The sequence below is a fragment of the Protopterus annectens genome, chromosome 9.part0 (genome assembly GCF_019279795.1).
Source record: "Protopterus annectens isolate FY-2018-M chromosome 9.part0, PAN1.0, whole genome shotgun sequence".
Classification (NCBI taxonomy): Eukaryota; Metazoa; Chordata; order Ceratodontiformes; family Protopteridae; genus Protopterus; species Protopterus annectens.
Genome location: NC_056743.1, coordinates 1,157,095,296 through 1,157,167,384, shown reverse-complemented (window position 1 = coordinate 1,157,167,384; position 72,089 = coordinate 1,157,095,296). Strand labels below are relative to the sequence as shown.

The window sequence follows — 72,089 nt, the reverse complement described above, 5'->3', positions numbered from 1 at the left end:
ATAGTCAGTAAGAGACAGAGTAAAGGGATAGGGCTTTTAGTCTATCTGCATAGCTTATGTTGTTTACACCCTGTATTTTCCTTGTGAGGAACCTCTGAGATTGCTCCAGCTGCTATAACTGCCTAGTTACATACATTCCAAATGGTGCATTGGATTCAATTATTGGTCTGAGGGCTGAGTACAGTGGGGCTATAAATTCCTTGGATCTGGGTGCCTTACTTTTACTTATAAGTTGTGCCACATAAAACGACTTCCTTATCACTGCAGACACATGGGGGTCAAAGTTTCTGCTACTATCTATGTGTACTCAGATCTCTCACCTCTGAGTCTAATCTTAGGGGTGTGCTATTGATGTTGTAATTTGCAGGCATATTTGACTTCCTAAAGGATATGATAATGCATTTTTGCACTTAGTTTTAAGCTATGGTTCCTGCACCAATCATTTGTCTGATCTAGACTCTCCTGGAGGATATCTGCATCACTGGGCAATTCAGTGATTGCCTCCTGCTTGCAGGCATCAGCAAACTTTGTCATCCAGAGGCCTTCCACATTATTCTTGACTTCAGAGAATTATATTCTGAACAGAAGTGGTCCCAGCACTGCACCCTGTGGCATACCACTAGTAACTGGCCTCTTGCTGGATCTAGAGTCACCCAATTTAACCACGTGTCCTGTCTGCAAGCCAACCAGGGGCAGCTCATGCTATTGGACTGCAGCCCTCCCAGCTGTAAAATCAAATAAACAAAAAAGAAAAGAAAATAACTAAAAAGAAAATAAAACAACTAAAAGAAAATGAAATTTTAAAAAAAAAAAAAACGTGAGTCCTGAACATCGCGCATGCACACTCGCGCGTTTTCCCGATGTCAGACTGCTGGTGAAGCAGTCTGGAGCATGCGCACAAAATCCAGACTGGCTCACAAGCAGTCCAGATTGACATTGCAATGTTTAACTCCAGATATCAAAGAAGTCTATGCAGTTGTAACTGCATAGATTGGAAGGGGATCGTACTGCAACGTCTGCAGGCTGGTGAAGGACGTGTTCTCTCTCGTGGATTGGACCGTTGACTGCACTCTCTCTCTCGTGGGATTCTGGGACAATTGACCGTGGCTGGATCGTTTAGCGTGGGATGGATTATTTTAGCTGGATCATGGCTTGAAAGGCTTCGTTTACTTTGTGGATGGATTATTTATTTACTGGCTGGATCGTGTCTTGGCAGATTATTCATTTACTTCGTGGATGGATTATTTATTCATTTACTGGCTGGATCATGGCTTGATGGATTATTAATTTACTGGCAGGTACAAGGGCGTGTGTGTGTGTGTGTGTGTGTGTGTGTGTGTGTGTGTGTGTGTGTGTGTGTGTGTGTGTGTGTGTGTAAATGCCCCAGTTGCCACACACATTTTCAAAGTTATGAGAACAAAATAACACCAAAATACTCTCTTGTTTAAATAATAGTTATTTATTTAATGTCATTATATTTGTCTGTGTGCATAACGGGATATTGAGGGATGAATGGCAAAATTGTCTGAAAGAAATTTCAGAGATGTTTATTCCTAACGTATTTTCTAATGTGCCCTGAAGCATTCTCAAAATAGGACCTAGAAGAAAAAAGAAATAAGTCTGAGAAGTCCTGTGAAATATATATTTTTTCTAAAACAACTCAGCATTTATTTAGTGTTGTGCCATAAAGGCCTTTACAAAATATGAAGGTCCTCAGTGTTTGTTTGTATTTGAGTTTTATTCTAGTGCAAGGTGTCTGATGAGATATATTTTGCTTCCAATCTAATGGCTAATATCACCCTTCAAGTATTCAGACTGTTATCACTGCTCATGACTGCGATAGCTGCTGCTACTATTGGTGGAAATATAGTAAACTACTTGATTTTGGCACAGCAACTCCTTGATTTACAATGGGGGTCCATTCCAATGGCCCCATTGCAAGTTGGAAACCTCTACATACATACTGTATTACATGAGCCATAAGGATGCATAAATAATTACAAACACATGGATGACCACAAGTCACAGTTACCAGTGGCTACAGAGAACATGTAACTGGTGGTGGTTAGAGATCAGACTTGAACCCTGTACCTTTAATACAGGTAACAAGAGCCTGAACTCCCTACCCATCACCATTTGTGAAATTTTGCAGATTTTTGCCTAATATTTTGTTCTGTTCTGTTCCTCATAACATATGTGGTTTCTGAATACTTAAATTCTGAGATGTTTGATGGTGCAGGTTCTCAGGTTTGATTCTTGGCTAGGGTGCCTTCTGTGTGGAGTCTTCATGTCCTGTGTGGGTTTGTTTTGATGGTGCAGTGGTAGCATTGTTGCCTCACAGCTAGAAGTTTTCTGATTTGATTCTTGGCTGGGGTGCCTTCTGTGCGGAGTCTGCATCTCCTCCCTGTGTTTGTGTGGGTTTGCTCTGGTGTCCTCCCATGTTACAAAGATATGTGTCTGCAGTATTTCTCCCTGGGCCTCTGCTGAAAATTGTTTTTTGTTCCATCAGACTTTCCTGGTTAACAAATGTTAAATAAATAAAATTGACAGGCATTTGAAGTTCAGACTTCATATTCTTCAGAAAGTACATAGTAACACAAAACCTTTTATTCTAGCAATTTTCTAAGTTTATAATATGAATATTTGAAATTTGTCCCTATTTTTGGGACTGTATTCCCCCATTATTGGCTTTGTCCAGGTTTTTTGAGCTAAGGTTGAGAGCTATGGCAAGAACTGAATTTACTGAATATGTTTGAGGGCTGTATTCCCCCATTACTGGGTCTGTCCAGGTGTTTTGTGCTAAGAGGTTGACAGCTTTGGTGAGAACTGAATTCACTAAATGATAGCCATTTAAGTTTCAGTCTTCCTCTCTTTCACAAAGCAGCTGATTTGGCATAGTGGTATGTTACACTGACTGTTTTGCACAGGGACCTGAGTTCAGGACTAGGCAGTAAAATGTATGGTGGTAACACAGCATTTTATTCTACCAACTTTCAAAGATTATACAAGCAATGTTCATGTCCCTGTTTTTTGGGCTTTTGTCCCCCCTCCCATAAAATTTTGGCTTTTTCCAGATTTCTTGTGCTGCGAAGTTGAGCTACAGTTGAGTATTGAGTACATTTTACAAGGAGCTGAGAGCTGCAGGGGAAGAGAAGTTTAGTGCTGCTTATGCTGAGTCTGCTTGCAGTGTTAATAGCACAACAGGTTGTGTACTTGCTTATGATGCAGAAGGCTGTGGGTTCTACTCCCACAAGGGGTGGATACTGCCATACTACTAATGTCCTCTTTGGCGAAGATACTAACTAGCAGCAACCACTTCATTAGTTACAGATCTCTTTAATGTGGAATTATTTCGATGACTTACTTCTGCAGAGATTGTGCATATTTGCTGATACTGGTGTGCTGTATAAGTTTGAGTAGACTTTTTTATGATGGAAATGTTCTCAATTGGGCAATTTGTCAGTATTGGTGCATGCATTTTGTTTCATTGTTAACTGGAAAAATGTTCAAAACAATAAATTTAAAACACCGTCTAACAACTGTAGTATATTATACAAGGAATATAATTTAATACAATCAGGAAGGTGTATCACACAACACATGGCAACACTCAGATCTGCTCTGAGTTACAGCACAATGGCACTAAATATGCAGAACCAACTGATATTGCCAACATCATGGCAGATAGGTTCAGCGCTAACTTTACCCCTCTCTCACCCCCTAAAGGGCCCATCTCTATACTGAAAGAATGCAAAGTTCCTGTAATCATGGCTGCACAGGTAAAAAACACACTCTCCAAAGTCAAGAACACAGCATCCATGGGACCTGACAACATCCCAGGCTGTGTTCTACATGAACTACAGAATGAACTGGCACCCCACCTAAGTACCATGTTCAATCATAGCCTCACCTCAGGTTTCATGCCCACTGAATGGCGCACAACAACGGTTATCCCACTCCACAAAGGGGGAGCTACCATGGACCCCGGGAACTACTGCCCCATTAGCCTGGCGAGCCTGGTCTGCAAGGCTATGGAACGTAAAACAATGACATTGGTAATCTCCAAACTCTTGACCCTACCCAGTTCAGGTTTGTAAAAGGCAGATCATGTCTCCTAAACTTGATAGACTTCTTTGAAGCGGTCACCAAAGCCGTAGATGAGGGTAAGGTGGTTCACACAGCCTATCTAGATCTCGCCAAGGCTTTCAACACCATCCCCCACTCTGGAATTATAGATAAACTCACTAAACTAGGTATAAATCCCTATATCACAAGATGGGTTGCCAACTGGCTCACTGACAGAACCCACACTGTGAAAGTAGCAGACTCTAAATGCAACTTCAGACCAGTGACAAGTGGAGTACCACAGGGTTCAGTCCTAGGTCCTCTCCTGTTTGGTAGCAACAACGTAGAACACAGCAAAGCAGCACAGCAAAACAACAGGAGTCAGCACAGGATCCAAAAGCAGCTTTATTTTCTGTCTCTCACTCTGGCGCCTCGGCCACAGTAAGCCTTCAAGGAGACTCCTTGAAGGCTTACTGTGGCCGAGGCGCTAGAGTGAGAGACAGAAAATAAAGCTGCTTTTGGATCCTGTGCTGACTCCTCTCCTATTTGGTGTCTACTTCTCTGAAGTACAGGCTAACACAGAAGGTCTTTCGCTAACAAAGTTTTGCAGATGACTGCAAATTAGCAGCCATAATCAAAACTCCTAACGATGTGGACATCCTACAAAAGGGCCTCACTGAGACAGATGCCTGTATCAAAGCCATGGCCTCAAGCTCAATGCCAAAAAGTGCATTGTTATCCCTTTTGGTAAAAACTCTGTACCCATGAACTACCACATAGGCAGTAGTTTACTTAACATCAAAAGTGTGATAAGAGACCTTGGGACACAAGTGGACAGTAGTCTCTCCTTTGATAATCACATCGCCACAGTAGTCAGAAAATCCTTCTACGTGGTACACCTCATCACAAAAGGTTTTGCATCCAGGAAAAAAGAGGTCATTGTTCCCCTCTATTCATCACTCATTAGACCCATTATAGAGTACAACGCCCCTTTTGGTATGTACCTCACAAGACATCTACAAAAACTGGAAAGGCCACAGAAATACCTCAAAAAGAGGATTACTGGCCTCAAACAGATGCCCTACACAGACCATCTAAAAAAACTACAGCTTTACTCTGTTGCATATCTCCTACTCAGAGGCGATCTCTGCCTAACATACAAAGCTATGTCAAACCCAGAGCTGTTGAACATGCTACACTCAATGAAATCCCAGTCCCTCCGAGCTACACGCTCTAGAGACCTAAACCTTGTCACCACAATAAACAGAACATGCTGGAGGGATAGATTCCTGTCCCAGAGACTTCTCATACTCTGGAACAAACTGATTCCTGTCCCAGAGACTTCTCATACTCTGGAACAAACTATCTGTCTATATCAAACAAAGCTCTTCATTAGCACTCTTCAAGAAAAATCTTGATGATTGGATGGGAGATAGGAAATTCACCCCAGGGATCACTTCTGTGGCTCTGCTTGACAGGGACACAGGAAAATAATTTTCTTGGGTGGTAAAAGCCAGGGTACAGTTTGGCTAGGCTTATATAGGCCCTAGGGCCAATAGCCTAGTACCTACCTGTAAACCTATGTATGTTTTGTGTGCAAAGGGCCTATCATTTGAAAACAGCCCAAAGTTAATCTTTATACTACCCAAATGTATTTTCTTTGAATGTGGATTTCACTGCTGTTTCAATGAAGGTGAGTTTCAAGGGCAGAGTTTTAATGCTAAGTCTGTTTTCATTGTGAGACTGCATTGCTTTGTTTAGCAGATGTTTTAGTGTTTGTGCTGTAAAATACAAAAATAAAACTTTCAAATAAAATCCAAATCATCATAGAAGTAAAGCAGTATGCACAATGCAGTGTTTATGGTAAATGGGGCGAAATAGCCAAGTAATGGGACATTGGAATGGCTGCAGGTGGTGACTCCATTCGACCATGATTTTTATGAGGGGAAAGGATGGCAAACTCAGACAGTCCCAGCTCAGCTGAACTATACATCTCAACTGTCCAGATTTCCACAGAATTAATAGATTTTTGCTTCTTCTGTTTTGGTTTGTTCCTCATAAAATGTGTAGTTTTCTAGCAAATCATTTAGGAATTAAGGTCACTAAATAATAACAGACATTGAGTTTCAGACTTCATAACCTTCAGAAAAATGCATGCTAAAGCAAGACCTGTTTTATCAACTAAGTTTATACAAGAGCAATTTTTAGTACTGTTTGTATGTTCCCTCAATGTATTTGGCCTTGTCCAGATTTTCTGCAATAACCGGCTAAGAGGTGCATGCAAATTGCTTTATAGAATTGGGCATATCCAAACCTCTCTACTGTCTCCGATTTTGTCTCAAAATGCTGCTCTCCCTCTAATCCCTCCGAAAATGTCAATTTTGGATGAAAAGATGGATGTTTTTGCAATTAATAAATAACTGTAATAATCAGAGTTATAGATTATTTTTATTTCAGAAATGCATGTAGATTTGTTTATTTTGTCAGCTGCTCAAGCTAACAGTGCTAATATTAAAATGTGTCCCTTCTTTGACAGGTTCCCAGTTGTACTGTGTGGCTATTTTATATTTTTGCATCACATTTTTGGTCAATTTTTCATAACCTTGCCTCTAACTAGTATTTAACAAGATTTCCTTCCTAGTACTTTAATAGAGTTTTCTTATTCTAAATATGCTATCCTCCACTGTACTAGATATAAATTATAATGTCTGTACATCTGTAAAAAAATGTCTGTGTAGCTGTAAAAAAAAAAAAAAATATATATATATATATATATATATATATATATATATATATATTTTTTTTTTTTTAACTTTTTATTTCTGTTTACTATTTGCATGTAATTATATGATATGTTACTGCCTATGCTTGGAGCTTTTCTCCCCAGGCCTCTACTGAAAATGGACATACATCCAGTTAGACTAGCCCGGTCAACAAATGAAAAATAAAAATAAATAAAATAAAAAATAAATAAAACTGTGGTTTTCTGGCAAATTAGTGACAAATCATTAAAGTAGGTAAAAACAAAGTTACCTGACAAGCAAAGCACCCTCAAAACGAAAAAATATCAAAATGTAGTCCAAAAGTGAGGAGTGCACCAGGCTGCAAATAAATCTCACCAAATCTTCCACAGACTGTCCTTTATTAAGACAAACAGGTATAAAGATAGACAGGTAAGCGCTTTCACGTTGGTGTAACACTTCTTCAGACCTTTAAAGATGTATGAATAATGCATCCCTTTATATACCATAGTACATTGCACCTTAATTGATTAAAGACCACAAGGTGTAATTGATGTAGTTAATGATGCTTACAAATTCAAACAAGTCTGAGTATAAATGTCTTACTAAATTCTACAAAGCTTATGAAAGCACATATAGTAAACTTGTGAAAACACACATAAATAGACTCATGAGTTAAAAACACATATGTTAAAACATATATTAAAACATATATTAAAAACATGTATATTGAATACATAATATAAATGTGTAGAATTCAGTGGTTCAAGGGTCTACTGGCTAGAAAGGGTTTGAGGATATCTTATCATTGAGCCCATAAAATGGGCTTGTAGCCTAAGAATCCATTTGTTCTCTATCCCTTCTGTGTGGCTTTTAATGTTACCTAGCCTATTAGTTCTTGTTAAAGTCTCAAGGACCATGAATTTAAAACAATGTGAAGATCCTTTATCTAAAACATGTCGTGCTAGGGCATTTGTTGTATTCTGTTTATCAATTGCATAGATGTGTTCTCTTATTCGCTCACGTAATGTCCTATTGGTTTTACCAACATAAAAAGTGTACATTGTTGGCATTGAGCGGTATATAACATCTCTAGTTTTACAACATGCATATCCCTTGAGCGAATATTCACGTCCTGTGTGTGGATGTATGAATTTATCAGTTGCAGCTATATATTTGCATTGCTTACAACTTAAACATGCAAAGGTTCCTGTCTTATGTGGAAAAGTATTGACCTTGTTAAGATTTTCATAACATAGTCTCCTATCTAGGGACTTCATGTTTCTATAAGATATTGTTGGTCTAGTATCAACTAAGTCTTTTATTTTCTCATCCATCAAGAGTAATTTCCAATTGTCTCCTATAACCTGCCTTACTTGATTATTGATATTAGTATAAGGAATAATCAGTCTGTTTACTGCTGGGGATTGGTTTTAATGTTCAACCCATCATTATCATCTACTCTCCTTAAAACGGAGTGCCCTTACCTACTCTGTGAATATCCCCATGAATTAGTGCTTCATGTACTTCTGTCTCTTTATAGCCCCTTTCTAAAAATTCTTTTTAAGTATAGTCTTCTGTTTATTAAAGGTAGACTCTTGAGTGGTTAATCTAGAGGCCCGTAACATTTGATTCTTGGGAATGTTTTTGTGTATATGTTTGGGATGCATGCTGCTGCGGTGCAGTAAGTTGTTTTCAACATGTCTTCCTAAATAACTCAGTGTCTATGCCATGGGTTCCCTTAGTTAGCTTAACATCCAAAAATACAATCTCCAAAACAGAGTAGCTGCATTCAAAATTCAGAAAATCAGTAGTGGCATTCAAGTATCTAACAAAGTCTGTTAGTAATGTAACTGATCCCCATACAATACACACATCGTCAACAAATCTACTATAATGTTTTAAGTGTTGACAGTATAAAGCATGATTAAATACATAAGTGTCTTCCCATTGTGCCAACACCAAATTGGCATAGGTGTTGGCACAAGGGGTCCCCATGGCTACCCCTTGGTTTGCAAAAATACTTATTGTCATAGAGCAGAACATTGTTCTCAAGAACTAATTCTAGGAGGCTCATCCATTTCATAACATCTGTATTAGCTATGTCATGTGCCAAAAGGAACTGGCACATATTCAATACCAACATCATTTGGTATTGATGTAAATAATGATGTCACATCAAGTGTTACAAGAATGTCATCACTTGAAAGCAACTGTAATCTGTTTAAGTCAGATAATTTCTCTAAAAACTGTTGCGTGTCCCTTAAAATATAATTAGTGTTGGTCTGTCGGTTTGAACATCTTGTCCAAATAGATGGAAAGTGGTTCTGTGAGCCATCCTTTGCTAGATACAATGGGTCTCAAAGGGGATTATCTCTGTTTTATGCACTTTAGGGAGACCCTAAAGTAGGAACCAAAGGATTCTCTACCGTAAAATAAACATAGAGTTCCTTGTCTATAGTTTTACATAATAACATATCGTATAGCGTACTATGTACTTCCCTAATTAAATTATTGAGTGCATTCCAGTCAAGGGAGTGTATGTATCTTTGTCCATCAACATTTCTTGCATTTTATTGGTGTATATGTTCTTATCCATAATGACAATGGCGCCTTTATCAGCCTTATATAATGATGCCATTGTTACTCTGTAAACTAACAATAGCTTCCCTCTCATGCAACGTCAGATTGTGAAACTCGGTTTCAATTTATTATTATTATACAAAGTAAATAAATCACTTTCATGCCTTCTCAAAGGCTTCCAAGAGGGATGAGGCTGTGGTATAAAACAGACGGTTTCTTAAAATTAAAATTATTGGATGCTGTAGAATCAACATTCAAATCATTATGTCCATACATTAACTTCAACCCTAAATTTCTGGTGAACAATTTAATGTCCACCAGTATGTCGACAAAGTCTGTTGAACAAGAGGATAAAGCAACCCCTTGTTCAATAATGAAGTTTCATGAAGATTTAGTTCATACCTTGAGATGTTAATAATCAGGTCATGCTGGTAAAGTTCATCATTTTCTTCTGGTATGGGACAAATTCCTCCGTGTTCTTTCTCTTCCTGTTGAAGGGTGACAAAGTTCTTCTCTCGAACGGTTTTATCGGTAAAGGGAAAGAAGGAAAACCTTCACCTTCACGAATATCTCATCTTCAGAAGCTCCAATAAAAGAGTCTAGACTCGACTGTTTCCTTCGTTGGTCTTTAGCCAAAAATCACTTGTGGGACCAAGTAGTGCATGGGTGTCCCTATTATCTGAGTTGGCAGAATGGATCATGGCTTCTACAGTGATTAACCGGTTTCACAGCCACAGAAGTAGAAACCGAGCGTTGTAGTGATACTGGCAGCTTGTGTCGTGTGTCGGTCGGTATAGCGTCTTCATTTGATGACATCATCAAAGGCGTTGCTCACTGGTAGTTTACTGTTCTGAAGCACTGGCTTAGATTTAAAATTAGCGACTGTATAGTTCTGCTGATTACCCAAAGGCTGCTTCTTATCCCTTGGCCAAGCAAAGACCTGGCCTTTTGGAAATCGAAAAATCTCGTTCAATTTTCTCTTCTTGTCTTGTCTAAGTTTATTATCGAGTGTCAGCAAAATTTGTTTGAGATCTTGATACATACTGCTCAGTTCATTTTCATTGAGCAGTTTCAACAGTTCACCTTCTATAGTATTTATCTCTGTTAATAAATTTTTCTCAGCCAGGCAATATTGTTCAATTAAAATGTTGATATAGGCAAAGCTGGTATCCAGGTTAAGTTTCTGCCAGGTGGAAAGTAATTCTGGATACTCTGTTCCAAAGGTTGGCATTTTAACACCCTTAAACCTCGCGGAACCAATTTAAAACTCAAGCATGCCTGCATATGTAATTTCTGCCACTGTATATTCCTTAATCTCTGCATTTTAGTCTCAAGACGTCTTGTTAACAGTGTAACCTCCATATTATGTTTCATGTTGTTAGCTGCATCCTCAGTATTAGCTAAATCACGAACAGTTAATTTGAGTAGCGGGTTCTCGCTCATTTCTATCAGCGTAGCCATACGCTGAGTATTTAATACTTCATGAATCCGATCACTGTTAGATGATGCAGGTTGTACAGCCATGTCTCAGCAGGTAATCAACGAAGAAAAGTAGGTAAAACAAAGTTACCTGACAAGCAAAGCACCCTCAAAACGAAAAAATATCGAATGTAGTCCAAAAGTGAGGAGTGCACCAGGCTGCAAATAAATCTCACCAAATCTTCCACAGACTGTCCTTTATTAAGACAAACAGGTATTAAGATAGACAGGTAAGCGCTTTCGCGTTGGTGTAACGCTTCTTCAGACCTTTAAAGATGTATGAATAATGCATCCCTTTATATACCATAGTACATTGCACCTTAATTGATTAAAGACCACAAGGTGTAATTGATGTAGTTAATGATGCTTACAAATTCAAACAAGTCTGAGTATAAATGTCTTACTAAATTCTACAAAGCTTATGAAAGCACATATAGTAAACTTGTGAAAACACACATAAATAGACTCATGAGATAAAAACACATATGTTAAAACATATATTAAAACATATATTAAAAACATGTATATTGAATACATAATATAAATGTGTAGAATTCAGTGGTTCAAGGGTCTACTGGCTAGAAAGGGTTTGAGGATATCTTATCATTGAGCCCATAAAATGGGCTTGTAGCCTAAGAATCCATTTGTTCTCTATCCCTTCTGTGTGGCTTTTAATGTTACCTAGCCTATTAGTTCTTGTTAAAGTCTCAAGGACCATGAATTTAAAACAATGTGAAGATCCTTTATCTAAAACATGTCGTGCTAGGGCATTTGTTGTATTCTGTTTATCAATTGCATAGATGTGTTCTCTTATTCGCTCACGTAATGTCCTATTGGTTTTACCAACATAAAAAAGTGTACATTGTTGGCATTGAGCGAGGTATATAACATCTCTAGTTTTACAACATGCATATCCCTTGAACGAATATTCACGTCCTGTGTGTGGATGTATGAATTTATCAGTTGCAGCTATATATTTGCATTGCTTACAACTTGATCATACATACTAGACCAACAATATCTTATAGAAACCTGAAGTCCCTAGATAGGAGACTATGTTATGAAAATCTTAACAAGGTCAATACTTTTCCACATAAGACAGGAACCTTTGCATGTTTAAGTTGTAAGCAATGCAAATATATAGCTGCAACTGATAAATTCATACATCCACACACAGGACGTGAATATTCGTTCAAGGGATATGCATGTTGTAAAACTAGAGATGTTATATACCTCGCTCAATGCCAACAATGTACACTTTTTTATGTTGGTAAAACCAATAGGACATTACGTGAGCGAATAAGAGAACACATCTATGCAATTGATAAACAGAATACAACAAATGCCCTAGCACGACATGTTTTAGATAAAGGATCTTCACATTGTTTTAAATTCATGGTCCTTGAGACTTTAACAAGAACTAATAGGCTAGGTAACATTAAAAGCCACACAGAAGGGATAGAGAACAAATGGATTCTTAGGCTACAAGCCCATTTTATGGGCTCAATGATAAGATATCCTCAAACCCTTTCTAGCCAGTAGACCCTTGAACCACTGAATTCTACACATTTATATTATGTATTCAATATACATGTTTTTAATATATGTTTTAATATATGTTTTAACATATGTGTTTTTAACTCATGAGTCTATTTATGTGTGTTTTCACAAGTTTACTATATGTGCTTTCATAAGCTTTGTAGAATTTAGTAAGACATTTATACTCAGACTTGTTTGAATTTGTAAGCATCATTAACTACATCAATTACACCTTGTGGTCATTAATCAATTAAGGTGCAATGTACTATGGTATATAAAGGGATGCATTATTCATACATCTTTAAAGGTCTGAAGAAGCGTTACACCAACGCGAAAGCTTACCTGTCTATCTTTATACCTGTTTGTCTTAATAAAGGACAGTCTGTGGAAGATTTGGTGAGATTTATTTGCAGCCTGGTGCACTCCTCACTTTTGGACTACATTTTGATATTTTTTCGTTTTGAGGGTGCTTTGCTTGTCAGGTAACTTTGTTTTACCTACTTTTCTTCGTTGATTACCTGCTGAGACATGGCTGTACAACCTGCATCATCTAACAGTGATCGGATTCATGAAGTATTAAATACTCAGCGATGGCTACGCTGATAGAAATGAGCGAGAACCCGCTACTCAAATTAACTGTTCGTGATTTAGCTAATACTGAGGATGCAGCTAACAACATGAAACATAATATGGAGGTTACACTGTTAACAAGACGTCTTGAGACTAAAATGCAGAGATTAAGGAATATACAGTGGCAGAAATTACATATGCAGGCATGCTTGAGTTTTAAATTGGTTCCATGAGGTTTAAGGGTGTTAAAATGCCAACCTTTGGAACAGAGTATCCAGAATTACTTTCCACCTGGCAGAAACTTAACCTGGATACCAGCTTTGCCTATATCAACATTTTAATTGAACAATATTGCCTGGCTGAGAAAAATTTATTAACAGAGATAAATACTATAGAAGGTGAACTGTTGAAACTGCTCAATGAAAATGAACTGAGCAGTATGTATCAAGATCTCAAACAAATTTTGCTGACACTCGATAATAAACTTAGACAAGACAAGAAGAGAAAATTGGAACGAGATCTCTCGATTTCCAAAAAGGCCAGGTCTTTGCTTGGCCAAGGGATAAGAAGCAGCCTTTGGGTAATCGGCAGAACTATACAGTCGCTAATTTTAAATCTAAGCCAGTGCTTCAGAACAGTAAACTACCAGTGAGCAACGCCCCTTTGATGATGTCATCAAATGAAGACGCTATACCGACCGACACAACGACACAAGCTGCCAGTATCACTACAAACGCCCGGTTTCTACTTCTGTGGCTGTGAAACCGGCGAATCACTGTAGAAGCCATGATCCATTCTGCCAACTCAGATAATAGGGACACCCATGCACTACTTGGTCCCACAAGTGATTTTATGGCTAAAGACCAACGAAGGAAACAGACGAGGCTAGACTCTTTATTGGAGCTTCTGAAGATGAGATATTCTGTGAAAGTGAAGCTTTTTCTTTTTTCCTTTACCGATAAAACCGCTCGAGAGAAGAACTTTGTCACCCTTCAACAGGAAGAGAAAGAACACGGAGGAATTTGTCCCATACCAGAAGAAAATGATGAACTTTACCAGCATGACCTGATTATTAACATCTCAAGGTATGAACTAAATCTTCATGAAACTTCATTATTGAACAAGGGGTTAAGCTTTATCCCCTCTTGTTCAACAGACTTTGTCGACATACTGGTGGACATTAAATTGTTCACCAGAAATTTAGGGTTGAAGTTAATGTATGGACATAATGATTTGAATGTTGATTCTACAGCATCCAATAATTTTAATTTTAAGAAACCGTCTGTTTTATACCACAGCCTCATCCCTCTTGGAAGCCTTTGAGAAGGCATGCGAAAGTGATTTATTTACTTTGTATAATAATAATAAATTGAAACCGAGTTTCACAATCTGACGTTGCATGAGAGGGAAGCTATTGTTAGTTTACAGAGTAACAATGACATCATTATACGCAAGTCTGATAAAGGGGGTGCCATTGTCATTATGGATAAGAACATATACACCAATAAAATGCAAGAAATGTTGATGGACAAAGATACATACACTCCCTTGACTGGAATGCACTCAATAATTTAATTAGGGAAGTACATAGTACGCTATACGATATGTTATTATGTAAAACTATAGACAAGGAACTCTATGTTTATTTTACGGTAGAGAATCCTTTGGTTCCTACTTTTAGGGTCTCCTAAAGTGCATAAAAACAGAGATAATCCCCCTTTGAGACCCATTGTATCTAGCAAAGGATGGCTCACAGAACCACTTTCCATCTATTTGGACAAGATGTTCAAACCGATTGTGACCAACACTAATTATATTTTAAGGGACACGCAACAGTTTTAGAGAAATTATCTGACTTAAACAGATTACAGTTGCTTTCAAGTGATGACATTCTTGTAACACTTGATGTGACATCATTATTTACATCAATACCAAATGATGTTGGTATTGAATATGTGCGTCAGTTCCTTTTGGCACATGACATAGCTAATACAGATGTTATGAAATGGATGAGCCTCCTAGAATTAGTTCTTGAGAACAATGTTCTGCTCTATGACAATAAGTATTTTTTGCAAACCAAGGAGGTAGCCATGGGGACCCCTTGTGCCAACACCTATGCCAATTTGGTGTTGGCACAATGGGAAGACACTTATGTATTTAATCATGCTTTATACTGTCAACACTTAAAACATTATAGTAGATTTGTTGACGATGTGTGTATTGTATGGGGATCAGTTACATTACTAACAGACTTTGTTAGATACTTGAATGCCACTACTGATTTTCTGAATTTTGAATGCAGCTACTCTGTTTTGGAGATTGTATTTTTGGATGTTAAGCTAACTAAGGGAACCCATGGCATAGACACTGAGTTATTTAGGAAGACATGTTGGAAAAACAACTTACTGCACCGCAGCAGCATGCATCCCAAACATATACACAAAAACATTCCCAAGAATCAAATGTTACGGGCCTCTAGATTAACCACTCAAGAGTCTACCTTTAATAAACAGAAGACTATACTTAAAAAGAATTTTTAGAAAGGGGCTATAAAGAGACAGAAGTACATGAAGCACTAATTCATGGGGATATTCACAGAGTAGGTAAGGGCACTCCGTTTTAAGGAGAGTAGATGATAATGATGGGTTGAACATTAAAACCAATCCCCAGCAGTAAACAGACTGATTATTCCTTATACTAATATCAATAATCAAGTAAGGCAGGTTATAGGAGACAATTGGAAATTACTCTTGATGGATGAGAAAATAAAAGACTTAGTTGATACTAGACCAACAATATCTTATAGAAACATGAAGTCCCTAGATAGGAGACTATGTTATGAAAATCTTAACAAGGTCAATACTTTTCCACATAAGACAGGAACCTTTGCATGTTTAAGTTGTAAGCAATGCAAATATATAGCTGCAACTGATAAATTCATACATCCACACACAGGACGTGAATATTCGCTCAAGGGATATGCATGTTGTAAAACTAGAGATGTTATATACCTCGCTCAATGCCAACAATGTACACTTTTTATGTTGGTAAAACCAATAGGACATTACGTGAGCGAATAAGAGAACACATCTATGCAATTGATAAACAGAATACAACAAATGCCCTAGCACGACATGTTTTAGATAAAGGATCTTCACATTGTTTTAAATTCATGGTCCTTGAGACTTTAACAAGAACTAATAGGCTAGGTAACATTAAAAGCCACACAGAAGGGATAGAGAACAAATGGATTCTTAGGCTACAAGCCCATTTTATGGGCTCAATGATAAGATATCCCTCAAACCCTTTCTAGCCAGTAGACCCTTGAACCACTGAATTCTACACATTTATATTATGTATTCAATATACATGTTTTTAATATATGTTTTAATATATGTTTTAACATATGTGTTTTTAACTCATGAGTCTATTTATGTGTGTTTTCACAAGTTTACTATATGTGCTTTCATAAGCTTTGTAGAATTTAGTAAGACATTTATACTCAGACTTGTTTGAATTTGTAAGCATCATTAACTACATCAATTACACCTTGTGGTCTTTAATCAATTAAGGTGCAATGTACTATGGTATATAAAGGGATGCATTATTCATACATCTTTAAAGGTCTGAAGAAGCGTTACACCAACGCGAAAGCGCTTACCTGTCTATCTTTATACCTGTTTGTCTTAATAAAGGACAGTCTGTGGAAGATTTGGTGAGATTTATTTGCAGCCTGGTGCACTCCTCACTTTTGGACTACAAATCATTAAAGATTGAAGTAAGAAAATAATGACAGACATTTCAGTTTCAGATTTTATACCATTCAGAAAATTCATACTAATGCAAGACCTACTGTTCTATTAGAAAGTTTGTAGGAACAATATTTAAATATTGTCCTTAATTTTGGGCCTGACTTTGTCCTGAATTCTTGCTCTGTGGTTGAGAGGTATGACAAATGTGTCAGGGCCTATGCAGTCAGGCAGAGACATTTCAAGTTGTGACATACTTGTTGCACCCCACTCCCCCATGTAGTGACTCTGGATGTGTCCAAGCAAGGCAAGGAGCAGTTATGCAGTATAAGTGTGCAGAGTACCCACCCCCCCATCCAAGGTAGACACAAGTACTGCATTGGCGTTGCATCTGTCTTGCTTGATTTTGCAGAATGTTCTGGTTTTCTGTCATATTTTTATACTGTTGATTATGCTTCTTATTATTCAGAAAGTGCCTGTTGCTCTGTGTTTAAGTAGCAATGATTTCATGATCATCGGGTAAGCTTGTCTGAGATTGTAAGATGCAAGTAAGCTTGCTGTTAAAGAATTACCAACATTGAAAGCCTTTTTGTTGTTGCCATGCAGAGAATACTTCTAACTAGATAGCGTATAAGCCTTGGGTATTGAAATGTATATGACAGTATTTGTAATAAAGGACAGGATTGCAGTATTTTAAGAAGCTCATTACCTTTGTTGGAGCCTTGCCATCATCTTTGCAGGTTTTACCCATAAACTAAACAGAATGCCAATCTATCATGTCTGGTCCATAACCTGTGCATTAATCCTTTAAGCAATTTATCTTGAGCTTGTTTCTTGTTTACTGTTCATTTTTTTGTTCATGTTTTCCCAATGAAACAAGTAGATAGTTGTCAGGCAGCAGGTCTTTTTTGGATAAGAAACATTTTTACAAGTGAAGGGTATCATTGTTACTTTCAGCATGTTACTTTGTACTTTTTATAAAGCTGAATATAAATTATAATTAGAACTGCAGTGCAAGGAAAAGTTGTTTGAGATGAGTGCTGCTTGTTTGTCTTGTACTTGATTTTGACTGGCAATCCAGTAATGTATTTAAAAAGTAATTTATTTGTTCATGCCTCACAACCTTTTTGTTTCCATCTAGATATTAAGTAAGCTGTCATGCAGCCAATGCATTGAAATATTTTTTTTCCTTCTACACTTCATTTTGTCTTGATTGGACTCTCATAATGACGGTTTGGCACCCAGGGCAGCATATTTAATTAAAGTTCCAGTTTTTGTGGTTTTGATCATAGCTCCTCCGCTTTCTAGTTGGACACACCCCTTCCCATTGGCCACACCCATTCAGCTGTCTCCTGCAGCCCCCCTTCGATTTGAAGTCACCAGCCGCCACTGGGGCCAACTGGCTATCCATCTGGTGACATAGGGATTTATGCCCAGTTTTGTAAGTTTATTTATAATACCCGAGTCGGGAATTGTGTCAAATGTCTTGGCCAGGTTGAGGTAAGTGGTATGTACTGTTTTACTGTCATTCATGGCCTTAGTGACTTTCTCAAAGAAATCCACAAGATTCAGTAGGCATGACCTGCTCTTGACTAAGATGAATTGCATCGGTTTTAGTGTTTGGAGGTTTCCTGTGTCATTATTTATCAGGTCCATGATTATTCTTTCTATGGCCTTTATTTATTTTATTTATTTGCATTTGTTTACTGGGATAGTCTATTGGGCCAAAAAGTCCCCATTTTCAGTGGAGGCCCAGGGAGAAAAGCTCCACACTGATTTGTACAAAAACACATTTGGTAAATACAACAAGAACTGACAATGAAATAAATTTTGAACAAAGTAATAAGATAATGAGGCAATACAGTTATACCTAAGACTATCTACTGACTCTTCTAGTATATGTAATTACAGCAATCAATTAATAATCAGGAGATAGGTGGGTTTAAGGAGGGTAGGTAGGTTGGAGAAAGAAAAAAGGAGGTGGTAGAAGGTGGATGCCTTACATATAAGACTGATGAAACTTATGGGTCTGTAATTTCCTGGGTCAGTAAATGGTCCTCCTTTATGTAGAAGGATGACTGTTGCTGTCTTCCATTCTATCAGGACAAAGCCAATTTGGAGGCTGTTGTTAAATAGAGATCCTAATGGGCCTGATAAGTTCTGATTTAAGCTGTTTAAGAGGCAAACTGGTATATCATCAGGCCCCACTGAAGTCATGTTTTTAGCTTTAGAGAGTGCAGTGGCAACCTGTTCTTTGGAGATAATTGGTGGTGTAGTGGTGGAGGGTATACTTGGTGGAAGATGTGAGTGATAGGGAGGTGAAATTTGAGCTGCATTTGTTGGCCAGCAGATTTGCTATATCTTATAGCTGAATATAGTCTACAACTAATGACCCATATTTTTGGATGTTGCCTTTAAGACTTCAGAAATAACTGAAAAATGCTTTATGGCATATCACTGAATTTGGAGGTGATTTTTAAATCCAAGTTTGCTTTCAGAGACTTGACTAGTTCCCTTATTCACTTGTTTAGACTAATGAGGGACTGTTTGCTTTGCTATGTGCATTCTTCTTACTTCTCAGCCGGATTTTGTTTCTTTTTTATACAACCTGTTAATAACAGGGGTCCACTAGGGTGGCTTGTTTTTGTGTCTTGACCTGTGTTTATATTGAGCTGGTACTGCTGTTTCTGTGCAGTTGTTTATATAGTCATACAAGGCTTTTGTATCTTCCTCTAAATAGGCTTGGGGAGCTTGGAAACTAGCTATGCTGTCCCTTAATAGGGGATAATTGACCTTAAAGACGTTCTTAAAGTTTTTGTGGTTAGGTTGGGGGACTAGTTTTACCTTTATTTCAAGGGAGAACACTTTGTGATGTTATCCTAACAGAGAGGACATCACATGGGGTGGGGGTAAAGCACTATTCCATATTTGTGAGTACCAGCTCTAGGATATTTGTTCCCCTACTGGAAGTGTAGGCTAGCTGCTCCAGGTCATTTGAATTTACAAAGTAAAGACAAAATCTTTCGGCCTGCATGTTAGTGGTCGTGTATGCCTCCCAGTTAATGGAGGGGTAGTTAAAATCACCCAAGATTATGGTATTTGGCTGGATTGGGAGTTATTCTAGTAACTTTGCATATGATATGTGGGTTTCCCGGTTCATGGTGTGAGACCTGTAGTTAGCAAGAATATGGCAATGGATTTTTCCCATGGTTAGTTGGACATGGAGTAGCTCAAACATGTCATATTGTCTGACCAACCTTGAGATGTGCTTATCCTTTATGTAGATAGTTACACCTCTGCTTCTTGGTCTTTCGTGGTTAGTGGATGGTTAGAGTATATGAAAGACAACATAGCCTGGCACTGCCAAAGTGCTTTCCCTGGTATTGAACCATATTTCAGTAAATGCTCAGACATCAGCATTCTCCAGAGTGAGGAGAGCTTCCAGCGAGTGTGCAATATCTTGTTGAGCCACTTGCATTGAGCAGTAACACTTGTCCTGAGTAGATTTTGTTATGTTGGAAGGTTTGTTTATTTAGCAGTGCCTAAAAAAGGCACTATAGAGGTGTATAATGTTTTGGCCATTATCCAAAAGCCTAGAGGTGACAGGTGGGGACCATCCGTGACAAAGCAGTTGGTCTGTCAACCATAACCTACCAGACTGACAAGTATTGGACCCCTTTGGAATGACACTACTAGCTAAACCAATTGTTAAAGTTGATAATTTTCTGCTGGTATTGTGGCATCATCCTTGGAGATGGTAGAATGCTGCTCAATGTTAGATCACCTGCCTGTGACACATATTCTGAGAGTGCAATCATGTCTCTCTTCATATAGTCCAAGGAGGCACATATCCATCGCCCCTTAGTAGTTTGTAGGAGACAAAGTACAGTGATAGGGCATTGAGGTAATCCATGTAGGACATGTTTTTTACACCCTTTATGCTTGTATTGTTTAAGGAACCTCTATGGCCACTCCAAGTGATGAAAATGGCTGGTCAGTTACATACTGAAAGCTGCATTGTACTCAATTATTGATCTAATGAGGGCTAAGTATAGTGGGACTGTGAGCTCCTCAGATATACATGACATGCCTGGCTTATAAGTTATGCCACATAGAAAGATTTTCTCTGCACCATGGGGACATGATGATCAAAGGTCAGGTTACTGTCAACCTGAGTTCCCAAGTTCCTTACCACTGGGTCTACTATTAGCGGAATGTTATCAATGATGTAATTTGCAGGTGTGGTCATCTTCCCAAAGGGTATAATCATAGGATCTTAGGAAGTTAATAGTCTAATGGCCCTAGGGCCCTTACAAGCCTAGCCAAGTTCTTACCCTTATTTCCACAATCAGCATCTATTTCCCCTGTCCAAGAATGACAGAGGTGGAACCCCCAAGGTGAATTTACAGTCACCCTTTCAATCGTCCAGATTGTGTTTGAAGAGGGCTGATGAGGTGCTCTGTTTGACATGAAGTGGGAGTCTGTTCCAAAGGTGTGGTAACCTCTGGGAGACACATCTGTCCCTCCAGCAGGTTTTATAACTGTCACATACCAGGTTAAGGTCTTTAGAGCAGGTAAACAGTGTACCATTTGACTTATGGATATACAACATTTCCAGTAAAGCAGGGTCAGAGATTACCTTGTATGCAAGACAAAGATCACCTCTGAGTAGTCTGTATGAAGCAGAACAAAGTGACAGTGATTTCAGATGATCCCCATAGGACAGATGCTGAAGACCTTGAATTTTCCTTGTGAGGAGCCTTTGTGGTTTCTCCAATTGCTGCAGGTGCCTGAAAAGGTACATATCAAAAGGGGCATTGTACTCAATTATTGGCCTGATGAGGGAAGAGTACATGGGAGGTATGGTAGTCAAACTTAAGGTTGCTGTCAACCTGTGTGCCAGGTTTCTCACCACTGAGTGCATACTTAAGGTGTTGCTATTGATATGATAGTTAGCAGGAACATTGCTTTTACTGAAAGGAATGGTAATTCATTTTTTGCACTGTGTTTAAGGCATTGACTTTGGCACCACTCATTTGTTTGTGTAAGACCCTCTTGTAGGATGTTGACATCATTTGGAGATTCTGTGACCACTCCCAGTTTGCAGTTATCAGCAAACTTTGTCAACCACAGACCTTTAGTTTTTGTTTGTACTTTGGAGAAATAGATTCTAAACAGTAGAGGTCCCGGGACTGATCTCTGTGGAACACCACTGGTTACAGGTCTGCTGTTGGAGGTGGATTCCCCTATTTTAACTACATGAGTTCTGTCAGTGAGCCAGTTCGTTACCCTTCTAACGATATAAGGGTTGATGCCTAGTTGGGTGAGTTTGTCAGTGATGCCTGAGTGGGGGATAATTCAGGTAGGCTATATGCTCAGATTTCCCTCATCTAGGGCCTTGGTGACTGCCTCGAAGAAGTCCACCAGATTTAATAGGTATGATCTGCCTTGGACAAATCTAAACTGAGTAGGGATAAGTGTTTGGAGATTAACTATTTCTTTGTTGATAAGGTCTATGATGATGGTCTCCATGGCCTTGCAGTTATGGCTAGTAGGTCTGTAGTTCTCGGGGTCAGAGGAATCACCACCTTTGCGCAAGGGAATAAAGGTGGCTGTTTTCCATTCAGCTGGTATGAAGCCAGCACTTAGCCTATGACTGAAAAGACTACCCAATGGTGTTGCTAATTCATGTTGGAGCCCATATAGAATACAGCCTGGGATGTTATCAGGTCCATTAGATGCTGTGTTGTTGGTCTTAGAGAGGCCATTTACAACCTGCTCTTTAGAGGTACAAGGTAGGGGACAGGTGGTAGGAATGTCATGGTGTATATGTGGCGGGGACAGGGAAGTGAAGTTTTCACAGAACCTGTCGGCCAACAGATTAGCTGTGTTCACAGCCTTAGTATATGTGGTATCATTAACTACCAGCTCGGCACAAATCTGGCTCTTTCCTTTTAGGTACAGATGTAACTATAGAATGCCTTGTGGTTGTCCTTTGTTGAGGAAGCTAATCTGGACTCGTAGTTTGCTTTGGAGGACTTCACAATAAGTCTTATTTGCTTTCTTAAGCTGAGGAAGGAGTGTTTCCAGTTTAGGAGGGCTTGCTCCCTCTTACTCTTAGACAGCAATTTCTTCCTCTTATTGTAAAGCCTGTTAATAGCAGTTGTCCACCAGTCAGGTTTGCTCTTCCTTGAGGAGCTTGTTTTGGTCCTACCAGGTATGGCTGAGTCAATGCAGTTATACAGGTGTTTGTATAAAGCATTGGTTAGACCTTGGCATAGCTGCCAGTTCCATCTGAGGGAGGAGGTGCAGTAAAGCTATTTACACCATCTCATAAGAGGTTATAATCTGCTTTGGAGAATTTTTTGTTTAGTTGCTGCTGGGGGGTCAGGTGTGATAATTACTTAGAGTGAGACTGAACTGTGTTCAAATCTCACCTGGGAGGACCTCACAATGGGAGTGCTACAGTGATTCCTCAAATTGGTAAGCACCAGATCCAGGATGTTGGCACCCCTTATGTGGGTGGCAACCAGCTGGTCCAGGGCATTGGAGTTAACAAAGTTGAGGAATATTCAGCCAAATGAGTTTGAGCATGAGTAATTTACCCATTAAATGGTTGGTTAGTTAAAGTCACCTAAACCATGGTGTTTGGATGTATCTTGATAGACTCAAGTAGATCCAAATAGGTAGAGTGGGTGTCCTAATTCATGGAGGGGGTCCTGTAGCTGGCAATGACTTGAATAGCTGTCCTACCAACAGTTAATTGCACCTGAAGTGTCTGCAAGGAATCATACTGTTTAATCAATCTGGAGGTGTATTTATCTTTAATGAATATTGATACACCACCTCCTTTAGTTTTCATGCCTTCAGTTTCAGGTCTGAACATGTGGAAGGGGGTGTAACTCAGTATGGCTGGGGTGCTCTTCACAGCCTTTAACCAGGTCTGCGTGACTGCACAAATGTCTGCATCTTCCAAGGTGAGGAGAGCTTTCAGTGAGTGCAGTTTCATATTGAGTCTCCTAGCACTTAGCAGCATAACCTTGAGGTTGTTTTTAGATGTAGTTTTTACTTTGGGAATTTTGTCCGTGAGACACTGCCTAAAAAGGCACTATGGGGGTGACAAGAGCCTTAGCCAGTAGCCAAAATCCTAGGGGTGACAGATGAAGAACATCTCTGCTAAAGCATTGAGGTCTGTCGATCATGTATTCCCAGGCTAACAATAGTGGATCCCCTTAGAATGACACCAGAAGCTAATCCAATTATTCAAATCAATAATTTTCTGTTTGTCTTGAGGCGTCATCCTAGGTGAAGGTAAAATGCTACTTAAGGCTAGGGACATACCTGCCTGAGACACGGAGTCCGAGAGCACAGTCATGTCTCTCTTCATATAGTCCAGAGAGGTACATTTGAAGTCATTCACACCAACATGGACTATGACAGAGTCATAACAGTACCTGCTGTTGACAGACTTGAGTGCATGTGTGATATAGTGCATCCTGGCAACTGACAGACAACTGACTGTGACCATTACTTATCCAGCCTGGTAAGAAGGACATCTGGAATTACCTGTGACTAATATGTTTGACTTTGTGTTTTGCCTTAAGGGTTTGATCCACCGGTGCATGAGCTATTATGTGTGATGTGTTCTGTAGAGGAAGTGTTATGTGCGGTATTCTTGTGTTTGTGTTTGGGAGGTCTCTGGTGTTTAGGTATGTTTCTGGTGAGGACCTCTGCATATTTGGGTATGTGTGATGTGGGTTTGGGAGGAGTAGGAGGTGAGGTGTGCATGCTGGCAACTCACTCATTGTTGTATGTACTGACTGGTGTGTCAGACGGCATGGATTCAAGATTCTTAAAGAAGTTTTAAGTACGCTAGGAGTGGATCTGCAGGAGGCTAATCATTTGGATGACTCAAGGTGTCAATGGCTTCCCATGTATTTCTTTTACCCAGAACACGAAGACTACAACAGAACGAGATGGGAAAAGTATTGAACAAACATGTACACTGAATGAACACAAGTGCAGAGCCAAGGTGACTGTAATCATTTCTATGTTAATAACATGCAGACTATTAATTTGAATTCAGAAAGACAAGGGTTTTTGGAGAGGGAAATAGTAGGAGCTTGGTTAACCGATAATTCTCCTCTGCTCCTTCCCCTAATGTAAATATGAATGAACAAGGTAGCAATAATAAGGTGGCGGACACTTATAATGTGAATGTTAACAAATTACATGATTATATTTTAACTCATTTACCCCAATGGAGCTCAGGAAGTTTGCTCTGTAACTTCCTATGGGCGGGGCCTAAGTATTTTCACAGAATCAAATAATGTCCTCACATTTCAAACAACTGTTCATATCTCTGGAACCATAGGGGTTAGGAAAGAAGTAGAAATGGCAACTTCTTCAGCATAATCTATTTTTATAGTGGTGGTATTCTTTAGGTTCTAGGTCTTAAACTGAATTTTATAAGTTATAATAAACAGAGTAAATGTTACATTTGTAATATTTTGTAAACAACTTACAATATCTCAGCAACCACTCAAGTTACACATATACTGTCAGCAGCATTTCATCCATCTAGCTGAGAGCTTTCATATGAGTCTAAGGAGTTCTGTCTGTATTACTTGGTTGTTCAGATATTCAGAAAAATGTGAAAATGATATATATGTAAATTAATATAATGAAAACAACAGTTAATATATATTTACCTGCACAATACAGAGGTAAAATATTAATTCAGCTGAGTTTGCTGTTATATAAGCTTTAAGATGAAATCTTTTGAAACTTTGTACATGGCATGGTTTTGGAATTTTTGATGCAAATATGAACAAGCAATATTTGTCACCTAGAGGCGTCAGTAGGAGTTAACTGCAGATGCACCTGGAGGCAGACTTGGATGTAAGGAGTTAAAATACAAGACCTTGGGACTGGACAATAGCTATCTGAAAGAATGTATCCGGAGGGGTATTGTCTCGAAAGGGCTATGTGTTTTTAAATACTCCAATAATGTCAAAGAGGGCACTGAATTTTATGTTGAATTGTTGAAAATTTTTGATACTTGTGGGTTTGATATAATGAAAGCTATTATTAGGGAGAACGAAAGACAAATGGAAGTTTTATTTAATGAAATAGACTTAATAGAGCAGTTGTCTCTGATCTTATGTTTACAGAGGAGAAGGTGAAATATTTTAACGTAAAAAAAAAAGTTGATGTAAAATGTGCTTTTATTTACAAAAAGAAATGTAAGCAATTGGATAGAAACATTATAGAATATAAACAAAACTGGAGCTACCCTAAGCCTAAAAATGGTAGTGACAACAAGGGAAATTTTAATTTGAGATTTAATGAAGGGACTATGAATAGAGCTGATAATAGTTACGTGTTAAGACATGACTTTGTTGCATACCAGATGATGAAAATAAATTGAATTTAAAAGACCCTTTAGAGTAGCCCCCACTGAGAAGGTCAGAAGGGTTGAGGCAGAAAACACCAATTCATTACTGCTAGTCCAATATGAACAAGGGAATGGACAGGAGGAGATATCAATCAGTGGAGGTTCAAGTCTGGATTTTGAGGAAATAATTTGTGAAGGTAATAAATATACATTTAGGAATTGTAATATATTTAATTACAGTAGTTTGGAAGTTAATAAAATATATATTTTAACTTGTTTACTAAAGGTTTGAAGTTTATTCCAACTAGTAAAAGTAATATTAGCCAAGTGTTGATAGATCTTAAGCAAATCATTTGTTAGGAAGAAAGATTTAGAGTTATTCTTCCCTATTGAAAAGAGAAGACAGGATGATAGCTTTAGAAACAGAAGTATATACAATCACCCTATACATCCACAGTTAGAAAATGTTGAAATACAAGTGGAAAAAGAACTTAGGCTGGCACTACAGGGAAGTAAAGTGTATCCCAACCTCTCCAAAAAGGAAAGATAACCACTTGATGGCTTAGGATGATTGATGAAAAAAAAATTCAATATTTGTGGTTAGATAGACCTAACATCCATTCCCTTATTCCTAAAGTACATAAGGACATGGTGGCTCCACTATTAAGTCCTATAGTGGCGGCAAAAGGTTAAAAAACCTATCCTATAGCTGAATGCTTGGAATGTAAATTAAAAGAAGTTTGGATTGAACAAACAGGTATATTAAATTACTCTTGGGATTTTCTGAGGCACATTAAGATTAATTTATCTAGGGAAGATCTATTATTTGTAACAACTGACATTCAAGACCTTTTTACTATTATTCCCCACAAAATTGGGCTTGAGTGGTTTGAGGAAGCATTAATTTATAGTAGAGCATTCACTAATGATCAGTGCAGACTATATGTTGAATGAATGGAACTGGTCCTGGATAATATTTTTTTATATTTTGAAGGAGATTTTTTCAAACAAATGAGGAATGTGGCAATGGGGGCCTGTTGTTCTCCACACATGCTAATATTGTCTTGTCCGTTTGGGAGAAAAAATATATTTTAATTTGGTCTTTGTAGAAAAATGGAATCTACATTAAAGATATTTAGATGATATGGACAGGGTCAGTATGAGAATTCGAAGAATTTCTGGAATATATTAGTAAAACTACATATTTTTTGAAACTCGCCCATAATATTATGAGGGATAAATTAAATTATCTGGATGTTACCATTCACAAAGTGATTGAAATGGGGGAATTTAAATCCAGAGTTTTTAGGAAACATACTTTTTAAATTTGTATTTATTATTTAGCGGTGTGTACCCATTTAAACAAAAGAAGAGCATTATCAAATGGCAGTTCATACGTGGGTCTAGGATGACTTCTGATCTAGATTTTTCAGAAGAGTGTTCTAAACGTAAAAAAATGCTTCTGGAAAGAAGATATCCTATTAATCTAATTGAAGACGTTATGAAGGAGGTTAAGAAATACAGACTAGGGAAGTATAGTCCCATATGGGGGAATGACCAAGATTTTATGCTGATGGAAACAATGAGTGTAATTATAAGCAGATAAAAGAAAGTGGGGATGAAAATTTTAAAGGAGCTTACATAATGAATTTCAAAAATGATATGAATATCATTAGGGAAGTTATTAAGAACAATTGGTCTAGGTTTGCCTCTTATTCAGATTTAGAAAGACTCGTTAAGAATCATTTGAGATTTGTGTACAAAAAGGTAAAGAATATTAAAGAGCTATTGGAAAATAATAATATTCTGAAGGGAGGGAACACAAAACAGGTACCTATAAATATGGAGCCTGTAATCAATGTCCTTTTATTTTGAATACTAAGGCCGTGTATGTAGCAGCTAGAGACAAATATATAGAGGCTATGACTTATTCTAATTGTAATAGTATGGAGTGATTTATTTAGCCCTATGTAAAAATGTGATGCATTTTACACAGGGAAAAACATACGTAAATTAAAAAGGAGAATATATGAACATGTAAATGAAATAAAAAAATAAGGACATAAAAATGCACTTTATAAGCGTACCTTGGATTGTACTAAGGGAAGTTTTCTATTCTTTGTTTTGGAAGTGGTTAATCAAGATCTGAGGGGGGACCATGGGAGATGAAAATAAGAGTATTGTGAACTCTATTGAAAGCCGGTGCTGGAAGCTAATAACCCCCATTTTAAAATTAAGATCTGCTAGGTTATAAAATGATTCATAGGTAGGATTTTTAAAATGTTGTAATTTATATATTATTTTATTTCAAATGTTATTCTAAATGTTATTGTAAATGTTCATTTTATTTAAGATATTTTGAGTGTTTTCAGTACTTGTTGGCACACACATATATTCTAATTGAGTTATATTTGATTGCAATTTATAGATTCCTCCACTAGATGTCATTGTTTAGCCTTCATTAAAACTTTATACATATTTTATACATTTTTAATATGTTTATAGTTTTTTTTTATGTATGCATCACTTTCTCATAAGATATGTATACACATTTAAAGTCCATAGATGTGAGTATGACTTACTTTTAGGTATTGGGAATAATTAGATAATTCAGGTTTTTATTGGTTAATTGTTTCTGATTACATGCTGTAGATATAGTACTTAAGGACATTAGTATTTAGAAATTAGTATTTAGCATTGTATATGATGAAGTCCTTTTACTGGGATGAAAACATGGTGACAAAGTTAAGCATTAATAAAGTAGTCTACAATTTATTGGAAATGGCCATTCAGTTTATTTTCAGCTTATTGTATTTATTTGGAATTCTGGTCCTTCCAGTGCTAGTTTCTTTGTGTTTTGTATGTTTTTTTAGTGCTTGTGATTCCTCATTTTTTGTATGTTCTTAACATATTTGCATCTTTCACATGATGTGTTTGTGTGGACTAGGAGTAGAGGGTTGTCAGTGAACATGAGGCAGTTGTTATACTGCCTCACAATGCCCCTGTCAACCAAGCTGGCAGGAGAAACTGTGGGAAATTGTCCATCAATAGTGATAGGTAAATTTATAAGATTAGGAAAAGAGGTCACACTTAGGAGTGGCTAGTGGGTGAGAGGTATGTTGGTACCTCTGAGGCTACGCTTAGTGTTCCACAAGAAAGTAGCTAGGCCACATGAAACCTCTGGAGGACCACAAGCAAAGTGCTAAGGGAAAATTTAACAAACAAAATGTTTACTTCTATAACCACCAATGGTAACCACTGCTAAGTGGCAGTGCACAATGGAGAGCTACACGTAAACAAGTGCACACTTGGTGCTTAAATAAAAGAAGAAAATACCCTTTGTAACTCAAACTAGCCAATAAGAATGCTCTCTCTGAATTCTAGTCCAATCACCCTCAATTAGATGGGACCCAGACAATACTGTCCTCACACAAGGGTGCAGAAGGGCTTTCACCAACATAGATGGCTTGAAGTTTATACTCAGAAGTTACAAAACAGACCCAGAAATAGCAAACGTGAAACTGGGTACTGCTACAGCTAAATGAGTACTATGTGCAGTACAATGTGATAAAAATAGTTCAGACAATTCATACAGATAGTGGAATGCAAATACAAATTAAAAGTGCAATATTAGAGCAAAAACAGGCACTTATAATTAGTTGGAAGCAACAGATACCTCATATATTTCAGTATCTCAGTGAAGAGCTGGTTGTAGTGCTCAAGTGATACCAGTCTAGATTCAGCAAATCTGAATCTAGTCTCTGCTATAAAATGCAGAAGGGCTAGAAATTCAAAGTGCATAAAATTACAGTCACAACAGCAAAAAGCAGTTTAAATAATGCAGCCATTCACCAGCAATTCTGAGCATAGAAGGGTGTGGCCACACTCCCCTGCCAGAAGAGTCTAGATCACATACCATCCTAGTATAAAACAACTGGTTATGGAGTACAGGTGTTTAAGCCAGAAGTAAGACATTTCAGAATAACAGAAACAATAAGCTTTCAACCAGCAATTTCCATCTAGAAGGATGTAGGCTATCCTTTCCTGCCACAAGAGTTTAGACCACAAATCCTCCTAATATAAAGTAACTGGTTTGGAACCCAAGTGCTTACACCAGAAAAGACACTTAGAATAACAGGCACAATAAGCCTTCACCAGCAATTCCCAGCATAGAAGGGTGTAAGCCACAGTCTCCTGCCACAAGAGCCTAGACCACAACCCTCCCAATGTAAAGTAACTGGTTTGGAGTCCATGTGCTTAAACCAGAACTAAGACACTTACAGAATAACAGACACAATGAGACTTCAGCCAGCAATTCCCAGCTCAAAAGGGCAGAGGCTACCCTCTCTTTCCACAAGAGTGAGACACAAACCTTCTTAATGTAAAATAACTGGCCTGAAGCCCAAGTCCATTAACAAAACTAAGACACTTAGAGTAACAATTGCAATTTAATCAGGCTACTAACAAGCAGTAATAAATGCAGCAGAATAAATGCAATGGAACACTTTCAGAACAAGCAGTAAAAGCAAAATAAAGAATGAAGAGACACAAAAACAGTAAAAGCAGCTAAATAAAGTATTTTTAGTTAAGTAGGAAAAGAGGAAACAGAAGAGAACTCAAACTTAAGAAACTAAGGGACAGAAATACAGTAAATGCAGCTGAATAAAGGGTTTTTAGTGAAGTAGGAAGGAAGGAAACAGAAGATAATTCAAGGTTAAGAAACTAAGGGACACAAATATGGTAAAAGTAGCTGAATAAACTATTTTTAAAGTTAAGTAGGAAGGGAGGAAACAGAAGATAATTCAAGGTTAAGAAACAAAGGGGTTGGGTCTTCCCAAATGATCTCACTCTACACAATAGAATGAGCTGATGTGATAGAACTGGAAGGTGTGTCCAGTATCAAATTTCTAGTAGAGGCGGGCAAATCAAAAGCAACCAGGTTTTAAGAACACAACAACAATTGGGTGAGGGGGTTCAGAGAAAAAAATGGAGACTGAATCAGAACAGAAGACAAGTAAAGAAACCTTGGAACTTAATCCTGCCTACTCTGCCTTAATCATGAGATATATTCACAAAACACAGCTATTGCAGACTACTGTTAAATGCTGCAACCTAAGAGTAGCACAGGATTGTTAAATATCACTGAAACAGTGCAAAAAATATATACTTATATCAGCTTTGTAGGCCGCGGTGGTGCAGCGGTTAGCATTGTCACCTCACAACAAGAGGTTCTCCCATTCGATTCTCGGCTGGAGCGCCTTCTGTGTGGAGTCTGCATGTCCTCCCCACAGTCGAGTGACGTTTAAAGACATACAGGTAGGTGCATGCATAAATGGGTGTGCCTTCTTTGAAGGTTGGGTGTCAGGCTGGCAACTCGGCACCATAAAAATCCACTGCCAATCATTAGCAGACCAGAGTTCCGCAGTGGTGACCCCTAACTGGGAAAAGTTGAAAGACAAGTATACTTATTTCAGCTTTGTATTTCCAAATGGCTTTAGAAGCAGTAATTTTTGTAGCTAGCCACAGGTGAAGGCAAAAAAGAGCAGAAACTTACAGAATTAATTCCTTTATACCACTAAGATGAAAGGCTTTTCTAGAGTTAAACCCTCATGACAATCAAATTGCAACACAAAGAGCTACTATAGCAATAACCCACGCCTGGGTGTGGGTAATGCTGGATTTACCCACGGTTGGCATGGTTTGGTCACGAGGGCGAAGCCCGAGTGGCCAAACAAAGACAACCGTGGGTAAATCCAGCATTACCCACACCCAGAAGGGGGTTGTTGCTATTATACAACATTATTTAAGGAAAAAAATAATTACTTTTCTTAAATAATGGCATTGTATAATGCCTCCTTGCTGCCCTTCCGCAGCTGTCTGGTATTCTGCGGCAGTTCTGATGTACTGCGCATGCATATGCCTATGCAGTACATCAGAGCTGTGGGCAAAAGCAATGGAGAAAGCAAGATCTCCGTTGCTTTTTACAAACTGTTTCGCTATGTTAAATGGGTTTAACATAGCGAGACAGCTTTAAAAAAAGCAATGGAGTCTCTGTTGCTTTTTTTAAACTGTCTCGCTATGTTATACCCATTTAACATAGCGAGACAATTTTGAAAAAAGCAATGGAGAAAGCAAGATCTCCGTTGCTTTTTACAAACTGTCTCGCTATGTTAAATTAGTTTAACATAGCGAGACAGTGTGAAGCAACGGAGATCTTGTGTTCTCCGTTGCTGTAAAAAAGAGTTATAGTAATGGAAAAAGTCCGGGCGACCGGACCTTTTTCCATTACTATAACTTTGATTTACAATGTGCACGCTGACCAATCAGTGTGAACGTTTTTGAATATTAATGGGGGGGTCGTTGTATAATGACCAGTATTTCACACCTAAATAAAAATGGAGACAATCAGAAGAGAAGTAAAGACAAGTAAAGAAACCTTGGAACTTAACTCTGAGAGACGCATTTTATGCACTGAGTTTTAGGCCATGACTCTGGCACCAATTATTTTTCTATGCCAGATCCTCCTGGAGGATATATACATCTTTGGGGGATTCACTGATTGCACCCACTTTGCAATCAGCAACAAATATGGTCAGCCAAAGGCCATCTACATTTGCCTTGACTTCAGAGAAGTATATTTCAAACAGGTGAGGTCCCAGGACTGAGCCCTGTGGGACACCACTAGTAATAGGCCTCTTGTTGCAGGTAAATTTCCCCACACTAACTTCATGTATCCTGTCTATGAACCATTTGGTTGTCCATCAAGTGACATATGGCTTTTTGCCAAAATTTGTAAGTTTGTGTACAATACCGAAATTAGGTATTGTGTCAAATGCCTTTGCCTGGTTAAGGTAAGCAGTATGCATCATTTTGCCGCATCCACGGCATTAGTGACCTTCTCAAAAAAGTCCACCAGGATTAGTAAGCATGCCCTACACTTGACTATACTAACCTGGGATGGTTCCAGTGTTTGAAGGTTTCCTATGTCTTTATCAGCCCATGATAATTATTTCCATGGCCTTGCATATAAGAAAAGTCATACATATGAGTCTGTAGTTCCCTAGGTCTATGGATGGTCCCCCTTTTTTATAGAGGAATGACTGTTGCAGTTCTCCATTCTCTAAGGACAAATCCTTTTTTTAGTTGTGGTTGAACAGAGATTCTAGTAAGCCTGCCAGGTCATGTTTCAAGCTTATTTAGGAGGCATCCAGGCATATTATCAGGACTCATCGATACACTGTTTTCAGTTTTGGAGAATGCACTGAGGACCGGTTCTTTAGTGATAGTTGGGGGAAAAATGCTAGAGGATATTTCCTGGGCATAACTAGAAGGTGATAGGGTGGTGAAATTGGAGCTAAATTTACCAACCAACAAATTTGTTACATCCTCTGGTTCATTATATGGAGTTCCATTTACTATTAGTTCAGCACACTACTGGGTATTCCCCTTAAGCTTACATACATAACTGAAAATGCCTTATGGCTATCCTAAGTCTGATTGGCTACTTTTTACCTTGAAGTTGACTTTGGTGGGCTTGATAAGTTCCGATTTTTTATTGAGACTGATGAATGTGTTATTTTTATTTATTTATTTATTTATTTTCAGTTGGGCATAGCCCTTCTTTTTCTGAAGAGGATTTTCTTTCTTTTGCTTTACAACCTATTTATACTGGAGGTTCTCCAAGGGAGCTTGTTTTTGGAGTCTGTCCTAAGTTAATTTCAGTCTGGTACTTCTGTCACTATGCAGTTTTTTACATCCTTATACAGGGTTTACATCAACACTTCCACATAAGTCACAGTATTCCCTGACTTTGTGTGTGTGGGGGAGGGCTTGGAATTTATCTGTGCCATAATTTTTTTAATAGGATTTAGTTAGCCTTCGAAAAGTTCTTAAAGGTTCTGGGGGGTTGGTGGGAGTTTGAGCTTTATGTTTATTTCTAAGGTGACTGCTTTGTGATCTGATCTGATCAGTAAGGACATAAGACTCAGGGATGTAACATTCCTTTATATTTGAGAGTACCTGAGCCAGGATATTTGCAGACTAGCTGTTTGAGGGTGTTTGCATTGACCATCTTTGTGGCTTCATGTTAGTTGTTGTGTATGTATCCCAGTTTATGGTGGAATAGTTGAAATCACCCATGAATTTGGCATTGGGCTGGATGGTGAGTGACTCCAGTACATTCAAGTACATAGTATGGTTATCCAGGTTCATAGACAGGGACATGTGGCTATCAAGGGTATGGTATGGGACTTTGTCTAAGGTTAGTTGGACATGGAGTAGCTCAAGCATGTCATACTGTTTGACCAAACTTGAGATGAATTTAATTTTATGTAGATTGATACAGCTCCAGCTCTGGTCCCTTCTTGTGTGGTAGCTGGACTAAATGTGTCACACTTTACCTTCCACAGCCAGGGTGCCTGCCACAGCTTTAAACCATGTCTTGGCAGATGCACAAATGTCAACACTCTCAAGGATGAGGAGCACTTCCAAGGAGTGGAGCTTCTTCATGAGACACCTAGCATTGAGCATTAACATCTTTAGTTTATCTTGAGCAACATTTACTATGTCAGAAGGTTTAGCAGATTGGCCTTGCCTAAAATAGGTAGTATAGGGGTGGATAATCTTTTGGCCAATATCCAAAAGCCTAGTGGGGATGTGCAGACCATATCTGGCAAAGCAGCATGGTCTGTTGATCAAGTCCTCCCTAGATGACAAATATTTGACCCCCTTAGAATGGCCTGAGTAACTAAGCCAATTGTTAAAGTCATTCATCTTCTGTTTATATTGTGGTATCATCCTTTGAGAAAGTAGAATACTGCTCAGTGCTAGGCTCATAGATGCTTGGGATGCACAATCTGAAAGCTCTATCACGTCTCTTCATATAGTCCAGGGAGGTATGTTTCAGGTCATTAACATCCACATGGACTATAACAGAGTCATATTAGTACATGTGGTTCAATGTCCCAAGTGTGCATGTGTGATCTGGCAGATCCTTGCCCCTTTAGGCAACTGACTGTGACTTGTCTCCTTGCTCTACATGGTGAGTGGGGCATCAGTGGCTCTCACAATAGAGTCTTCAATGGCCAATATATTGGGTTGTGTGGTGTTTTGCTTTAAGGGCTTACAGGCTGATTCATTGCAAGATGTGGTTGTATGTGTCCTGGGGAGTTTTGTCCTTGTAGAATGTTTGGGAGGTTGCTGAGGGCAGCGTCTGGGAGGCCTTTGAGGTTTGAGTAGATAGATTTGAGAGTCTCGGCATTGGTGTGTTTATGTCTGATCCATAGATGGTGTGTGTGTGTGTGTGTGTGAGTGTGTGTGTGTATTATTGGCAACCTGTTTGGAGATATCGGTGTCTGTATGTGAGAGTTTTGCCATCAAAGACATACGGTAATTATATCTCTCACATACTGTGTCAGTGTGTTGCTACATTGCCTCCAGATGTCCATTTTCTCCAGGTTGGCTACAGAGACAGTAGGAAAGTGCACATCCGTGGCTGTGGATACTCTTTTTTGTGATCTAAGAGGAACATTGCAAGAAGGGTTTATAACTAAATTAGAAGTTGTGGTGGGGGGGAGAGGTCTAGGATTAATCTAAAGCAACTCTCTTGGGGTGATGCCTCTCAGCAGGCAAACAAGCCACTCTACACTCTGCTAGATACTTGAGGAAATAGCAGAGTAAGTTTTATATGGAAAATTACAAGTCTAGGTGCCTGTGTCTATACAGAGCACTGCAATCCATTGCTGCACAGTTCAGCACAGGTTATATTATAGGAGACGAGCTAGAGAGGAATCCAGTCAATAATCAGTAGAAATGCAATGTGTGTGTGTGTGTGTGTGTGTGTGTGTGTGTGTGTGTGTGTGTGTGTGTGTATTTATATTATCTATGGTCAGATCATGCAGTAATTCACAACTCTGTCACTGTTGTGAATGATATTATAAGACTGAGATCCCAGACTAAGTAAAATGCAAACAGTGAAAATGCAGTGGAAATGTAATAAATGAGACTCAGATTCTGTAGCAATTTACAATTCTTTCACTATTGTGAGAGATACCGCAAGACTAAGGTTTCCTGACAAAGTAAAATGCAAACTGCAAAAATGCAGTAGAAGTGTAATAAATGAGGCTCAGATCCTGCAGCAATTCACAAATCTCTCATAATTGTGTGTGATATTATAAGGCTAAGGTCTCCAGACCAAGTAAAATGCACACAGTAAAACATGCAGTAGAAATTTAATAAATGGGGCTCAGATCTTGCAGCAATTCACGATCACCTGAAACATTATGCAAGCATACTGTTGAGGTGGGGACATTTGTATATACTAATTTTGGTCCTGTGTACATCTGATTAGCAGTGCTTGAACTTGCCATCTAGGTGGCCCTGTTGACTTTCACTACACTGGCAGTGGTAATAGAGAAGACCTTTATATGCTAGATGTGGAATCCTGGGCACTGAGTGCATTTATGTAACCACTTCATTTATCAGCCCACATATGTTGCACAGTACCTGGAAGTTACCAGACATAAAACAGACTATGGACACCAGATGGGACCTTTATTGCCACTTGTGTACAAACTATATCACCCAGTACTTTGAGAAAGTGTGCAACGTCATATAAACCACACATTGTGGTGTCTCTCTCTCCCACAGTGTGTTGGGGAAACAGATATGCTCATCTACATAAAGAAATAGAATATTGAGGAATGTCCTGAGTATCCTACTGATAATACACATAATTTGCCCTTTATCCATGAAGGGCTTCTGTAGCTAGTATAATAAGTATTGTCCATCATTGTATAAAGTCCATGCATTCCTCCTGATCTTCTTCTTGGATAATATATGCCAGCAAACATTAGTGTTTTATCTTTGTTCACTCAAAAATGGTCTGTCAGTTGCTGGTCAGTTAGATGGTGGTAAGTGATAATGTGTAAGTATTCTTTTCATTTGCTCTGCCTTTATATTATCTATGAACACCATCTGATGTGTTATAAAGTTATATGTAAATTATAGCAAATAAAATATATATTTTTTGTGCTGCTTGCCCCTGCTGTCTGTTAGATATCGTCATCCCTCGCCATTTGTTCCTCATCACTTGCAGTTAGTAGAGCATCAGTCTCACTGAGTAAGGGGTCGGCCAAGAGAAGTCATCATTCAGACAGCCATGGGGAACATTCTTCTTATTATTTTTCCAGCTGACCATATAAGTATGCATCCAGTGAGGTGTCTTGGAGGGGAGTTAAGTGAACTGATGCAGTAGAGGATAGCCCTTCACTTCTGCATGTGTGTTCCCTCCAAACAACCATGTCCCTCTCCTCAAGTTAAGAGTGATGATTTCTCAGTCTTCACCAAAGAGATAACATTGTCCAGTATGCTATTGAGTGTGAGCTATCCCTTCCTTCTCCTGGGAGAAGTAAGCAGTCCATGTCTCTTTCACTCCTACTCCACCTTGCGTGGATCTAATCATACCCTGATTGCCTCGGCCACAGTCAGGGCTGTATTCTTCTACACCACAGAACCAGGCCAATGTTGTTCTTCCTTCGGCTTTTCCCAGTTAGGGGTCACCACAGCGGAACTCCGGTTCGCTAATGATTGGCAGTAGATTTTCACGACGCCGAGGTGCCAGCTCGACGCCCAACCTTCAACGAAGGCACGCCCATTCACGCATGTCTTTCGAATGCCACTTGAACACGGGGAGGACATGCAGACTCCACACAGAAGGTGCTCCAGCAGAGAATCAAATGGGAGAACCTCTTGCTGTGAGGCAACAACGCTACCGCTGCACCACCGCAGCTGTCACCACAGAACCAGGCCAATGAAATGTAAATTAGTGCCTTCTACACCACAGAATCAGGCCAATGAAAAGTAAAATAGTGAAGGTTTTGAAGATAATAGGATGAAAATGCAACAAAAATGAATGGAATACATTTTGTTAAATCACATTCAATGTTTTGCATTGCATAATGTTTGCTTCTTTCAAAACAGGGATTGACTGTATGCTTCACTGATTTATGTTTCACTGAAAAAGTCTGCATGTTAGAATGAGATAGGAAATCACTATAGGAGGAGTGGGTGGATAAAGTAAGTCTCTCCTTACCTTCATTATTTTTCAATCTTGGAGTTTGTTTATTTGGAGTCACCCTAGTAGGGTGTTTGTAGTTTTTCCTGTCTTTCTGTGGATGTTCTAATCAATGTCTTTCTTTTCTTAGGATGGTTGTGTTTCATTTTACCAGTATGAACTCAGCATACTTTATTAAAGCATGGTTTGGCAGAAATCTATTTTTCAGAGTTGCTTCTACCTTAACATTTATAATTTAAATAGCAAATGTATGTATGTGGAGGGGGAATAAGGTAAGGGTCTTGTGCACCATCTAAATATGAATACTTGCACAGTGAGAGTAGAATTGTTTCACCAACATATTATGATGCTATGTTTTAATTGTGAGTCAGTGAGCTATCTCCAATTCGATAAAGTGAAGATATCATAGAAGCTAGTCAGAGTGTAGAACTACAATTCTGTTGATAAAAGATGCACAGCAGATACAGTATTTGGTATCACGAGAAAAAATGGAATATTGTAAGACAGTTTAAAGCAAATAAATACAGTGAGTGAAACGAATGGTGCAGCAGGGGAAAGGTGGCTTTAGGAGGCTATAGATGATACCTGTCCTTGAAATAACTGTCTTCTTAATTCTGCCTCTATATCCTTTTGGCTTGCCTTCCTGGTTTAAAAATTAATGAAGTAACAGCAGTAAATAGAAATTATCATACTTATTACAACATTCAGTCCCTGATAACACAATAAGTATTCTTTTGTTTTTTTGTGAACACCTCTTTTCAGATAAGAATCAGGTTTGCTGAACACAAAATCAACAAAGCCCTTTTGTACATCATTTATATTATATGCCTACAATGCAGATTTCAAGGGATCCTCCCTTTTGTGCACACAGCTATCAAAAGATTGGCATTAACAGCTCTTGGTATAAAAGTCCTGAAAGTTTGCTTCCTTAGCATTTTCTGTAGGACACATACAAAGGTAATATAACAGAGGTAAGTAATCTGTTTATAATTGTCTCCATTCTTCTCTCATCGTCTTCATTATTTCATTGTCTTTATTTTTTATTTTTTGTATGCAGTATTTTTTGCTTTTTACCATTCTTATTTCACTTCCAGCTCCCCCATATCCTTTTATCTATCCCCCTTAATTACTAACATCATCACCTTTAATATCATTCTCCCCTTAGTTATTTAAGATTCTGTTTACTTCTACTAACACAAAGAAGATTCTTATGCACACAGACTAAATTAATGCTAAACTCACTTTATTGAGAATGGCGGATTTATTAACAAACAGCAATATGCTACAGAAATGTGCTGTAGACAAGAAGTAAGATACACTAGAGTTTTCACATATAAAAGATTAATAGAAAAACATTTTAAAATGTCAATTCATGAGTCAGACACTAGAACAGAGTAACAGAACATGTTTTGTTTTTGTAAACACTGGATTAAGGACTCATGATGCAGATAGCTGTTAAGTTATAGTCACTGATATTTGAAGAACATGGGTCAGGAAGTGCATGTCCGGCTGTACACACCTCTACTGCTTGTGATTTTAAATCTACATTGTTCTCTTTAGTTACAGATTAAAAGTTGGAATATACCTGCAGCGTGGAACCATTTTAAGAGTTGAAAAAAAATGGAGAAACTTCTTGCTGTCACTGTGCTGTTGATTGCATCACTTATACATGACTCGGAGGGTGAGTGAAACTTTATCATAGAGCTGAACCACTGTGAACAAGAAAGTTGTACTCTCCTGAATACTATAGTCCTGTAAACCTTAAGACGAGAAAGCTAGTAAAAGAAGATCACCATTTATTTGTCACTTCTCTGAATTACATACAGGCTCTGACATAAAGGCAGTAGACTAGAAAGATTATGCTACAACCAAGGGTGTGTTGGCTGTATATGGGGAGGTGTGTAGCTGTTCTCTGTTGAGGACTGTGCTCTTGAAACACAAAAGGCACAGTCACAATACACTACTTCTCCTCAGCTAAATGTCACTGTCCCTGAATTAAAGTTCCACATTTTGCTATATTTTCTCATAGTGTGCTGTGTGGGCATTTTAGCTGTTTAGTTACCAGTAATACTGCATTGTGGCAGTGTCTCATTTGTGATTGCGATACTCTGGGACATAGTGGTTAGTCTGTGGACAGGAATTAAATTGTTGGTATGAACTTGTGTGCAACATTTTTTTTTCGCTGCTTTATAAGTTTAATTTCTTCTACCCCTTCTTCCCTTTGTAATCCTCCTAATGGATGCAGAAAGATGTCACCGCACCTGTATAGACGGATGGACCCGCTATGGGAATCGCTGTTACAAATTCTTCAACACTAAGATGACATGGGATAATGCTGAGGTAAACAGCACATCTATTTTGATAATAAGGCCATGATGAATCTTTACTGACTTTTGATGTATTGAGGTAGCATTAACATTTCCAGGGTCCCATCTTGCAGTATTGTCAGAACAAGCTATAATTTGAGGGTTCAGCACAAATGAAGAAATAAAAAGGCCTTAATTGGCCAGTGGAAAAAAATGGGGACCTTTTCTTGGCAAACTTTACGTAACTGACCGTGTCTTTTTCCTGCATTTAATGTGACCTGTAGTACTACTGAAGTCATTCTTAAACATCTCAAATCTGAATTTGTGGGAAACAGTGAAAAGGCCAGTCTAAAAAAAGTACAGATCTCCTCAAAACATCAAGATGTGATTAATTGGGTCATTAGAGGATTATTTCCTGAATGGTGCATGTATTGCTTTAACTTTGTTTAAAGGATTGCAGTCATTCTGTTGATGATTCAGAATTCATCCAAAAATAGGTATGGGTCAAGAAAAGGTTTTGTATGGCTATATGTAAGAAGAATGTGGGTTGTAAAATATGGCAGTTATAAAAGACAGAAAGCAAATCAAGAGATGTTTGTGCCAAAGGCTTGGATGGCAATAGCTGTAAGCCAGTAACCATTTGAAATGTCAGGACCCACTAGAGTGAGTCCTAAAACACAGAGACTGAATGGCTGAAAAAAATAGACTTTCATATACTAAGTCCAAGATAGCAATTTCTCTGAATTTTCCCTTTTCTCTGAGGTATGGTGAATTTGGAGTTGATGTATATGTGTGGTAGTTGGGGACTTGCTCCCCCTTCAAAAAAAAAAGAAGTTTAAAGGGGAAGAGTGGTGTTCAAAATTCTGTTGGCACTCAAAATTTTGCATGCCAACATTTCAGTAGGGAGCCCTGTACAGCACTGTCCATGTTACCGGAAGGAATTTTTTTATGGCCATTGCCAACAAAGATTCAAAAATCAAGATTCAAAGAAACTTTATTGTCTTTAGGACCACAAAAGTGCAACCTAAACAAAATTACAAATGTCACCTCATGAGAGAAATGCAGTGCAAATAACACCGATACAGCGGTATCAGAGAATAACATAAGAAAGAAAATAATACGTATGACACGCAAGAGGTAGATCACATTACATAAACACATTCAATACCCATTATCCAGTGATAAATAATAAATACCCACCACCAAACCCCTACACTGTTATGATAGAGAATAAATAGAGACTAGTGAATAGCAGCTGTTTAGTTACCATATTGCACTTGTTAGCCTTAGACGTGACTCAGTATAGTCAGGGCAGATTTGGTTAGATGCCACAGTATGTTACTGCATTGATAAAGTGATCATCTCTGTCTTCCTGCCAGTGGAACATGTATCTATGTGATTATAGAGCTACTTTATCAATGGTTTAGTGAACAGATAGCACATTTAAGGTGTAAAGATACAGGGTCCTTCCTTGAGACGTCTGCATAGCCCATGAAACTGTGTTACAGGCAGACACGTCAAGCCATGGTGACATATGTCTTCAGAGAGGTGGTGCATTATAATAATATTGCTCTTATTTTATAGTGCTGTAGTGCATGGGGCATGCTGATTATGTTGCAGAACTGACAGAAAGACAATTTAGTTACAGAGTGCTACAGTGTGAGACCCAACTGTAGCAGCTCGTAAAATTACAATAACAAACTTGTGTACCTTTAAAAACTATTACGATTAGGTCTTGCACTGATGCACACATGGCAGCCACCTCAAAACACCATCAAAAGTGCTTCTCTAGTTTTGAAGGTTGTAATACACTTCTGACTGCTGCACAGGAAGAAAAAACTGTGACAGGGTTAAGTGTCTATTAGGTTTTAAATTTATTGGCTGTCTGTGTGGCAGCATGAAAGGTGTTGCATGTCTCAAGATTGTAAAACACTCCATGCTCTTAGAATTTTTTTTCTATGGTATAGTACATCAGGACAGCTATGGCTACAAAGAATTATGATAGAATTCCTCCAGTCCTCTCAACATTGATGTCAAGATACATGTCTCAAGCTTGCCTTCAATCCAGTCCTCTCACAAGGAGATTTTCTTGCAATCCAAGCAAAAAGCAAGCTGGTTATTATCAAAGATCCACTGGTAATCCCCTATCACAGTACTATTACCAGTCAGAGTGAATTACTAAAGGAAGCAACCTATTCTGAAATGAGCAGTTCAAAACTTCCTTGTTTTATGTATTTCATTTAATAATAATAATTATTAATTATTGTTGTTGCTGCTAATTTCTTTGTGTCTCCCATACTGATTCATTTTTATGCAGACATCACATCACCCATCCCTTTAGGAAATTAATCCATTGTCCTGTTGTAAATGACTGGTACTATTATCCGTACAGTATCCGTATTGTATCTGTAAAGGAACTTGGAGGAGGTTGGGATGGGACTCAGTGGCCTTGTACTTTACCCTACAGATTTTTATAGAATGCGATATGTCTTTGAGGTGGCAACTTTAAGGAATATAAGTGTGCTGAGCCCATGTCAGTCCAAGCCCTCAGATGTGCTGTTTCATTTCTATATTACTTACTGCTTTCACACCCCAAAAAAGTGTGTCTGGCTGTAGAAGGTAACCCTTGGCAATGATGGAGCGCAAACCCAGCGCAAACACTGTATCAGCAGATTGTCCCTTGTCTGCTTTTGCTTTTGGCTACTATCACCGCTTGCAGTTTGCACAGTGGCCAATTTCATTCCGAACACCTCTAGTTCCATAGCCCAATTTATTGTCATCCACCCCCAGACACCCAATTTCCCCATTTACCCTGATATATCTTCCTTTTAAGCAGGTCTGTTTCCTTCAGAAAGGAAAGCTTTTCTGGCATCCTTGTTTTAATTTTTGTAAAGCTAATAGTGCTGCTCATTTCCAAATACTGGGACCTTTTTTGTTGCTAAAATGGATTATCATTGGTGTAACAGTGAGCTACTTCATTCTGAAATGGATTACCATTGGTGTAACAGTGAGCTACTTCATTCTGAAATGGATTACCGTTGGTGTAACAGTGAGCTAGTTCATTTCACTTTACTTTTTTCCTCCAGATTGCCTGTAGTAATGCAACAAAAGATGGACACCTGACAAGTATTACCACTGAGGCTGAAAATAATTTCATGGTAGAACTGGTGAAGGCTGTGGATCAGTCTGTGCCCCCGGTATGGACTGGAGGCAATGACCTTGCAAAGGTAGGCATCAAGGGGCTGCAGGTGGTTCTTTGCATCTATGTTAACAGTAGACAATGGGTATAATGTATATATGTATGTATGTATATGTGCACATTCATCCTTTTTCATGATTCTGATTTATACTAGTAATATCCTGTGAACCTGAAATGCAGCAATAGCCATGCTTAATGACCTTCTTTATGTTTCTGTGGCTTTTACCAATGTTTGCCTATGTGAACAGTGCATATGTGTTTGGGGTGGAAGACTGTAGAAACAATTATGACTGCATGCATGTTTCTAATGATTACTTATGCTTTTCCCTAATGTGTTTTCTCACAAGATAACACAGTTTCATCATAAATGTTTTCTTGCATAGTTCAGCTTCTGTTTTTTTTTTTTAACAAGAAACATTTTTATTAAATTATCACGTATGACATAGACAGTCATACATGTATATAAATGAAAACAAACCATGTGGACATAATTTTAGTTGCAAACATTTTTCATCACATACTGTACTGACATAATTGTAGTTGTAAACATTATACATAACTTCTAATCTATCCAGTCATTGCCATTCAAACATTACATAGCTTATTCCAGTCCTGCATGTTTTTAAACCTTATTCCTCCTTTGCATATATTGTTCGCACAATTCCCATTTTATTCCTATGTAATTGCCCCTGTCCTTTTCCAAAGATCACAATTCCAGTTGTTTTATCTCTGTTACTATAATCACTGTTTCTAGTAAAGTTGGTTTGAACTTGGATTTCCATTTTCTAGTAATTGCTTTTTTGGCAGCCACCATAATTAGACTCAGCAAAGCCTTACTATGTCTAGGCAATTCGATTCTGTTTCATAGCTCAAAAAGTCATTAGCTCAGTTACACCAGTTTGTTCACCCAGTACCTCTGACAGAGCAGTCTTCAGAGAATCTTTAAAGTCTAGTAAAAAAAGGATAAATAGCCCCAACGGAACTAATGGTGCTGATTAACCAAAATGTGAAATAACCAAAAACAAAACAGCACCAAAGCACAGCTGTAATCATTTAAGTTATGAAAACTTCTTTTTATCTGCCCACTGTCATACGCACTCATTAAATCTATTTCACATTTCTTGGAAAAAGTTTCCAAAACTGGATGTAGCAAAGGTTGAAACACACTGGGTTTCCTAAAGATAGGATATTTAATCTCAACATTAGTGCCCACAAACATCGTCTTGAGCATAACATTTCTTACATACATTTTAATCTCAATAATAATCTCGCTTAGACTGGAGCCTTTTGTAGGAATAAAAGTCAGACCATGTTCTAATAAGGATAACTGTGCAGTAGTCAATTCTTTACTTGAAACATTATAAATTACCGACTTATTGTGTCTGTCCACATGGTTTTAAAAGTTTGTAGCTTGTCCTCCATTAAGCGTTGTTGCTTCCTCCCTTGACTCAGGGAGCATGGTTGGTATAACTTCTCCCTCTGACGAATTGGTAGAGGTAAAGGGAGTGTCTCTGTGGAGCCAATAACATTTAACAGCTTCGGTCGTACATCCGGTTTGGCATAAACAGCCGGATTTAAAGGGGACTGAGCAGAAGTGCTAGGTATAACACTAGAGTCCAAGCAAACACTCCCCTCAATATTAGTGTTTACACGTTTACTAACTGGGGGATTCTTGACCACTTCAACATCCCTCTCGCTCCAAACACCATCATTGGCAATACCTGAGGGGACTGCCCCCTGCGAACTCTTCAGCCATGTAAAAATATTTCCTTTTGCAAAGTCAGTGGTGTCTCGTAACAACTTCTTAGATTTCTGCAATTTCAAATGCTGCTCATAAGAAGAAACATTATCTATAACCCCATCTAGTTTGGCCAAGAAGTCATCCTTGAATTGATCTAACAACTCGGCATACTTTTTATTCACTATATCAGTCAATTCTTTCTCAAGGGGTTTAAAATAGTCAATGAGCAGCTGTATATAGTTAAAGCTCAATTCCAAATTTAGCTGCTGCCATTTACTAAGCAAATTGAAATAAGTCTCACCATATGTTGGCATAACCAATACATGTAGTCCACGAGGAATCACTCTGTGGAACAGGCATGCCTCGAGATGTAAATGCTGCCATTGGAAATGTTTCAGCTTGAATAATTCAATCTCAAGCTCCAGCATGAATAATTCAATCTCAAGCTCCCTAATGGCATTAATTAAATGAACATCATCATCAGCCAAAGGATCACCTCCATTAGCTGCTGGCTTCACTAGAAGTGGATTGACATCTGTCTTCAAGAACCTCAGGAACCAGTCTTCACCTCTGTTCCTGGCAGGTACATATCCAAATTCAAGGTCATTCTCATTGCCCTCAGCCATGCTTCCATGGGATATCAAACACTAGTAAAAAAAGGATAAATAGCCCCAACAGAACTAATGGTGCTAATTAACCAAAACGTAAAATAGCCAAAAACAGCACCAAAGCACAGTCGTAATCATAAAAACACAGTTTTAATAAATTCAAGGTGAGCGCTTTCATACAGTAAATGTGCTTCTTTGGACAATTATCTCAAAAAAACTGGTGGAATAAATAACATGAACACCATCAATTAAACATATAAATCATCCAGTAAGAAAACACATTCAGTTAATTGATTGAATGGGTTTTCTTACTGGATGATCTGTATGTTTAATTGATGGTGTTCATGTCATTTATTCCACCAATTATTTTAGATAATTGTCCGAAGAAGCACATTTACTGTGTGAAAGCGCTTAACTTGTATTTATTAAAACTGTGTTTTTATGACTTCAATCTTTAAAGTCTGCCAACTCATTACTCTCCCAGAAAATATGTTCACAGTTACCTCTTTCTTACCCATTACACCTCCAACATTTGCCGTCTACCTGAGGAAAAATTCTTTGGAGTCTACTTAGGGTATAAAAATACCTATGTAAACACTTCCAAGCAAAGATCCTACATCTTCTAGACTTTGTTGCATATTTGGGAGACATACATGTATCCCATTGTTTCTTTGTGAACTGCTTATTCAATCTCTCTTCTAAATCCTATCTAACCTCTTCTGATTGATTCTTATCATGCAGTATTTTATTCCCTTTTTAGCAGCAGCTTCTGTTCTAGATTCTACTAAAAATTATACCAGTGCTGATTCACTTAGGATCCCCCTATTTCTTTCTCTTTGCATATACACTGATATAAAATCATTATAGTTAAGGCAATCTCTATCCTGCAGTCCAAATAAATTTTTGGCCTCTTCCCATTCTGTTACCTTTCCCTGTCTAATTTGTTCCCAGTACCTTTGCTCTTTTACAAGTTTTCTCCAATAAATTAATTTCAGCTTTGGTTTGCTCCCTAGATGCTATAATGGATCTATATTACTTAATTGAAGTTTTATTTCCATGAATACTTAATCATTAACCCCTTTATATCAAACATCCATTCATCGAATGTTCACATCAGTGAACGGTTTTCATAGGGAAGGGAATTACTTGTCCACCACAGTGATCGTCACATACACTACATTATTTCAAACCCACCAAGGTGGAGGGCTATGCCCCCCACCCCCACTTATATATCAACTCTGAAATCGTACTGCAGTGGGGATTCTAATGATAACCAACTCACTTCTGGTGATGCTGAAACATGTGAGAGGTCCTCATTGTTGTTACATTGAGAACAATTATATGGGTCCCTTAGTGAATATTATCATGAAACATGCGAAAGGAGGCAAGTTTTATTGTTATTCTGAAAGGGTGGTGTACATCGTGGTTTGAACCCAATGTAAATCAAGTGTTTTATTGTAGGCAAAACCAAAAATGCTCTCAACAAAATAATCTATCAGCATGTTTATAGTATACAGAAGGCTGACAGCAAGAACGCCCTGGCTAGGCATTTTGTATCCTTTCTAGGTTTTTAAAGATTCAAGTTTTTTTTATTTTGGAACAAGTACATGCAGCTGCCTACACAGGGTACTGGAAGAACAAATATACTGTGAAATATTGTGACAACTTAGATTAGATGCCACACATTTGTCTGGGATTAATGATGGCATTTCTATTATCAGTGAACTTAAAATGAGAGCTTCCAAGTTGTAAATAGTGTTATTCATTTTACATTTACTGTCTCTAAGATTTTCCCAGGCTTTAGTGGTCCCTGTTACCTGATTGGGCATTTTTTGGAGGGGATGTTTTCATGAATTTCCTTTAAAAATTATTTTACTTCCTGTTTCATGGTTCTGATGATGTCTTTTATATAAGAAGAAAGCCCTAAACCGTGACTGTTTTTATCTCCAATTTTTTTTTTTTTTTTTTTTTAAAGTTCTGACATTGTTAGGCTGCTGGTGTTTGGTTCTTTTGTTTACATCTGGACTAGCTAGTGACCCACTTGAACTCATACATGTGCAGCTCATCATAAACAGGGTCTCGTACCATATCCTTGCAACTTATAGGTCCTCCTCCATGTTACAGGAAAGCCATACTACCCATTTCAATGTGCTAGAGTCCCTCACCATTCAACCCAGAAAGATATTCAAAGGGATCTCAACTACCCACTATAGGTTGGGAATCCTACACCACTTCTAATGTACAAGACCGGCGATTATTAAACTTCGTTAATACCAATATCCTGGAACAGTTTGTTCATTCTCCTTCCAGGGTTACAAACATAAGTTCATAGGTAGGTACTAGGCTATCTGCCCAAAGGCATTTATAAGCCTAGCTGGAATGTGCTGTCTTTCGCCGCCCCTTAGATTAGTTCCCTGTGCCTCTGTCCAGCAGAGCCACTGAAGTGATCCCCGGGGTAAACTTCCTGTTTCCCATCCACTCGTCAAGGCTTCCCTTGAAGAGTGTTAGTGAGGAGCTCTGCCTGATGTAGATTGGAATCTTGTTCCAGAGCATGGGAAGTCTCTGGTACAGGAATCTATTTCTCCAGCATGTCCTATTTATTGTTGTGGTGAGGTTTAGATCCCTAGAGCATGTGGTGCGAGGGGATATGGTTTTCTTTAGGTGGAGCATATCCATCAGTTCTGGGTTGGACATGGCCTTGTATGTCAGGCAGAGATCACCTCTGAGTAGGCGGTATGCAACCGAGTACAGCTGGAGTTTCTTCAGTCGAGCTGCATAGGGCATCTGTTTGAGGCCAGTGATCCTCTTGGTGAGGTACTTCTGTGGTCTTTCCAGCTGTTGCAGGTGTCTTGTAAGGTACATCCCAAATGGGGTGTTGTACTGTATGATGGGTCTGATGAGTGATGCATAGAGGGGCACAATGACCTCTTTTGATCTGGATGCAAACCCTTTTGTGATTAGGTGGGCCACATAGAAGGATTTTCTAACCACTTTGGCAATGTGATTATCAAAGGAGAGATTACTATCTACTTGGGTCCCCAGATCCCTTATGTCATCTTCCGTATTTAGTGGGCTACCACCTATGTGGTAATTTGTGGGTACTTTGTTTTTTCCAAAGGGGATGACTATGCACTTTTTGGCATTTAGCTTGAGGTCATGGTTTTGACACCAGGTATCTGTCTCAGTGAGACCCTTTTGGAGGATGTCTGTGTCAGCCGGAGAATCAGTTATACCCCCTAGTTTGCAGTTGTCTGCGAACTTGGTCAACCATAGTCCTCTTGTGCTTGCCTGTACCACTGAGAAGTATATGCCGAACAGGAGGGGTCCTAGGACTGAGCCCTGGGGAACGCCACTTGCAACTGGTTTAAAGTCAGACCTAGCTCTGGCAACTCTTACCATGTGGGTTCTGTCCATGAGCCAGTTGGCAACCCATCTCATGACATAGGGGTTTCTGTTCAGGCTGGTGAGCTTGTCTATAATACCAGAATGGGGAATGGTGTTGAAGGCCTTTGCGAGGTCTAGGTAGGCTATCTGGACCACCTTTCCCTCATCTATAACCTTGGTAACTGTCTCAAAGAAGTCCACCAGGTTTAGGAGGCATGATCTGCCCATAACAAATCTGAACTGGGTAGGATCCAGTGTTTGGAGGTTCCCAGTGTCACTGTTAATGAGATACATGATGATGCGCTCCATAGCCTTGCAGACCAAGCTAGTCAGGCTTATAGGGCAAATGTTGCCAAGGTCTGTCAGAATAACTGTTGTTGTGCACCACTCTATGGGCACATAGCCTGTAGAGAGGCTGAGTTTGAACAGCGTGTTTAGGTGAGGGGTTAATTCGTCTTTGAGCTCCTGTAGGACACAGCCTGGGACACCGTCCAGTCCCATTGATGCTGTGTTTTTGGCTTTGGAGAGGGCTGTTTTAACCTGAGTGTCTGTGATTTCAGGGGCACTACATTCTTTTGGTATGGTTATGGGACCTTTTGGGGGTGAGAGGGAGGTGAAGTTTGCACTGAACCTGTCTGCCAGGATGTTGGCGATATCGGTCGGTTCAGTGTATTGCCATTTTGTACTAACTCCGAGCAGATCTGGGAATTGCTATTTAGATTCTTGACATAGCGAAAATATGCCTTGTGGTTATATTTGGGAGTCCTTGGCAATTTTTTTTTTTCGAAGCTAGCCTTGGGTGATTTTATGAGAGATCATAGTTTCTTGCTGATACTGATCAGGGATGTCTTCCCTCTTGGGATTTTACTCTTTTTTTGTACTAGTTTCCTCCTCCTATTGTATAGCTTGTTTATGGCAGGAGTCCACTGGACTGGTTTCCTTTTCTTGGAGGAGTGAGTCTTGGTTTTGCTTGGGATAGCATGATCCATGCATTCTTGTAGGTGCCTGTAGAGTGCATTAGTAAAGGATTTTGCAGCTTGGGTAGCATTATCCTTTAGCATGGGGGATATGAAACTTTCCACCTTGGTCTTAAGTAACGTGAAGTTTGCTTTTGAAAAGTTTTTCACTGTGGTTTCTTTGACTGGGGGTGGGGGCAGTATGTGGCTATCCAGAGTGATTAGTTTATGGTCATATCTAACTAGCGAGGGGTTGACTTCCGGTGTGGAACACCGGTCGCCCATGTTGGTGATGACCAGGTCCAATATGTTGTCACCTCTGGTGGGGGTGTTGACCAGTTGATCCAGGGCATTTGAGTTTATAAATTCTAGGAAATGTTGGGCAAGGGAGTTAGTACTTGAGTAGTTCTCTCAGTTAAATTTTGGGCCATTGAAATCACCCAATATTAGGGTGTTTGGTAGGACCTTTATGTTTCCCAGTGTTTCCAGAAATGTGGAATGGGGGTCCTGGGACATGGTGGGTGATCTGTAGCAAGCTACAATTTGAATTACAGTTCTATCCGTTGTTAGTTGCACGTGGATGATCTCTGAAGCATCGTGCTGTGCCTCTAACCTGGAGGTGTGGGTATCCTTGATGAATATGGATACGCCCCTGCCTTTTGTATTTCGGTCCGGGTTTTGTGGCCAAAATGTATAGTATGAGTTGTAGCCTGGTAGTGCTGGGGTGTTCTCTGGAGCCTTAAACCAGGTTTATGTTACTGCACATATATCGATTTTCTCCATAATGAGGAGTGCCTCAAGTGCGTGCATTTTGAGGTTTAGACTTCTGGCATTGAGCAGCATTACCCTCAGTTTTTTGTTACTTCTGCTATTTACGGCAGTGGGTTTGTCTTTTGAGCCTTGCCTAAAAAAGGCACTACGGGGGTGACAAGTGCCTTGAGCATGTCAACCCAGGCTGACAGACAGTGGATCCCCATTGAATGACACCAGAAGCTTAGACAATTGTTGAAATTGATATTTTTTTCTTTATACCGTGGTATCATTCTTGGTGATGGCAGGATGCTATTCAGGGTCAGGGTCTTACCGCCCTGGGCTATGTGATCAGCGAGCTCTTCCATGTCTCTTTTCATGTAGTCCAGGGAGGTACAGCTCAGGTCATTCACACCAACATGGACAATGACAGTCGTATTTGTACTTGTTCTGGAGTGACCTGAGTGCTTGGGTTATGTGGTGGATCCTGGCACCCGACAGGCAGCTAACAATAACCCTTCTCCTTGTTCAGCTTAGTGAGTGGGACGTCAGTGTGCCTGACTATAGAGTCACCTATTACTAGTATGCTGGGTATGTTATTTTGCCTTGCATGGCACACTGGCTTTGTGAAGTATGTGTTTCATGGTTTGTGTTGGGGGATGGAGGTTACTTGGATGTCTGCTTTGGAGGTCTCTGTTGCTTTTGCAGATTTTTATTTAGAGCCACCGAGTATGTTTTTGTGTATTTATGTGTGTTTTTTGCCGGTGCTGGTTTCATAGGTCTGTGAGATACTGGTTGTGTGATGCAAGTAATTCCTTTCTCCCCTTGACTGTCTGGTCCAGTCTTGGGTTGAGAGAGCTTAGCCTCCAGTTTGGCTGTATAATTGCATCTCTTGAATGTATTAGTGTTTGATGGTAGGAGGAGAGGGTTGTCTGTGTACATGGGGCAGTTGTAACATTGCCTTAAAATGCCCAGATTCACCAGTTAGACTGGAGAGTACACCTGAAACTGCCATTTGGGCATGCCTGGATAGGTACAGTGAGCTGCTTTACTGATTGGCTGGTAAGGTCGAATAGAGAGCCTTGTCCTTTTCTACAGTATAGGGGGGTCTCGTGCTAAGGTTTATTAGTATTTGCTATGAGTTTTGAGCAAGTGCCGGGCTGAGAAGTGAATGGTATGAGTGCTTAAGTTGAAAATTTGTGTAGTTCCAAGGGAAAAATTGAAGAGTAGACTTTGTGGAGCCGGGAACAGCTATACCCTAGCTAACTGGCACTGCCCGGCACGCAAAACCACGCTAATGCGGGTTTTATAGCAAGGAAATGAAAGAGAGAGAAATTAGCCCAAAATGGCCAATAAACTACTAATTTCTGGGCTGAAACCACTCCTGCAGGGACAGATAGGCTGCTCAAAGCTCTCCTCTCTCACAGGTGAACAGAGAAACTTCCTTCTATCCAAGGAAGGTATGGACAAACACAGAAACTTGTAATACAGCCCTGAATTCAGCACTAACCTAAAAACTGGACTATACTAGCTTAGAAAGGCAGGAGAACATTTTTTGTTCGTTTTTTTCAGAAAATAAAGCAGATACAATCAAAAAAACACTTTAAATGCACAGAAATGGCTATCATCCATGACTTTCTACTCCAAAACATGGAGGTGCCAATGTTCCTCACCCAATGTATTGTCTTTGCTCATCAGATCACCATAAGGCAGCACTGCTTGAAATAAAAATAAAATCCAGGGATCCAGTGAAACCAAAAACCTTTAGGAACTATTCCAAGGCTAACCTCTCTTTACTAAGTGACACCTTGGCTAAATTCCAAGCACTCCCAAACCCTGTAAACACCATAGCATATGCTGAGCTATTTACAAAATGTATGTACAGCCATATTGATAGCTGTATGGAGCAAGCTGACCACTCCCATATTACGACTATGACAAACTCAAAAGACAAGCCACACTGATGGAATCACAGTATCAATCAGTTATACAGCAAAAGAAAAAAAAATCTTGGCCAAACATAGGAGGAAAAAAGCCATCCATAATAAAATCCCCCTAACCAATCTAAACAGGCAGGTAAGAGGGTTAATTAATACTTCAGAGGCTAAAATTGATGAAAAAATAGCTTCTCAAGCAAAGCGCAACCACAAAGTTTTCAACAGCTATGTCTGTAACTTCAGGGGAAATGTGCAACAATGAGCAAATCTTATTGTGAATGACATCACCCACACTGAACCAGTGGCGATTGCCAACCTTTTGGCTGACAGGTTCAGCTCAAATTTCTCCACCCAACTCCCCTGCCCAGTAGTCCAAAGAAAATACCACATACCACAACCCCCCAACCATTACTAGGGAACAGGTCATCCATGTACTTTCCAAGGCCAAAAATACTGCATCAGTGGTTCCTGATAACATCCCAGGATGCTTAGTAAATAAACATGAAACATGACCTCTCTGGTCCTCTTGAATCACTTTTAGCTGGAGCCTACAGTCAGGTTTTGTGCCCAAGGAATAGACAATGGCTGCAGTTACTCCCCTGCACAAAGGAGGTCTAACCCCTAATCTGGGTAACTGCAGTCCCATAAGATTGACTAGCCTCATTAGTAAGGCCATGGAAAAAAAATCAACATGGACATGATAAATGAGGACATAGGTAACCTGCAAATGTTGGACCCATCACAGTTCAGCATTGTTAAAGGAAGGTCTTGCCTATTAAATCTGGTTGGCTTTTTTGATAGGGTCACCAAAGCATTGGATGAAGGCAAGACTATACACACAGCTTACCTTGACCTGGCCAATGCTTTTGATACAATACCCCACTCAAACATTAAAGACAAGTTCACTAATTTTGGTATAAACCTTTTTATCACTAGCTGGATAGCCAACTGGCTCACTGATATGAGCCAGGAGATCAAAATAGGCGATGCCGCCTCTATCAAGAGGCCAGTCAATAGTCGAGTCCCACAGGGCTCGGTTCAGGACATGCTCCTTTTTGGCATCTATTTCTCTAAATTGGAAGCAAATGCTAAAGGTTTACAGCTTACTAAGTTTGCAAATGACTGCAAGGTGGGAGATATCGACCCCCTTCAGAAATTAGCATTCTTCAAGAAGGCCTATCTCTAACAAATGGTGCCACAGCCATGGTCTTAAACTCAGTGCTAAGAAATGCATAGTTGTACCCTTTGGGAGGTCAACCATCCTGGCTAATTCCATGTTGATAATATGTCCCTAAGAGTTGACCCCATGGTCAGGGATCTAGGTATGCACATAGACAGTAGCCTTACCTTTGACCACCACGTGGCCACAGTAGTGAGGAAATCATTTTATGTTGCACAACTTATAAGTAAGGGCATTGTATCTGGGTCATTATCCCACCATACTCCACCCTTATCAGACCAATCTTAAGAGTACAATGCTTCCTTCAGTACGTACATGACCAGGCATATGCAGCAACTAGAGCAACCTCAGAGGTTCCTTACAAAAAGGATACAAAGTGTAATGAACCTTTCTTATGCAGAGTGCCTTAAAGCCCTTTCCCTCTACTCAGTCTCCTATAGATTGCTGAGGAGTGATCTATGCCTGGCTTACAAGGCATCCGCAAACCCTACACTTATGAATCTCCTACATATTTATAAGTAATATAGTACCAGAAATACAAGGTCTAAGGACCTGAATTCTGTCTGTAGCTTAAACAGAACATGCTAGAGAGACAGATATGTGTCCCAGAGACTGCCCCCCCCCCCCCCCCCCCATGGAACAGGATTTCCATCCATGCAAAACTGAGTTCATCTATTACCCAGTTTAAGCATAACCTAGACCAGTGTATGGGGAACAGGAAATTTACATCAGGCCTGGCTCCCATGTCCCTTATGGACAGAAGTAGCTTATAAATGCCCAGACCTCAGCATCCTACTTGGATACAGGACATTGTTATTCTTTTGGGAAAATAGGCTTAGAAAGGCCCCCTAGGTCATTAGCCTAGCAATCTATGAATCTGTGCATGTATGAATATCTGCACAGACTAAAATTAATAATCTTAGTAGCAGTTTACTTGCTGAGCATCTGAATACATTAGACACTCTCACCTATCCTGTATATACCCTTATAAACCATTACATCTCAGGAAAATATATCCCAGCCGTATCAGAAAAAAGAATTCTTTTATCATACCTCTACACAAATGGCACACATCCACAGAATTCACTAATTATAGATGTATAGCTATCTTAATAGCATTACCACAAGTCCTAGAAAAATGTATCCACTCAAAATAATTAAAATACCTCATCAATAAAAACTTCCTGTCCAACACCCAGCATTGTTTGCATCTCAGACTTAGTATTACAACTGTTCTTTCTCATTTCACAAACACTATAAACCACATGAGAAATTCTGATCACTTAGTATCTTCTGTTTTCCTTGACTTGCCACAGAGGATTATGAGTAGGTCACTGATAGTAACCATATTGTTATGTGTTAAAAACAAGAATGCCAAGAAATGCACCTTGACAGTGAAGCTGTTGAGGTGAGTCTTGGCATCTGTGCTGAGAATACATAACATTTAGCATCAGCGACCCGCTCATAATTCTTTCTAGTGCATGAAGACATGGAGATTTATCTGCTTCGTGTACTGCTAGATGAAGTAAAAATGAAAAAGAGCCAGCTTTCAAAGCCATAATCACTTAGCAATTGCAACTTAGTCCTTAACATTTACACTCACCTACAATGCCTGTCAACTGTCCAGATTTTCGCAGAATGTCCAGATTTTTGCCTCATATGTTAGATCTGTGCCTCATATAGTCCGTGGTTTTCAGACGAATTACTAAGGACTAAAGACACAAAATAATGACATACATTTAGGTTTCAGACTTCATATCCTTCAGAAAATCAGGTAAATACAACCTGTTATTCTAGTAACTTTCTAAGTTTGGAACAGGAAGTCAGGGACGTTACCAATGGATAGCAGGCAGAAACAAATGTTTTATTCTGCTGCTGCAATTTGTACCAACAGATTTTACCGTTTACCCAAAGACCAGACCTTAACAACTTTAACAGAGGGTGCTTAACATTTGTTGAGATTGGGTCTTGCTCCACTCTAGTGTTTAACTGATTTGTCTTTTGCAGAATATCAGCCCGTAATCAGTATGCTCATGTACTACCAAAGCATTCACTGTCTGTCACCAAAATCTACTCATGGATCTTTCATGCCTCACCTCTCCCACTCAGCTCAGTCAAGGTTCCATAGCTATCTCACAAACAAACAGCAGATGTTAAAACGGCTGAAAAAAGACCTTTCATCCTTTCTCTCTGTTTCCAGTGGACTGCCATTGAGTTCACTACTTGGCCCCCTCTTATTCATTGTCTTCATAAATAAACTTCATTCAGAAGCACACAACCATAATACAATATGCAGATAATGCCACCCTTCTCTACTCAGCCCCCTCCATCTCAGGACATAATGACCTCTCCAAGGAGTTCTTCTTTGAAAAAAAAAAAAAACATTGCATCAACCTACTTACTAGCATCTCTTCTTTATGCCTTTCCATTCTGACTAACCTTCATAACACCCCAAAATGAAACAAGACAGCTGTTACAATAAAATGGCTAGATTGACACAAATCTAGATCGAAAAAGTCACCACTGCATAGCCTTAAAACAATTATACTAGCTAGACCTCTGACAACTATTGCTCATAACATAATATATATATAAACCAGACAGTTATTCAGCATTAGAAAATGACATAAACTGTTATCCCCTGGTCAAAGAACTATGATCTCAAAATAAATCACTTTTACTCTCCACCAAATCTAGCAGCACTGCTGGTGGTTCCCTGTCATACCTCTCAACCACTCAGCTTAGGAAACCTGAACAAAGCCAGAAATAATGTTGGGGGCAAATACCCCAAAACAGCCTTTAAAGTGATATGAAAAGGACAAAGTTACTGCCACTTCCCCCAAAAAAAGCATAAATATTCAGATTTATTCACACAAATGCACCTTAAAGGTGGAATTTAAACCAACTAAGTGAAAAAGACAAATTGCTTTCATCCACAGCATAGCTGGCCAACCTTTTCCCAAAAAAAAACGTAAGTTTCCAATTTATTAACACAAATATTCACTTACCAGCCTCAATGGCAGAATTTAAGCTGAACAAATGAAAGGGCAAGTTATCACAGCCCAGCTAGCTATCCCCCACCCCACCAAAACAAAAAGAGGGCAGAAGAGTACAATGAAAAAAACAAAAGAACATAAATACCCAATTTCAAAATATTTAAACAAATACACATGCGCGCACACACACACACGCCAAACTTTACACATGCCTAGCCACCATCCCCCTCCCTTCTCCAAAAATAATAAAGAAAATCTAGTTATATTCACATTTAAAAAAAATGCTTACCTTCAATCCAGTAGTCCACAATGCTCTGGCTGATTCACTTGCTGTGATTAATCCAGTTAGCTGGGTTCAAGTAAACAAAAAAATTTTTTTCACTGCAACACTCTCTACTGCATTGTACTACTGTACAACTAGAATGCTGCTGTTAATTTTAAAAGTAACCACAGTTCTCTTTGGTCCTGTCTGTAGTTCCTCCCAAGTTTCCTCCAGTCCTGTACCATGTTTTCACACTTGGATGCATGGACATATGGGCACACTTAAGAAGAAGAAACAAAGCATTTACTTCAGAGCTGGATTATGGTCAAATGGGGCCCTAGGCAGGGTAATGGATTGTGCCCTCCATACACATATACACAGCACCCCATGCAGCCATTACAGCATCCCATTGCTTAGCTATTTCTCCCCACTTATGATAAACACTGTTTAAACCACTCAGTGTCCATACTATTTTCTTCTTTACTTCTACAATGATTACAGATATTTGGATTTAATTGAAAACTTATTTCAAATTTTATAGCACAAACACTGATAGACCTGTTCTATCTCGCTGTTCATTCTTATAGAGGGGTTTGGAGCCGATCCTCGGCTCCGAGTCGGCCTACTACAAACCTCAAGGTCTTCAGACAGCTCAAGGCCAAGTCCTTATCCCATGATGCACCTAGAGTTACCTCAGATCTAGTTTGCCACTGCAATAGGTCGGTGGTTTCCTCGCACAGCTCGGGCAAGTATAGCTTTTTTTCTAAAAAACTTTTCTAAATTTGATATTACTTATAATTGTTACTGATAGTTATTCATAGTTATAACTTTGATAGCTTAGTTTTAGATAAATCTTCTCCTTTTGGCCTTCATTTTTTATAGGCCTTTAATATCCCTTTGCTTCTTTGGTGTGCCTTTATAAATAGTAGCATAGTTTTATATATATATATATATATATATATATATATATATATATATATATATATATATATATATATATATTGTAGTTTAAATAAGATTCTTTAATCTTTAGACATAGTGTGTGCGAGTGCTTTTAGATAATTAGATAATTATAGTCACATTTATTCTTATACAGCCCATTTGTTGTTTAGGGCTAATTACTACAGTTTAAGTTTGCTAATGTTGTGTGTGTGTGTGTGTGTGTGTGTGTGTGTGTGTGTGTGTGTGTGTGTGTGTGTGTATTCCTTTTTGAGACTACAGTCTGTTATTGTACAGTAGAATTTTTGGTACTGTAGATTTCAATATGGCTGACCAGGAGAAAGATAAGCATCCTAAGTCTGGCTTTAAAAAGTGTCCAAAATGTGGACAAAAGATGTCTGTGACAGTCACGTAAATTACGTCTATTGCCATGGGGCCTTGCATTTGCAGGAAAGCTGCTCCATTTGCCATTCTTTTTCTTCTAGAGTTTTACATGAGAGAAAAAGAAAACTCATTGACAGAGGACTTTTAAAATCTTCATTTAAGGAAGCTTTGAGTGACTAGGATAAATCTAGCCAGTCTCCCAAGTCTTCATAGTCTTCTCAGGCTTCTTCTATTGATGTGACAAAATCTAAAAAAAGTCGATGTCAGCTCCACAGCCTTCAGAGCTGAGCATCTTGTCTTTTTGGAGCCAGTCCCCAGTCCTGGAAGTCTCTGAAGTATTAAAGTCTCCCATCCTTCAGTCGGTACCACCCTCCATGCACTCATCTCGGTCCTTGATCAGCCTATCCAATTTGGATGTGGATCGTGTGGTGCAGAAGTTGCTACAGGCACCAGCATTTGCTAGATTTTTTATCGGCTCTGACCCAAGTGGTTTCGGAACCGAAGACTGTTTTGCCATCGACTTCTTTTCCTCCTCCGAGCCATAACAGTCCTTCAGAGCTGGAGGAGTTGGACCTGATGATTGTTGAGCCTTCAGAGCTGACGCCTGCTCCAGTGCCATTGGTTCCATGAACTCAGACTTCCTCAGCACCTATCGAAGAGTCTAGGAGCCGACACTGTCCGGTCGGGGTCCAGGGAGGATAGTCGGACTGACCTGTCAGTTCTGACTTTGCCTCTCGGGGCCTTGGCTCGCATGAGTTTGGCTCCTACCTCTGGTTTGGAGCCCACTGTTCTGGTGCTGAGAGGATCAGTTTCTCATCGGAGCAGAGGTGCCTTTGAAGCCATGAGGAGAATGATGTCTCCCAAGACATCTACAACTTCAGGTCCAACTACCTCTTCCCCAAAAGCACCTGTGTCCACTTCTGCCTCACAGATCCCTTTGAAGCGTAGAGACCCTGAACCTCAGGAAGCCCCACTGGGTGGCCCCTGCTCTTCCGAGACCTCACCAGAAGTTCCCACTGATAAGGTTCCCAGGAAGAGAATTTGCAAGAGGAAGCACCTAGACTCTCCACAGGAGTCTGTCACATCTGATACTGACTTAGATGAATCAGAAGGGTCCCCACGGTCCCCCTCTGAAGATATCTCATTTGCAGAGATATTAGAAATCCTGAAGCAGAGGGGTGGCTGGAAGTTCAGCAACCCTACTGAAGATGAGTCAGTTCTCCTGAAGGCTTTCGGGTCTCAACCCTCCACCTCTTGGGTGTCTCCACCCTTCGATGAGCTCATGAAGCTGGTCTCTTGAAGGGCGTGGGAGTCTCCGGACACCAAGGAGCCTGTCCCTAGGAGGCCCAATAAATTTATTTCTGCCCCTCAAGATAAGTCCTTTCTCACCAAGGGAGTGCCAGTTGATGCCATAGTGGTGGTGGCAGCCACCAAAAAGGGATGTCAGAAACTTCTTCCTCTATCCATCCTCCAAACAGAGACTCTAGGATCATGGAAAGATATTGGAAGTGCATGTACAGTTCAGCGACTTTTGCCATGCATTCACTGAACCAACTCACACATTTTACAAGACTGCAAAGAGACCTCCTAAAAGAGCTTGGAGATACTCTTCAGGGTACGGTAGCTGCAGGAGCTTCAGACAAAGTTTCCTCCCAGCTTGCTACCCTCAATTCCATAGTGAACTCGTCAATGCATCTTATTTCATATGCAGCTGATGGAATGAGTAGGGCAGCGGGAAAAGGAATTGCTCTCAGGAGGCAATCCTGGATGTGCTTGTGTTCTTTCACGGAGCCCTTTAAGTCATCCTTTGTCAACACCCCTTTTGATGGCTCGTCCCTTTTTGGGCCCAAAGTTAAGGAAACTTTGACCAGGTGTGAGAAGGAAGGAAAGACTCTGTCTGCCATTGGAGTCTGTTTTTCCACCCCTACTAGACCCTACTCCAAGGGTCAAAAGGGAAAAAAGATGTGGTTCCGAAAAGCCCAAGGAGCCTTTCTGGACACGTGGTGAACCCCCTCCAGGGGCAGAGGAGGGGGCAATAATGGAAGACACCACCCTCATGGCAGAGGGGGTCCACAAAACCAGGGCAACAGAGACCAGTTCTTTGGGAAGCCTTACCTGCACTCCTGAAAGGAGGCCCGATTGTCCTGCTCTGGAGGCAGTTGGGGGTCACTTATCTTTGTAGCCAGACGTCTGGCTCAAAATAACAAATAATAACTGAGTACAAAGTATAGTTTCCAGAGGATATTTCATATCCTTTGTCACTCCCCCTCCATTGACAACAAAAATCCTGGATGTTCCACCCAGTTACAGGAAACAAGCAACAGTAGCGGTCCAAACGTTGCTAAGAAAAAGAGTCATCCAACCAGTCCCAGCAGACCAGACAGGATCCAGAATTTACTCAAGATTCTTTTTAGTTCCCAAAAAGACAGGGAATTGGCAACCTATTTTGAACCTCAGCAGACTAAACAGATATGTCAAGAAAGAGAAGTTCCGGATGGTCATGCTTCAGTCGATACTTCCCTTCTTAGGGAAAGACAACTGGATGTGCTCCATAGATCTACAGGATGCGTACTACCATATAAAAATGGCCAGACCATCCAGGGATCATCTGCGCTTCTGGTTGGTTGCTAATCATAACCAGTTTCGAGTCCTGCCCTTTGGTCTCACTACATCCCCCAGAGTGTTCACCAAATGTATGGGAGTGGTCATGGCTCACCTGAGGCATCTAGGATTCCAGGTGTTTCTGTACTTAGACAATTGGTTCCTTACAGCCACCATCAGGCATCAGCTAATACAAGCCAAGGACACCACTCTTACTCTTTGCAATCATCTGGGCATTACCATACATTCAGAAAAATCTGCCTTGTCGCATCACAACATATCGTTTTTATCGGAGCAGAATTGGACACCACCACCACCACCACTTTAAAACTTCCAACAGAAGGAGTTTTACTACTTCGTCAGCAAGTCCAGAACATCATATCCTGAAGAACTAAAGTTGTTAGGCATGATAGCAGCTGCGATAATAGCGATATTGTTGGGTCACATGCACATGCGGATTCTACAGTGGCTGCTATTCACTCAATGGTCTTATCAAGAGCTCCCAATGTCTCATCGCATAATTGTAACAAACACATGCAAAAAGGATCTTCGGTGGTGGTTGACCTCTCTTCAAGTAACGATAAGTTGTCCTTTATCCTACCCTCACCAGCGGCTACAGTGACCACGGATGCTTCCCTGATAGGGTGGGGGGGGGGGCATTTTCAGGGAAGAACAGCCCAAGACACATGGAGCGAACAAGAGACACATCTGCATATCAATGTCCTGGAGATGAGAGCGGCACTTTTGGCATTGCAGTACTTTCAGGACTCTCTTCCTCTGGGGACAATTGCGATTCATATGAACAAGATGTCAGTGGTCTGGTACTTGAACAAACAAGGAGGAACTAGGTTCTATCCCCTTTGTCACAAGGCCCTAAGAGTATGGCAGTGGGCTGCATCCACCCAGCACTTTCTGACAGCAATGCACATCCTGGGGAAATCCAATGTGATTGCAGACAAACTGAGCAGAGCAATTTTGTTGCCTCATGAGTGGTCCTTCAAAAAAGAGATAGCGGAGAGAATATTCCACAGATGGGGCCAGCCTTGCTGCGACCTTTTTGCTTCCCACATGAACACAAAATGCAGAAGCTACTTTGCCCCGATTCCTCCTCCGGGGGATTCGCATACACAATTGGCCTCCAGGTCTCCTCTATGCATTCCCACCAATTCCCTTGATACCCAAATTATTACAGAAAGCAAAAGCCCTGGGAAGGACCATCATCCTAATAGCCCCTCATTGGCCTCGTCAGATTTGTTTCCCCTTCCTTTGACTTTACCTGTTAGAAGAGCTTTGGATTATGGACCCAGTTCCAGACCTTCTGACTCATTTGTCAGGGGCTCTTCATCCCTCTCTTCAGTCCCTAAAATTAACAGCTTGGCTGCTCCAGTTCCCAACATAGCCAGGTTCCATAACCTCTCAAACAAAATGCAGCATATTTTAATATCTTCTCATAAATCCTCTACTAGGAAGTTATACCTTAGCAAATGGAGGAGATTTTCTATATGGGCTTCTCAGAATAACACTGATCCCTACCAAGCTCCCATTTCCTCCATATTAGAATTTTTGACTCTGCTTTTCAACAAAGGAGCTGCGGCAGCTACAGTTAGGGTACATCTTGCTGCCATGTCTAATTTTCATCTTGGCTTTGAAGGATTGAACATAATGTCACACAAGCTATCCAACGCCTTTCTCAAAGGTACCTACCATCTTAGGCCACCAGTGAAATCCCCTTATACCCCATGGAATCTACATTTTATGCTTTCATGCATTATCCTCCCACCTTTTGAGCCAGTTTCCTCGTGATTTGAAATTTTTGTCTTGAAAGACTGTCTTTTTGGTAGCCATCACATCTGCCTGTAGAGTATCAGAGCTACAGGCCTTGTGCATAAAGCCTCCATATTTGATTTTTCATACTGACAGAGTATCCCTGCGAACAAATCCTTCATTTTTACCTAAAGTTTGTACTGAAGGTAACCTTAACCAAATCATAGATTTGCCATTTTTTTCCCCAAACACACCAACAACTTAGAGTATATGCTGCATGAGCTTTATGTTCATAGACAGCTCAGATTTTACCTGGATAGAACCAGAGCGTTCAGAAAATCAGAACAACTTTTTGTTTCCTTTTCAGATTCTAGGAAAGGTATGCCAGTGGCAAAAACAACACTATCTAAATGGTTATCTGATTGCATCACCTTCACTTATTCAGCTGCCAATTTACCTTTACAACACAAAATTAAGGCTCATTCTACCAGAGCAGTGTCCACATCCTCTGCTTTTTCTGCTAGGCTTCCTATAGACAACATTTGTGCAGCAGCCACTTTGTCAAGACCTCATACCTTTATCACTTATTACAAAGTTGATAAGGCCTCCAGAGACAGGGCCTCCTTTGGTTCTACTGTCCTGAAAAGCATACTCGCATGAGCCACTCGAGAAAGATGGTGCTTGGGACGCTACACATCTGTAAGAATGAACGGCAAGATAGAACAACTTCACATAAAGAAGTTATGGACTCACCATAACGTTCCATGTGAGTTGTTCATCTTACCTTCATTCTTACTTCCCACCTTCCTACCTCCTCCAAGGTTTTTCGAGGACTGAGATACTAGTTTTATCATGGTTGCTCAGTCCTTCTAAAGGTTTTTCCTAAAGAGTGATAGAATGGCACATGGTATTGTTAGACGCAGCAAAGAAGATCTGAGGTAACTCTAGGTGCATCATGGGATAGGGACTTGGCCTCGAGCTGTCTGAAGACCTTGAGCGTTGTAGTATGCCGACTCAGCTTTGAACCCATCTGTAAGAATGAAGGCGAGATGAACAACTCACATGGAACATTATGGTGAGTGCATAACTTCTTTTTCATTGAAATGGCACTGAAACCCACATTCAAAGAAAATGCATCTGGCCAATGGCAGATACAGTTTATCTTTGAACTGTTTTCAAACCATAGGCCCCTTGCACTCATTTTCAGGACCATGTATGCATGCATGTGTTCTTTGATTCACCTTCCTGAGTGTATTCATTTATATTCCTTGCATGATACAGCTCTGCTGTGTTTTAAATTTGTAGTTTTGAACATTTTGCCAGTAAGCAATTAAAACATATGACCCAAAAATGACAAAACATCATTACAGTCATCTGAATAATTCCACATTAAACAGATCTGTTACTAATGAAGAGGTTGCAAAAAAAAAAAAACTTTATATTTCAGTGTTTCATCTACAAGTTCAGTGTCTGCTGCCGTTGAAGAATAAATTGCCTATATTAAATTTAAAAAAAATGTTATGCAGGTAATATTGCAATAGGGAATGGATGGCAAACCAACAACAGGTTCATAGCTACTAGGCATCTCGGCCAAAGGAGGACACTCTCAGAACTGCAGCACCCCCTCCCCCTTAAAGAACAACACAGTGTCAGCAATCCATCTACATGCTGTGGGAGTAGAACCCGCAGCCTTCTGCATCAAAAGCAAACATGCTACCCATTATACTGTGATCATTTGCTAAGCAAAACAGATGCACATTGAAGACAGACTTAGCATGAGCAGCAGTAAATGTCTCTTCCCTTGAAGGTCATAATGCCCTGTAAATGCACTGAAGCTTACTATTTCTTGCAAATGCTCTTAAACTCATTTCCTTGAAAATGCATCAAAACTCATTTTTTACTAGTTTAGTAGTTGATGTAGAGGATTCAGACTCATGTTTCCTGTAACCAAGTTAGAAGGTTTGAGTGTGAGGAAATTTACTAACCTACATAGCTGTCAGCTGTTCAGACAGATTTTTGCAGAAAGTTCAGATTTTGCCTCACATTTTTTGGTGTGGTCCTCATAAAATTTGTGGTTTCTTGGTAAACCACTGAGGACTGAAGTTTCTAAATAATGGCATACATTTGAGTTTCCGACTTCATATTGTTCAGAAAATGCGTGCTAACACAAATCCTGTTATTTTAGCAACTATTCAAGTTTAAAAGAGCAATATGTAAAATCTGTCTCTATTTTTAAACTTTGTCCAGATTTGAGAGGTGTACACATACACATACATACACACACACACGTGTTGTATTTAAATTCTGCTTGGAGCAGCAGAACACTGAAAAGGAGTATGGAAAAAAGTACGTGGGTGTGTGGACACATGCAGGAACACACAGACAGATTAAAGGATCTAGCTCTGGTTTTATTTTCACATTTAAATTGTGAAAAGCTTTTAAAAGGCAAGGCTGCACCCACTTAGTGTTTGCACCAGGGATGGACTGCACCCTCCGGCCCCACATAAGCACTCTTCTTTATCTTTCTCATTTAACCATATTTATCCACAGTACTATCTCTTTATTTATCTACAGTACTACCTCTCTTTCCACCTCACCTTGATATTTAATGTCAAAAGAAAGTACCCAGTTTTACTAGTCACAAATATCTACCACTGTATTGTGATGCAACTTACTGTTATCCAATGTATGTCAATGTAGGTTTATCACAATATTGCAGGATTTGAATTATCTTTGTATACTTTATTGAAAGTTTTTGTTTAATCCTGTGTTTCTGTATGGCAGCTGTTATCCTATGCGAGTTTTATTCTTTGTATTAATGTATGACAGTGTATAATTTTTGTATAGAGCTTTTCTCCATGAGCATCCACTGAAAAGTTTTTTTTTTATGTCCAGTCAAACTTTCCCAGTCGGCAAATAGAAAAACATACATTGCTGTTTGACGTCCTCATTCAAGTTACACTTCCTAATAGTTACATCCATGCCAAATCAGTTGAATCACAATCTATTAAGGAGTGCTTTTGCATCAAACCTACACCTGTATTTACATTGTATTGATTGATACTCAGTCTCATAGGTAAGCTTCCTACATATTGTCAGTATCAGTGTCTTTGTAACTTTTTGATGACTTATTCATTCTCAGAAATTAAATTCACTATATGCAGGCCTGTCAGCCAAGCTTTGTTATTCCTGTATTTGCAATTTATTTCTTTTTGCTCACGTCTTGTGTTTATTTCTATGTTTATGTTTGTGATTACAGTTTATTTGAGTTTTCTTTTTCTGTGTTCCCTCTCTAACCTGGCTGTGTACAGTAAGGCTAATACATAAACAGCAGAATAATTTGCTTATTTAAAAAGTACAGTACAGGACCACAGGAATACTTTTTATACCATCTACATATTTACAGGCTTTGTTCTTCCTTCAGCTGACTATCCTTTCCTTTCTACCCTGCAGAAATATACCTGGGCCTGGGTTGATGGAACGTCTTTCTCGTACGCCAACTGGAACCCTGGTGAACCCAACAATTCAGGAAGTGAGGACTGTATTCAAATGAACTGGGGGAGTAAGTACAGAAAGATATGTTTTCTTACTGTATTAATACTTTGCATACATGTGTCAAGTAAAAGGCGGCAGCTGGCTGCATTAACTCAGCAGTGTAGTTCTGTACTGAGTCCTTGACATGTAATGATAGACACTGTCAATGCTGATTCTTCACTGGATGTGGAAGACAGACACATTCAAAGTCTCTCTGATTGATGAATGTTTGGCTGAGATGTGGCAAATGCCAAAAGAATATCTAGAGTAAGAAAGAGCTACTATCTCTGACCCTAGCTTGGATGAAAATCTTGGGTTACTACAGTGAGGTCAGAGGTTTGACCAGCTCAAGAACTGCATTGCTGTTTGTTGTAGAGAGTGGAGATTTTGTTGGTTGTCTGATTCACATGTGGGTGGTGTGGTCACAACACAGGTACATGTGGTGTGTGAGAAATGACTGCATAATTTATGTTTCATTCATTACCAAGTCACAGTAATTGTGGTAAGGGAAATGACAAACTTACATTTCTGTCTTTAAAAATCAGTACCTGTAACTATAAATTATGGTCAATACCTGTGCCTTCTAGTCCGCATAATTATTTCTGAGCTGAGGGAATGCTGTGGGAGGAGGCATTTGAAGACATAGTTTAGAAAAAGCAGGTACAAGCATTAGGGACAAGGAACATGTTTTACCAGACAATGGCCACAGTGGTGAAAATCATCACATCACGAGGAGAAAAAGATCAAAAAGTCAAGTCTGCCTAACGAGACATGTTATTGGATACATGTACTAGGAAATAATGTAATACGCACAATGCTTAATCCTCGCAGTTGGTCTACATTATAACTATAATGAAAGTGTTTAGAGCAGGGTAGCCATGGTGGTGCAGTGGTTAGCGTTGCTGGCTCACAGCAAGAGGTTCTGCGGTTTGATCCATTGCTGGGGTGCCTTCTGTGTGGAGTCGGCATGTCTTCCCTGTGGTCACGTGGGTTTCCTCTGGGTGCTCCAGTTTCCTCCCACATCCCAAAGACATGCTGTAGGTGGATTTGATACTCTAAACTGGCCCTAGGCATGAGTGTGTGTGCGCCTTCCGTGGAAGGTTGAGTGCCAGGCTGGCAACTCAACATCGTACAAACTTCACTGCTAATCATGAGTGGACAGGTGATCCGCTGTGGTGACCCCTAACTGGAAAAAGCCAGAAGAAGAAAGTGTTTAGGGCAGCTGTTCCCTTGACCGTTGAGCTAACCATTTATACTGTGTTCAACACCGAAGTCACACAGTAAATTATTCTCTGCAATAGTAATATCCAGCACCACTGATCATGCTATTCAGAGTTTTAAAGTAAATTTAAAGAAAAGAAGAATAATAGTTCAGTAATAATTTGAAATGTTGGGACCTGCAAGTGTGAGTTCTGAAACACAGACTGATTGGCCGAAAAAACAGACTTGCACATACTAAGTCTGAGATACTTATTTTTTTGGAATATTCGCTTTTCTCTGAGGTATGGCAATCATATATATATGTGTGTGTGTGTATATACATATCTATATATATATATATATATATATATATATATATATTTATATATACATTCACACACACACACACATATATATATATATATATATATATATATATATATATATATATATATATATATAGTTCCCCTTCAGAAGGTCAAAAGGTTGAAATCTCAAAACGCATATGGCCAAAGCCATATGCTCGAATTTCAGAAGCTCAACCTTCTGAAAGGGAAAGAAAACAAAACAAGAAAACACAAAACAGTGTTTCTGCAGGGGGGAAAGCCCCCCACACCCGACACTACTTATTTATTCTAACTCCGAGATCGCACTACAGCGCAGAAAGGGACCATATGCATTTCAAGATTTCAGCCGTTCGACCTTATGAAGGGGAACTCTCTATATATACATATATATATATATATATATATATATATATATATATATATATATATGTATGTATGTATGTGTGTGTATAAGTTCAGGGGGTGTGGGGGTGCAGAGGTGCTTGCACCCCTGCCAAAAAGTAGTTTAAAGAAGAGCAATGTTTGAAATTAGCAGTTCTTCTGGATTTTCTAGTTTTTTTCAGTCTGTCAGCAGTCATTATTATGAGTGCTGACATTTCAGTATGGAGGCTAAAGTTCCCATTTCAGTTTGGATTTATAATTTCTGCATATTTTGAAAACTGATAATATTCTTGAATTGGCTTTCTTCCAATTTATTGCTGGTCATAAATCCTTAGTAAGTGACTGGTCTTGCATTTGCTAGTGCTTGAACACCATCGGAGACCTCTTGCAGCCTGATGCATCACTGACCGGTACCCAAAGATCTTAATGTATTCCAACTCATTCATAGGTCATAGTCAGTTTTAATACAGCAGATGGCATGTAGTTAGGAGGCTGAGTGAAACGTTACTGAGCTACTGCAGGTCCATCTGTCCTTTGCAGATATGGATAGATTTATCTGATCCCTTCCTTTGGGAATCAAACTTGGATGTATACGACTCCTTAAGACATTTTTTTAGAAGTATGGCCAGAATGATACTGCCTCCCAACTCTGATATCAGATGCCAAAAATTCTTGTAGTCCCAGTTAGACAAAACATGCTTGCACTGTACGTACAGTCTGCTATTTTACAGTACACAGTAGTTATTAAAATTACATTTTTTGCACATAGCTTCATTTGTGACTGTCTGCATACACACTAGTGAGATGTTAGTAGCTGAAAGATCATTCAGTTTGGTTTAGCAAGTAGATAGAACAAGGCAGTAAATGGAAAATGATGGCCATTCCCTGGGTTTATTAATCACTTTATATGTAGATAGAGGGCAAACAAAAACAATTAGATGGTGTTTATGGACATACTTATTTCAATTCTTTTTTAGAAATCTCTACTGTATGTAGCTAATGTATTTTTACAGGATGCTTGTGATTTTACGTTTCTTTAAGGAGTGGGTAGCCCTATTGTCTTATCAGCAGGGCAAGAAAATACGAAGACCAACTTTAATGAAAACAAAAAAAATGTACAAAAATAGACAAATGTATAAATGTAGAGCATCAAACAGATAATTAAGTGAAATGCACAGACGCAGTTTCAAAAATAGACAAATGTATAAATGTAGAGCATCAAACAGATAATTAAGTGAAATGCACAGACGCAGTTTCTTTTACGTACTGTCTTTTTTTTCTCCCTGTTTAGACCCTGGAGGTTGGAATGACAAAAAGTGCAGAGAGGTATACCCCTTCATCTGTCGCTATTAACCCTTTAAGAACAGTGGCACTGGCAAGATCAACTGATTCCTGATCAGCAATTGTACGCAGGAAGATGACTGTTGTATTATTGGAAGTTTTGTATAAAATGTAGTCTTGCAAAAACAAATAAATGAACCCATTTGAAAATCACATCTTCTGGTGCAGAAAAATATTACTTCATGACATAATAGCAAATACAATATATTAAAGAGAAAGAAAACCAAAAGTTCCATTCAGTTTTCTTGACTCTTTGAAGGTTGTTGACAACATGTATTAAGCCTAGCCATTGTGCATGAGACAACTCAACTTTTACACCATGCAGGAATGTCCTTGGGTGAAATGATGTATTAGGTGAATGGCTTCATGGTGCTCCCCCACCATGCACATTTCCTCATTATCCCCCCATTCTTTTATCCCTCACACCATCCATGTTGATGTTTTTCTTCCTTTTCTCATATTTTGTCTAACTTGTCAGTTTTGTACTGTATCCTTTCAACAGAACATTACTGACCAAAACTGCAGTATGATAAATGCGGAGGAAGAAAAACTGAATTAAGCAGTCAGGCAGGGAACAAAATGGGCGGGTGGTGCAGCATTTGCCCAGTCATAATGCTGCAACCATGGGGTTCTAAATGCCTTGCGGTGCATTTTACAGCCTTTTAAATAACCTTTTCATCTAATGAGCAAAAGTCACAAATATGGAAGGAAATTCAGCCTTAATCACCGTTTGCTTTTTTATGCATCCTATTAACGTATTAACTCATGCACATTAACTCTCTGATAATGCACTGTATTAACTGTGGAGGAAAAATTAAGCCTGGGATCTGAGGGCTACAGAAACCATGAAGGTTGTAGATGCTCTGAGAAGATTTTTCCAACTTTTTGATCCATAATGGCCTGAACAGAAATAGTAAGTAAGGAAAGAAATTGAGCTTTATTTTTTCTTTCAGGAAGGAAAAATCTGCAAGCAAAGCTTAACATTCAAAGCAAACAAAGTAGCACTAGACTGAGAAGATACATTGCAAGGATGGAATGGTGCCTGCCCCTGTACCCCTCAAAAATATCCCTATGTTAGATTAGGAATGAAAGTGAATGCACAAATGTCCATAGTCATCTAGTTCAAGTGGCTGCTGTAATAGATTCATCTGTTCATGGAAATTTACTAGGTTATTGATCTGTGAAGATCTTAAGAAGCATATCCTTACATATCCATGGTAGATTTTAGCTCTTATATTTCCATGCAAATAAACCAACATTTAATGGTTGCCCCTATCCATAAAGGACATGGATGCTAAACCTGGAACAAATTTGTGTTTTCTCATCCATTCATTCAAATTTCATTTGAATAGAATAAAAGAAGTACTTTGCTTTATGTGGAATGGAAGACAGTTCCCTAGAAAAGATATTATCTGTGATACATTCCTATCCCGCCAACATGTTCTATTTATGTTGCAGAAGAGATTGAAATCCCTTGAGTGGGTGTTCATGCAACCACTGGACTTGCTAATATGTAATAGGTCTGACAGGATAGGTCTGGCAAGGCTCTATACGCATGCCTCCTCACTCATACCCTTAAAAGAAATATACCATCTGTGTACCCCTTTAATGTCAGACTTGAACAAATCTGAAAAAAAAACAATAAATAAAAACACAGTAAAATATTTCAAGCTGTTGCTCTCAGGCATCTCCAAAAGACAGACACCTGTATATGCATCTGATGTTTGATTGTGAAGAAAGTGAGAAAACAATGATCACAGTATTGTATTCTGATCTGTTGCTCCTAAACAGTATACTGCCCCTGGACAAGCTGTAGTGAGCTTCTGTGAGGTACATAAGGAAAGTTAAATAAATAATGATAACACTGTTCCCAGACCCACACAAGCTATAGTGATTGTCTGTGCATACCTCTGAGTTTTGAGTGTGAGAAAAATGTAAAATAAATATTGACTGCATCATTCATACCATCCCATATGTACTACAGTGACCCGCTGTGCACACATCAGAGCAAGGCTGGTCTTAGATTAGGTGGAGTTTAAGTCAACACTAAGTTTATGTCAAAATCCAGTTACAGAGCTTGTGT

At 39.3% G+C, this 72,089-nt stretch overlaps 1 protein-coding gene across 1 annotated transcript; it reads left to right on the top strand.

Moving 5' to 3' along the window:
• Positions 1-39,760: 39,760 nt before the first annotated feature.
• Positions 39,761-70,139, top strand: LOC122810934 (lectin-like). Its single transcript, XM_044082465.1, has 5 exons — positions 39,761-39,877; positions 40,442-40,536; positions 43,589-43,729; positions 66,657-66,765; positions 69,957-70,139. The coding sequence occupies exons 1-5, from the start codon at positions 39,817-39,819 to the stop codon at positions 70,016-70,018; spliced, it is 468 nt and encodes a 155-aa protein (XP_043938400.1). The 5' UTR covers positions 39,761-39,816; the 3' UTR covers positions 70,019-70,139.
• Positions 70,140-72,089: the final 1,950 nt, after the last annotated feature.

Bases quoted from the DNA above. Each gene is read 5' to 3' on its own strand.
- LOC122810934 (XM_044082465.1), top strand. From the start codon at position 39,817: ATGGAGAAACTTCTTGCTGTCACTGTGCTGTTGATTGCATCACTTATA. The intron at 40,537-43,588 runs GTAAACAGCACA...TTTTTCCTCCAG, and splicing joins TGACATGGGATAATGCTGAG to ATTGCCTGTAGTAATGCAAC. The intron at 43,730-66,656 runs GTAGGCATCAAG...TCTACCCTGCAG, and splicing joins GAGGCAATGACCTTGCAAAG to AAATATACCTGGGCCTGGGT.